The following is a 72,089-nucleotide window of genomic DNA, read 5'->3' as shown; positions in this document are numbered from 1 at the left end:
ATGATGAGTTCTATTACTGTGTCTATGTGTTCTTTCAGTTTCATCCCAGTCTAACCTCAGAGGGGCACTTAGAAGGATGACATTTTGGTGGGTATGGGTGAGAAGGCATTCTGTGTATATGAATAACAGAAAATCATATAAATAAACAGAGTTAGATACAAAATATGGTAAAAAGCTGCCAGGATTTACAGAAAATAAAACACGGACCAATATAGGCAGGTGACCTTGTAAAATCATGATACATTGCTTCACAGTCAGAGAATAAAGCAAGTCAAGTTAGATGGGATTCTTCTACAACGTGCATTATCTGGTATAATATAGTTAGAAAAACCTTTTAATCTGTCAGTGACCAATAGCATTCTATTTCTTTCAAGGGATGCAATAAATATAATCCTGGAAACCACCAACAGCAAATGACTGAATGGTGATATACAGTAGTAGTAAACTGTGAAATAATGTTCTCATCCCATCACTAGACTCTACATACAGAAAATCAATACTTTTCATTGGTAGTAAGATTCCTCACAATGCAGACAAGACATTCTTAGTTACATTTGAAGTCACTAAAGAAGAAATAGGAAGCACTTTTGCTTGTTGGTGCTTGCAAACTGATGAATATGATAAAACAGGAAACTAAAATTAGGCAGAAATAAACAAAAAAAAAAGAAAAAGGACTGAAAAAGAAGATCCCAGATAAAGAAGATGCTTATAACTATGAACTATTAAACAGAAGGAAGTGATGAGAAGAGGGTGTAGAAGGAAAAAAAAGAAGCTTAGAGGGTAGCAGAAAGGTTAATTAGGAGGGAAGCACAAACGGTTAATAGAATGAAATAAAATATGCATGGTGGTAGAAATGAAGATTAGAACATAGTGGCATGTTTGAAATGAAGGTAATTCAATGTTCCCCTTTGATGATTTTGTCAATCTCTTGACACAGCTGTCCTAGACATATGCAAACCCTGCATTCTGCATATTTTTTTATTAAACTGAAGGGGTGAAAAAGTAAATTTCTAAGTGAACTGTAGGTAGAGATATGGGTAATCTAGACAATGAATCCAAGTATACCAATTAATGGTTTAAAATGGAGTTCTAATTTTCAGTGCAATAAAAAAAGCAAACATTTCATGACAACATTTTAGTGTCTGGCACCTAATGTAATCCTAAAATGGAAAAAAAAACACTGAGAAAACTACTATTATGAATTCCAGTTTAACTCATTATGGGTCCATAGATCGTACACTGCTTTTTTTTTTTTTTTAATTATTGCATTTAATACCTGCATAGCATTTAATGACTTTCATATGTTTGTAACTTGTGTTACATGTACCGCTTTATTATACACATATAATATAATTGGCAATTTTGTTTCTTTATCAACTTACTTCAGCATTAGATGGAAAATACAATTTCTCTATTTTATTTAGATACAGAAAACTTAGAAATATTAACTGTTTTCAGATTTTTCTGAACATAATGTACAGTTTAGCTTTAAGTCCAGCAATGACTACTGGTATATAATGGTTTACCTTTAATTTTAATTACTCAGTGATACAGAAAGAAATTATTAGCATGAATCACTTTGGTCATGTATCAGAATTTGTTAATACTTGAATGATGTTAGAGTCTACTGTGAATTGCAGCAGATTTAATAAATTTTATTTGCTGCGCTTTCTTTCCCTAAGAAGCATTGCTTTTCTTGATTGTATTTTACAGTTGGTTTGGGAATATTGATTTATACAACACTGTTAGAATAATTGTATACAAGAATCAAAAATGCAGAGGTAACATTTCATCAGCTCTAACACATTAATTAGTTGTAGTAGATTAAGCACAGTGTTACACTGATAGATTAGCATTCATCGAGGCAGAGAAAAGTTCTTTTTTTAATTTAGAAATAAAGACAAGTGACTTCAAAAGAGATGTGAACTGCTAAGCTTCTTTCTTACTTATTCAATTACCCTACTGCCAGCTTAACATTGGAGGGCATGTTCAGTTTGCATTCTCCCTTTGTCATTTAAAATGTATTATAGCATATATTAATGATTTATTGGATACTGCAGCATTGTGTATTTCCCTTTATGGACTTTGATTCATGCTATCTGATAATGTGTTCACAATACAATTAGAATTTATGATGATAAACCATTTCATGTGTGGTTGAAGAGAAGTAATACACACTTGTTTGTTATCAAAAGTATGCAACAATACATTGGCTTCCCTTTCACTGCCTCTGGAACATATACAATTATTATTTCTGTTGGTGCAGGTCAGTCTGTTTCTCATTCACAGCCACCAGGACTCATGCAGAAAAAGATAGTTGGGCTTGAACCAGCTACAAGTAATATTTTAATGTGATCAAATTAATATGTCTATGCATTATATAAGGAACTGTGCAGAAAATGTTTCATTGATGAATCCTCAAAGGTTCACCTGAATATTTTCAGTTAAAAATGAATGGTTCTAGCTTGGCAAAGGGAATAACATTGAATTCCTCATCTTTGCACATTTTATATAATGATATGTTGATATTGTATTAGATTTGAATAAGTTATGTGGAAGTGGACAAATCACATTATTTTTTTGTTGAAGGGTGTGAAAAGTTGTTTATGCTTAATTCCATAATACTTCCTTGCATACTGTTCAGTGAAACAAGAGTTTTTAATTGTGTAGATTAGCTTTATAAGTAATGCTGTGTGAAGAGATGCGAGACCAGGTGATGTTTAACCAACATAAATACGCTGTTACTACTTCTATAGAATACATTTTAGAATACTAAAAGTATTCTTGAAATGTGAATATATTGTGAAATGTATTAGTTTTACATTGTGTCAACATTTTGACATATATAAGTATCATTGGCCCTGAGTTTAAAGTATCCTGTCTGCCAGAGTTTTAGATGACCACAGAAGTGGTGATCTGGGCTAAAGAACTTCACTAGCTTTTAAAAAATGTTTGCACTGAGCCAGCTGTGTGGCACAGAAGTATAAGGCCCTGACTAAGAAACAGAAGATCCAAGTTCGATGAGCAACTTGTATATACGTAGTACCTAGAAAATGAGCATAGCTGTGAGTGGCCATTGCAGACTCACCCATTTGTAGAGGAGGATGACATCCCTTTCTTGCTACTTGGGTGGTGCTTAACAGGAAGAAATGTATATTGCGACCATGAAGTATATGCCTGCAATAGTACACCATCTACATGCACATGCAAGAAACACAAAGAGCACAGGAAGACATGCTTCCTGAGACTAACAGTGTCTGTGGTGCTTGGAGAGATATGGCAAAGGAGCTGACGTGCTCTGAGGGGGAGGGTAGGATGCTTCACCAGACTGGAAGCAAGCACACTCTTTACCACATTGTTATCCCTAGAGTAGAAATGCATTAAGTGATATGGCTCCCTTGGCAGGAAAAAAAATGGTCATAGGGCTTTCACCTACCTGGGGTTGCTTGTGTCTCACTGAAAATGGAATGAATGGGCCAGTTGGATTAAGGTGGTCAGGTTCTGGGTGGACTGTTGTCTGGGTGGGTGGGGTAAAAATGACACTGTTAAAGAGTGGGGAGAGTTTATCACATCTCCTTTGGGAGGACTTGCAATACAGATGATTTTTTTTCTGGTTTGAACATATAAAAGAATGAATAAATAATCTCATGACACAGAACATTTCTACTGCATACAACAGATGCACATGTGGCTTTATTTTTTTAATGTTTTGATAATGATTAACAGGATAGAGGAAACAGAAAACCAAAAAGAGTGATATGATCCTATTCAATAATTTGCAAATGTTGCTTGTAGTGCACATAATAGCAACAACAACCATAACACTACCATGATCACAGGGATTCTTGGATGTGTTATCTATATTTCTTTAACTTAAGAAACAGTCAAGGTTTAACAACCATAAGTTCAAAAATAACAGTTCATTGGGAAAAAGGAAAATAATATACTTTGTCATGAGGCAGACTAAGACAGGGGAAATATGTGGAAGTCTACACCGGCACTTCATACTATCCACTATACAAAAAAATGGATTGCCAGGTAGTATGTCACAGTTTCCCATTTTCTCCTAACGGGTTCAGACTTGTAGTGTGCAAACTGGACCAGCACCTGGACTGTACAGGCCCTTCTAGTATTACAGCCATTGAACTCTGGAAAAATTGTGGAAGTACTCCATGCAAAGTTTTGTGCAGCCTTGCTTTAGCAATTCACTCTTGTGTAAGGATAGTTCATGATCTGATTTTGTGTAGGTCATCCAGTGACCTTAATTAGAACTTGTCATCTCAAGGTACTTTAACCGGCATTTTATTTTTAATTGGGAGATATGCACACACTCATATTTGGTGCAAAGTCAATATGGATTGCTATATAATTTTACAATAATGACCTCAAAATGAAGCACCTGTGCTTACATTAGATAGTCCAAATCAAATCTGACCAAAGATGGATATCATTTATGCTAATTGCAGAATGCCTTTTCCAAATTTCATTTACACTGAACCTTCTTAAAAGCTATGGTATACTAAACATTACTAACTTGCAGAGAAGGTACCCAATAGGAGGAAAGCCATTGGGCTTGCCTGATCTTTATCAATGACATACACTGACTATCACTGAATACGCTTTAAGACATTCTTAAGTGTGGAAGATGTATCTGTGCCAGAAAATGTGGTTTTCTGGTACAGTCAGTAGTATAAATGTTTAAAAGGTGCTTGCTGCCTTGTTTGCAAAAGATAAATAACTTGGATGTGCTGCACTGCAAGAAAAGGATAACTTGAACAAATTACCTGATCCTACCCAACAGCCAAAAATAAATGACTTTTACTAATTAGAGGTCCAAAAGTGGGAAATAAGTTTCTAATGCCAAAAATCATCTTAAATGCTCTCTAACTGGTATGGAGGCTGCTATGAACTCCATACCATACCATATGAAAGGCTATGGAATGAATTTACTAGTAAATATTATATTATACCTATAACATATACAGTGAAAAGGTTAAAGTGCAGAACTTACAGTGAAAAACAATGTGTCAGGAATCACATGATGTTACAGTTAAGAGACAGAACGCCCCTGTTATTTTCATAGGTTCATAGGTAGGTACTAGGCTATCGGCCCTGGGGCCTATACAAAACCAGCCAAAAAGGTACCCTGGTTTTGCCACCCAAGAACATTATTTCCCTCTGCCACTGTTGGGCAGAGCCACAGAGGTGATCCCCGGGATGAATTTCCTATTTCCCATCCAATCATCAAGATTTTTCTTGAAGAGTGCTAATGAGGAGCTTTGTTTGATATAGATAGGTAGTTTATTCCAGAGTATGGGAAGTATCTGGGACAGGAATCTATCCCCCCGGCATGTTCTGTTTATTGTGGTGACAAGGTTTAGGTCCCTAGAGCATGTAGCTCAGAGGGATTTCTTAAGTGGGACATGTGTCAAGCAGCTGGGTTTGACATAGCTTTGTATGTTAGGCAGAGATCAACTCTGAGTAGGTGATATGCGATGGAGTAAATCTGGAGTTTTTTGAGACGGTCTGCTTAGGGCATCTATTTGAGGCCAGTAATCCTCTTTGTGAGGTATTTCTGCAGCCTTTCCAGTTGTTGTAGATGTCTTGTGAGGTACATACCAAAAGGGGCATTGTACTCTATAATGGGTCTAATGAGTGATGAGTAGAGGGGAACAATGACCTCTTTTTTTCTGGATGAGAAACCTTTTGTGATGATGTGTGCTACATAGAAGGATTTCCTGACTACTGTGCGATGTGATTATCAAAGGAGAGACTACTGTCCACCTGTGTCCCAAGGTCTCTTATCACACTTTCGGTGTTAAGTATACTACCGCCTATGTTGTAGCTCATGGGTACAGAGTTTTTACCAAAGGGGATGACAATGCACTTTTTGGCATTGAGCTTGAGGCCATGGCTTTGACACCAGGCATCTGTCTCAGTGAGGTTCTTTTGTAGGATGTTCGCATCGTTAGGAGTTTTGATTATGGCTCCTAGTTTGCAGTCATCTGTGAACTTCATTAGCCAAAGACCTTCTGTGTTAGCCTGTACTTCAGAGAAGTAGATACCAAACAGGAGAGGACCCAGGACTGAACCCTGTGGTACTCCACTTGTCATTGGTCTGAAGTCAGATTTGGAGTCTGCTACTTTCACAGTGTGGGTTCTGTCAGTGAGCCAGTTGGAAACCAATCTTGTGACATAGGGATTTATACCTAGTTTAGTGAGTTTATCTTTGATTCCAGAGTGGGGGATGGTGTTGAAAGCCTTGGCAAGATCTAGATAGGCTGTGTGAACCACCTTACCCTTGTCTATGGCTTTGGTGACTGCTTCAAAGAAGTCTGTCAGGTTTAGGAGACTTGATCTGCCTTTTACAAACCCAAACTGGGTGGGGTCCAAAGTTTGGAGATTACCAATGTCTTTGTTTATAAGTTCCATGATGATATGTTCCATGGCCTTGCAGACTAGGCTCGTCAGGCTAATGGGGCGGTAGTTCCCAGGGTCCGTGGTGGCCCCCCCCCTTGTGGAGTGGGATAACCGTCGCTGTGCACCATTCAGCAGATACAAAGCCTGAGGTGAGGCTATGATTGAACATGGTACTTAGGTGGGGTGCCAGTTTGTTCTGTAGTTCATGTAGAACGCAGCCTGGGATTTTTTCTGGTCCCATGGATGCTGTGTTCTTGGCTTTGGAGAGTGTGGTTTTTACCTGCGCAGCTGTGATCACAGGAACTTTGCATTCTTTCGGTATAGAGATGGGCTGTTTAGGGGGTGAGAAGGGGGTAAAGTTAGCATTGAACCTATCTGCCAGGATTTTGGCAATATCAGTTGGGTCTGTATATTTAGTGTCATTGTGCTGTAACTCAGAGCAGACCTGAGTGTTGCCATTGAGATTCTTGACATAGCTATAGAATGCTTTGTGGTTGTCTTTAAAATCAGTGGTGATTTTGTTTTCATAACTAGCTTTGGAGGATTTTATCAGGGATCGCAGCTTCTTACTGAGGCTGACCAGGGAGCTCCTCCACTCATGAGATTTTACTCTCTTTTGCAACAGTTTCTTCCTTCTGTTGTACGGTTTGTTTATGGCAGGGGACCACCACATTGGCTTCCTTTTTTTGGAGGCTAGCATCTTTGTATAGCACAATCCATGCACTCATGTAAGTGCTTATAAAGTGCAATTGTGTAGGATTCAGTAGTAACTGTATTGTCCATCTGCATGCATGTCATGAAATTCACCACTTCTGTCCTAAGAAGCATGAAGTTGGCTTTGGAGAAATTTTTTATCATGGTTTCCTTAATGGGGGTGGGGGCAGGATGTGGATATGTAGGGTAATTAGTTTATGGTTGGATCGGACCAATGAGGTGTTGACTTCAAGTGTGGAACACCGGTCACTCATGTTGGTAATGACTATATCTAGAATATTGTTGCCCCTGGTGGGGGTGTGGATAAGTTGATCCAGGGCATTGGAGTTTATGAATTCCAGAAAGCGTTGAGCGAAGGAGTTGGTACAAGAGTAGTTTTCCCAGTTAATGGTGGGGTAGTTGAAATCGCCAAAGGCATTTTTAGAAGAGTACAGAATTTGTAATGGCAGAGCATTAAAATGGAAGTGAGTGATATTTATGAAAATATACCTTTTTTGGTATTGCAAATTGATACTGTGATTAGAACTACAAATTTGAAGAAGGGAAGAAAAACTGCATTTCTTCTTTTCTTCAGAGTAACATTCTGTAGAGATAAGACTATAAAATTTATCTGGATTCACATTTACTTTGAATGACATTAGCAAAAGTAGATAATCATGGGTCACTATTACCTAAAGGAAATTTCCCTAGTAGACATTACAACAAAAAAAAAAATAAACTTAGTCATTAACTAATTTTGCAGTTTTAAATGGAAAATACTTAAAGTTAAAACATTTTTTTTTGCGGGGGGCAGGACTACAATTCATGTTTATTTCATTCGTAATGCTGTTTCATGGCTTATATTAGAAAAAATAGAGAATATAAAAAGAAAATGCAAAAACAAAGGCAGTTTAGGGATATTAATAATCAGTTAAGGCCAGCGAACATACACAATTTGTGGTTTTCACTGTACTCCATTGCTGTAGACACAGGAATTTGTAGTCAAAAAGTATTTTAGGGTGTTGCAATAGGAAGCCAAATATTATTTTTAAGTTTACTAATAGTCCGATTGATTAAACAGACAATATTTGAACCCTATATTTAGATAATATACTTTAGAACAAGAGCTATTCAATAAAACTAGGATACATTTTAACATAACTAGAAGTAATACTCCTGTTAAAGGAATACATAATATTCAACATTTCAGAACAGCTAAAACATTTTCAACTTACTAAGTATTCATGTGAATAAATCTTAAAGGTGTTAACAATAACAGTTGGATAAATATTGTCTCTAACATATTAAGTGCTATGCTATGCTATGAAATGGATTTACGGTGATGAAGACCATAAGGCAGAGGTGCCAGGACTTTGTATCTTTGCTAATAAAATTTCAGATAAGTGTACTAAATATTTTGGTCTATTTTTTCTCTCTGTTACCTTTGAAATACCCAACATTGCTCTGAACTTGTTAAAAATGACCATTTATTCCAACCCAATAAACAATTCCAATATACTAACAAAAAAATTCAGTTATAATTTTATACAAAAGACTTGTTTTCAAATTCCACATATGGTGTAATCCTTTAAGCCTCCCATTGTTATAAAGGAAAATATACTGAACGTGTTGTCTGAGACAGAAAATACTTGTTTTCCATGGGATGTAATAATATACCTGGTGGTTTAATAAACAGTACAAACATGCCCTGGCAGACTCACTACTCAAACATTTAAACCTAAGTTTGGCAATAGGTTTTGTCCAGGAAGATTGGTATACTTAAGTAGTAATGCCACTCAAGAAGAGAATCCCTACCACCAACTGTTGGAATTAAAGATTCATCAGCCTGACAAGTCTCATCTGCAAAGTCATGGAACACATTAAAACTGACCTTACAAAAACTGATATGAAAAATCACTTTCGATTTTACATGCATCAGTTTGGCTTTGTCAGACAAGCAATTCTGCCAAATTAATTGGTTAAATTCTTTGAGAGGGTCACACAGACTTTTGACAATGGTCATGCTGTTCACATGGCATATCTTGATCTGACCAAAGCTTTTGACACCATTCCCTATGATGGCAGTGTCAGAAAGCATAATGCTTTAAAAATAGCTCCCTATATGGTCAGACAAATAGCAAACTGTTTAAAAGACAAAGCCCAGTCTGTACAAGTGGCAGTTGCCTCATTAAAATTTATGAAAATAGTCAATAGTGTCTCCCCTCCCCTGGGCTCAGTGTTGGGACCCATCCTTTTCAGATCATACTTTTCTGATCTCCAGAACAGAAATCAAGACCTTGGCTAACTATGTACGGGGAATCTGAGATGCAGATCATTACAGTGGACAACATGACTGCAAACTGTGTGGTACTGTCACGTCACCCTCAGATACCTTAAACCTTCATCCAGAAAGTACAGGCACAAATAACAGGTGCACTGAAAATGGACTCCTCAACCTCTGAAATAGACTGTACCTGCAAATTAAGCAGTGTAATACACCATCATCTTTTAAACAGGACATGGATGATTGGATAAGTACTGGTAAGGTGAAATGGCATCTAGACTCAGTTGCCTTGACATTCCTCTGAAGTCCTTGTCCCACAGCTGAGAATGGGAGCGTTGTGACTGACTACCCACAAGAAAAGATTATAAGCCAGTCCGATTTAGTGAGATGCATGGAATGTCCAGCAAATATGTACTAAATAAGTGCAGAACCCTAGAAGGCTGATATATTTTAAAAGGCTTTAGAGATAGAGAGGACCTAGATCATGCAGTGCATTATATGTTATGAGCATTATCTTGAAATTATATAAAAAATGTTTGGCATAAAAGGGAATTATATGCTATAAACAGGGAGTACCAAACAATGTCCTGGCTGTTGCAGTCTGTAAAAGATAAAATCTGCAAGTTCTTTAACATGGGATTCTAGACACAAATACTTACAGTTGTTAAAACAGCCTGAGACAAGAGCATAAACAACAATGCTAGTTCTTTTTATGAAAAAATATGATTAATCTTAGAGATATTCCTTAAATGGAAAAAAGAACTAAGAACAGCTGACACCTGATAAAAAGTGATTTTTTTTTCCAAACAGGACACCTCAGTTATGCAGTCTACCCTTCCAAGTCAATACTTTTCATGAAGAAAGACTGCAATTTCAAACTGAAAGATAAGTGAATTGTGCAATGATATCCATACTTTTAAAACTTCAGTCTTTGACAGCTTTAGTCATAACAAGTTTTCAGCAATTAATTTCAGGACATCAAGACATGCCTCAAAAGCCCCACTTGCACTCCTGCAAGGTGGATTGAAAAAAAACACAAAGCAGCTGAGCTTAACCATAGCTGTTGCAGTTTGTAGCCTGACTACACATGGTGTCACCAAGGTGAGTGTCTTTGAGCATGAACAGTGGAGAATCCCAGTTCAATTCTCAGAAGGTCCAAAAGGCATAGCTGGGTCATGAGAATACTGGGTTCTAGAAACACCCTTCCTGTTTCTGCATTGAAGGTATGAGCTCTAACCTGGTAGGTAGGATATGCCTAATCTGTTTGAAAACCATGAAATATGGATAGGTTTTAGTTCTACTGATTCAAATATTGCTGAGGGCTCAAGGGTAAGGATAAAATGAAAGTTTTGGTCTATCTCCACTGGGAGATCAGTGATGACACTAATTAGAACAATTGCACTTATAGTCTTTCAGAAACTGGACTGAAAAGGGCTCATCAAGTCAAGGAAGTGAACCGATCCTCCAGGTCTGAAGGTAGAACTTTGTCAAATATATTTCCTTAAAAGTAAAATTTAGGATATGATCCATTTTAATTAATTCTTGTTTGTCCAGGGCTCAATTTTTTAAGCAGTTGTCCCCCACTAAATTACTAAGCATTATTATAGATAAAAACCTTAACTTTGATCTACACATAAACAATAACATCAAAAAAAAAAACACACCTAAAGCTCAGTATGCTCTACAGGCATCAACACTTTCTTAGCCTCTCTACTAGACAAACCCTTGCAACCACCTTTTTATTACACTATGTCCTTTATGGTGCCCCTCTCCTTACAAATATCCAAAATTCTACAAAATTCAAACTTGATGTGTTACAACTGGATAGCCAAATTTGACGGGTCTATATTACCTAATCGAAAAGTGAATTCCGCGAACTACATCTACATCGAAAATGCAGTTTTCCGAACTGATAATAGTGAGATCATGATGCAGTGAAGATCAGAAAATTAGCCCTTTCCTCACTGTAGTGTGATCTCGGAGTTGGTATATATAATTAGTGGGGGGTGTGTGTGGGGGGTGCAGCCCCCCACAAGAGCGAATCGATGAACTGCATATTCGATGAAGATGCAGGTTGCGGAATTCACTTTTCGATTAGATAAGATAGACCCAAATTTGCCACCAAGGCCAAATTCTTGTCCCACCACTGTAACTCAATGAAACAATTAGGCTGCCTGGAACTCTACTCCACTGTAATGATTGCATCTCAGATTCCCTTTACTTTTTTCAGGAACGCCACTAGGTGGCAATATATTCCCACTCATTGTATTAGGTAATTTTCATACCTTTTCCCTGCTCCCTGTAGCTGTTGTTTTTTTCCCATTGTTTTTTGCACAATTGTCACACCTGTTCAATTCTCCTTGAATTAGACCAAACCTTAACTCATAAGTAACACACCTCTGAGCTTGTCAGTACCTTTGAGTGCTCAAGAGTGCCTGTATCACTGATTGTTTTTGTTGGTCTCTTCTACTCCTTCCGCCTTCTCAGCTCTGCCTGCTCTGTTCGGCCTTCGGGCTCACTCCGCTCCCCTACCCTTCCCCCAGTGCCTCTACAGTTATAACCCCAAAACCGCATCCCCTCTAGCATTCAGCCTATCTGGACAATCCCCACCAACCTGCTCATCCACCAACCTCTCATGTTTCCACTAGCCAGTAACCTCCCCTTACCTATTCTTACCTTCACCCATTCTTACTACCAAGGACCATGCACCACTTTGCCTTCTGCTAATCCCTTCTCCCCTCTGCACATCCTCACTTTCTACTATAACCTTACACTACCATGCAAATCAAGCCTACACATACTCTACCATTAATATGTCTACCTTTTCCCCTCTACTGTCTACTCTATCTTACAAGACCACCTGACGTTTCTTACTCCCCTCTCTATCATACAACTTCAGTACATGCCTTAAAAGAATCTCACCTCTCAACTTATATCGCTTCTCACCTCGATTACTATGACAACTCTCTCCTCTTTACTAGAAAGATTCTTCCTAATATCTGTAATACAGTCCTAATCCCTCACAATCCATACCTCTCCAGCTACCCTGCTCTTAACTCTAAAGAATCTAAAGACCTTGTCTCCCTCATACTCCAACTAATCTCTATCCTCCTCTCTAGTGACATACATCCTAATCCTGGACCCTTAGACAACCATGCTTCTAACCCTAACTTGTTTTCCTCACCCTCTCATCATAAATCTTTCCTTTTTGCTACCATTAACACCCAAAGTTTATGTAATAAACTTCCTACCCTTCATGCCTGGCTATCCCTTTACCACCCTGACATTCGCTCTATCACCAAAACATGGCTAAAACCCCACAAAAAAGATTCCGAAATTACTCCTCCCAACTACAAGATCACAAGAAATGAAAAAACTCTTAAGAAAGGTGGTGGAGTAGTTCTACTTTTCTCCTCCTCCCTAACAGTGACACCCTTTACCAAGACTATAACCCAATTTCCAACAGCTGAACTAACCCTGGCCCTCCTGAAAATTAATAACCACAAAAACATATGTATAGCTGCTCTTTATATTCCACCAGGAAATAATATCCCCATTGTTAAAGATATCCTCTCTTGGTTGTCATCTAACATAAGCAATGAGACTATACTCCTAGATGATGTAAATATAAACTGGTATTCTATTCAATCATCTACATCATGTCAAAATATAAACCTGTTCAACTGCACCCAAATAATTACCTCTCGTACCAAATTTCATAAAGATAACTCTGGTAGTATTCTAGACTGGATATTAGTTTCTCACCCCAACTCCATTTCTGACAAAGGCACCCTACCCAACTCCCTCAGCAATCATCTCCCTGCCTTTGCTCATCGTTCATCATCCTCCCTCCATCTTCACCACAACTACATCACAACTCACACCCTAAAAAAATTCAACCTTCTAGCTTTCTCTAACTCACTAAAACATATGAACTGGACCCCTGTAAAAACCCGCCTTCTTGATGATGTTGTTACATGCTTCAATACTGCATTCAATAACATACTAGATAGCTTCACTCCCGCAGAAGTAAAAGAAACAAAACCAAATCCACCTCTTTGCTAACTAAAGCAGCTATTACACTCATGCATCTCCAAGATAAATGTTGGAAGCATTACCATAAATCTAAAGCAACTAACACCCTTACTAATTATAAGCAACTCCATAATAAAGTGAAAAAAACAAAAAATTGCTTTAGATCAAAAGTCCTACTACTCCAAGTTTCAAAACAATCATAGATCCAACTGCCCCAAAATTCTGCAACAGTATATCTGCTCTCCTCTCTCCTGGCAAAAAAGACAATCCCTGCCCTGACCCTACCTCTCCAGATCATATCTTAGCTACCCAATTCAACTCTTTCTTTACAGATTCAATAGCTAAGCTCACCACATCATTTTCCAATAACACTTCTACTCCCCCCTCATCCCACATCCTCAACTGTAGTCCCACTGACATCAGCACTACTCATCTCCCCCTTTAGCATACAACCTGTCTCTTTATACACCATAAAAAAACTTCTACAAATACTAAAACCGTGCTCTCATGCCCCAGACAACCTTCCATCTAACTTTCTCAAGCTAGCTGCCAATGGCATAACCCTTCCCATCACCATACTTATCAACTGTTCAATCCAAGAATCTTATGTACCCCTTCTCTGGAAGAAAATGTTCATTATTCCCCTCCACAAAGGAGGCAACAATACTGACATTTCCAACTTCTATCCTATAGCCATCTTGTCCCCTATCTCAAAAGTCCTTGAAAAATCCATACACTTGCAACTCCTTCCCTACATCCTAGACAATCGAATTCTTTGTTCAACCTGACATAGATTTAGACCTGGACATAGTACTACCAGTGCCCTTCTTTCCTTCCTTGACATCATCAACTGTGCCCAAGCCTCTGTCAACATTGTATTTACCCTTCTCCTAGACTTATCAAAGGCCTTTGATACTGTTTCTTGCAACCTTCTCTTGTCCAAACTCTCCCCCTCCTCTATTAACTGTTTTTTCAGTTACCTTTCTAATGGACAACAAGTTGTCAAGTGGAACAAAAGTACCTTTTCCTTCCTTCACACTCCAACAGGAATTCCACAAGGCTGAATACTGGGTCCCTTACTTTTTAATATTTTCATTAATAATTTCATCAATGCATTCCTAATACCAAACTTGTCCAAAAAGCAGACAATTCTACCATAATTTGCTATGCTCAATCTATCCCCAAACTCATGCAACTAACACAAAATGTCTTCTCTTGTACAGTCTTGGATGCGGAAAAGTCACCTTGCTCTCAATTAATCCAAAACCAAAATCATGATCTTTACCCCATCTAGAAACACCTCCATTGGTACAAATTCCTTCTCCATAGTCAGTCAGAATAAGATTCCCATTGAAAAGTCTCCCATACAAAACATCTAGGTGTTATCATTGATGAACATTTAAAGTTTGACATTCATAAACAAACTAGTATTAAGAAAAAACACCAAAATCTCGGACTGCTGTACCGTCACAGCCGTTATCTGACTCCCTCTTCCAAACATATACTGTATTTCCTACCTCATCCCCTCTCTCTTGTACAGAGCCCCTCTCCTCACCAACCTTCAATCCACCCTAAAGTCAAAACTACAATAAAATCTCTCAAGTTTGCTACTGGGACCAAATCCCCCTCTCACCACTGTGATGCACTGCACTCCTTGAACTGGTTGGAACTCCCCCACTATCTCTCTTACATTCAACTAACTGCTCACAAACTCATTTTCAAACCCTCTAACTGCCCTTCCCTCTCCTTTATACTCACCTTCCACCATCCTGACAGACTACTCAGGTTCAGTAACCAGAAACTCCTCGAAATGTACAAACCCTTATGCTCACCTGGGCAATTTTTCCTGTCTTTCTCCCTTACTCATCTATGGAACTCACCCCCCCCCCCACACACACATTCGAATCTCCTAAAACCACTCCACCTTCAAGACCATGCTACATTCCCATCTCTCTTCTCACTGGGAATGCTCATGCTCTCACCCCACCTGACCCCCCTATGTCATTTCTACTCCCCCTTCCTTTTTTTTCTCCTTTCTCATAACTCGCCCTAGTGACTCCATTTCATTTCCACTTCCTCTTCCTTTTTCCTTTCTCATAACTCCCCCTAGTGACTCCCTTCATTTAATTTCTTTCTCATAACTCACCCTAGTGAATCCCTTCAATTCATTTCCACTCCCTCTCCCTTTTTCCTTTCTAATACCTCACCCTAGTGATTCCCTTCTTTTCATTTCAACTCTCTCTCCCATTTTTCCTTCCTCATAACTCACCCTAGTGACTCCCTTCATTTCATTTCCACTCCCTCTCCTTTTTTCCTCTCTCATAACTCTTCCTATTCACCTGTCACTGTTCTACTCTCTTGCTCTAATTCTTCCTACCACTCACCCCATGAAACTGTGAGTGAATAAGTGCCCGCACTCCATATTATACTTACGTACTCCAAAATACTTATGTTTTAATTTCATTCAATGCTTTGTTACAACACCTTGCTCAAATGTTATTATTCTGTCTTCTATATTACTATGTTTTAGTAGTTTTGAATATTGTATTGTAGTTAACTTTGTTGATATTAGATTTGCGATAATTGTATATGGAGCTTTTCTCCCTGGGCTTCCATTGAAAACAGACTCATTTTAGCCCAATGGACTTTCCTGGTTAACAAACTGCAAATAAATAAAAAATAAACAAACTCCCCACCATCTCTCATTCACCCAACTATCTACAGTGCACAAAATAATCTACAGACACACAGACTGTCCTGCTCTCTTGACTCTACTTGCTAAATACCAACCCAGCAGGCAACTAAGATCTGAAAATCATCTACTTCTAAAAGTATAAAAGCCCACCCTACATGCTGGTCAACTCCTCTACTCCTTCACGCTCGCCAAACTATGGATCTCACTTCCTCCTTCTTAAGAAACACAGGCAGCACTACCACCTTCAAACAAACATTGAAAAATCATCTCAGCTCTTCCTGGCTATGTTCTTGCTCTATAACCTAACCTCTTCCTTCTCTTTATATGATAACTAAACTCCTATAATTTTTGCTACTACTGGCCAATGATACTTTCTCCATATTTTTATGTTTTCATCACTTGTTAATACTGGTATAATAATGCTGATTAATATATCTCTGTCTATACCTCTCTGATTTAATTCATCTGGCACCCAGCTAAATTCATGCTTTATCTATTCTGTATATATTACTGTAATCAAACCAACTAGATTCCTGCTTTTTTATATATATATATATATATATATATATATATATATATATATATATATATATATATATATATATATATATATATTGCTGTAATCATTATGTGTAACACTGTTTCTACTTCTGTCCCAATTTTTATTTATTTTATTTTATTTATTTTACATTTGTTGACCGGGCTAGTCTGGCTGGATACATGTCCATTTTCAGCAGAGGCCCGAGGAGAAAAGCTCCACTATATACTAGAAGGTAGCATAAAAATAGTACAACGGGATGCAAAATTATAAGCATGACAAGAAAATTAGTCCAATGTAGCATAGTAACGGTACTAAAGCAATTTGACAATAACTATAATTAGCAAAACTTAAACGAAACTATAATTAGCAAACTTAACAAAGCTATAGCTATAACAAAGAGTGATGATTTATGTTTGCAAATTCTTTGCTGTAGTAGGAATAGTACAGCCATAAAAGAAAGAAAGTAGTAAATTACATAAGAGTCTATAGGTATTTACAGTATTCACAACTGTTATACTCGTTTGTGCCAGGGCAATAGATTAAGAGGCAGATTTGCATAGCTGGGAGCAACCTATAAATTTGGGGGATAACAGGTTGCAGAGGTAAAGTAGTATCCAAGTGGACAGTAGATAGCTGCAGAAGAGGGGTAGTATTAGTGATAGGGACAACCACAGAGGTAAATGGAGAGAAATGAGAAGAGGGTTGGATGCTCGGGTCAGTCAGGGTTTGAGCAGGGGCATAGCCAGTGAGACTCAAAATAGTTCCTCAGTTGTTTCTTGAAAAGTTGAGAAGAGCCTAGAGAGGTCAGTTCTATGGGAAGTTTATTCCAGTATGAGCCAATGGTGTTTGTAAACAAGGAGTCACCAGCTTTGTTGTGTGTTTTGAAAGTGGCAACTAGTAGTTTGTTGGCTGAACGAAGGGAAGTAAGATTCCTGTAAGGGACAACAAGGTTATTTAGTATGGGTGTATTAGAAGGGTAGTGGAGGATTTTATAGGTGATAACTAATTGATGTAGGAGAATAAGATTTTGGAGTTCGAGCCAGTCAAGCTTTTTGAGGTTAACACAATGATGGGTGTGAAATGGGGAACCTGTGGCAAACCTGGCAATGCTATGATAGGCCATGGCAAGTTTCTGAAGGTTAGATTTTGAAAGGTTTATAAAGGATGGGGAGGCATACAATAGTGTGGAGATAAGATGAGTTTGGGTTAGAGACACCCTTGTAGATGCTGTTAGAAAGGGCTTAAGTCTATAAAGAGCACCAATCTTTTTATTAACAGCTTTGATGGTTAGGTCAATGTGATAATCAAAGTTTAGTTGTTTAATTTTTTTCTGTTTCTATGTTCTTGTCGGAGCTTTTCTCCCTAGGCCTCCACAGAATGTGGGCTCTTTTAGGCATAGCGAACTTTCCCAGTAAACAAATGCAATAACATAAAGCATTGTTATAAATGCTGTCTCTTTCTGTGCCTCAGGTAACCTAACATTCATCAAAGAGATTTTTGGAATCCAACAGACAATTGTGAATGTCAAAAAAGAATCAATCTACTCTGAACAATAAAACAATAAGTGGACCCCACTGATCCCCTTCTTAAGATGTCAGAACTCACATAAATAAAAGGGATCTATATGCTATAAACAAGGAGTACCAAACAATGTCCTAGCTGTTGCAGTGTGTAAAAGATACAACCTGCACAGCTCTCTAACATGGGACCGTAGATACAAATAATCAAGTTATATCACATCATCCACTAACACAGGCTGCTCAGGGCAAATACAGTAATCCAGCGTACTCAAGAAAAACATACCCTTTCAAAAATACTCCAATACCAAAAGTGTCTTCTGGATATGAGGCCTGTCCACAATATTTTTTATTGTCTGTGTTTTGTCCACTGCTGTTTTTCAAATTTCCATAGGTCCCCCTATTCCTTCCTTGCTTTAATCTTATATTCAAGGAGGGGTTCTTAGTCAAGGCCTAACTGACCATGAATGGGAATGTCACCTTCAATGTACAAAACTACATCATGGACTAAGACTTCCAAGGAGGGCAAGAGGAGAGAACAAATTTTGCTGCATCTCTAGAGGTAGGCCCTCCATTTTCCTATCCAGGGAATATCCTTAAAGCCTAAGCCTCTAAGGCTGTAACACCCCCCCCTGCCATACCAAGAATAGACATCCAAGGAACAGAAGTCAGATACATAGTTTGGGGATGTTATTACAGGAAGAGATCCTTAACTGGGCAGAGTTAGCATAATGCAATATCACTGCCCATGTCATCCTGCTGATATTGCTATATTATTCCACAGCTAGCTTATCTAGATATCATTAAGACATACCTCCAACATACACAAGGCATGATCTTGTCCACTACCCAAGATAGACATGCTCATCCTTCCTTGCCACACTGTCAAATTCCTGAGCTGCTAAATAAACCTAGATCACAAGGGACACAGTAAGGGGTTTATCCCTCTGTGCCAACAATGTATTGACAGTTTTCCCATCACTACTATAAAACTCTACAGTAGGAGCACTGCTCAGCCCTTACCTGCATATTCTCCTTCTATATACTTTACACAGTGTGCTGCCACTCCACCTGACTGAAGCCTTCCCCTGAGCAGACTAGCAACTCAGAAATACATCAAATTACACAAGTACCTACTTAGAAATCAGCTTTCAAGGACTACTTCCTTACTAATATACATTGGGAGTTATCTACATATTCATTGGGACATTAATTAGAGTTTGATTCCCTGCTCCAAGATTTGGACCTCAGTTTTTGTATTAATGAAATTTACATGTTGTCCACAAGTATGTTTGTATTTCATCTTGTTTTTTTTTTTCATCCTTTTCCTCGACAAATCGATAAGAGGAGTTTAGAAAGGATTGTGAAGAGTGATTGGATAAGTAATTCACAAAGAAACAATGGGAGAATATATGTATGTCTCCCAAATGTCCAATAAAATCTACCAGGTTTAGGATTTTTGCCTGGAAATATTTACTTAGATATTTTTATACACCAAGTAGACTCCAGAGAATTTTTCCACAGGCAGACAGCAAATGTTGGAGGTGTGAAGGGGAAGAAAGAGGTAATTGTGAACAAATATTTTGGGAGTAATGTGAGTTGGTGGAGTTTAATGATTCCCTATGGAATGCACTATCAGAGATGCTGGGTGGGCAAATGGTCTGATGAGGGAGATGTTTTTTCTGAGCTTTGATACAGAATGGGAATTGTCTAGACATGGTAAGGCCTTGCTGTGTCAAATAATGGTGGCTGCCAAAAAGCAGTTACTAGAAAATGGAAATCAAAATCTAAACCAACTACACTGGAAGTGAATATAGTAACAGAGATAAAACAACTAGAACTGAGATGTTTAGAAAAGGGTAGGAGCAAACTATACAGGGAAAAATGGGAATTGTGGGAACAATACATACAAGAGAGGAATGAGGTTTACAAGGTGACAGGACTTTAATGAGCTATGTAATGTCTGAGTGAGAAAGATTGGTTAGACTATAAGTGATGTATAATGTTTGAAACTGGGAGTGTATCAGTGTGGTTTGTGATGTAAAATGCTTGCAACTAGGATTGTGCTGGTGTGGTTTGTTTTCATTTATATAAATGTATGACTGCCTATGTAGTAAGTGATGGTTTAATAAAGATGTTTCTTGTTTAAAAAAAGACAGGAATTGAATAATTTATGTAATATTGCTTAGGTTATATGATATATAGCCATATATGTGAAGTGTAATGTTTGTTATATTAATATAGTTTGATTAGCTTTATATGAATATAAATTTGCCTGTGTCACAAGTGATAATTCAATGAAGGTATTTAGAAAAAAAGTCTAGTTAACTGCTAATGTGAACTGTCCAATTATATACTGTATTCATCCTTCCCCCGAGGCTCATTTTGTAGCAGCAAAGTCTTTGAAGGACTATGTTCTGTTTCAAATAACAAATAAGGAGATAAGGAAGCAGCTATACCTCATTAGAGAGATTTATAATACTAAATGAAAGTCAGGCAGAAAACAACACACTTAGTAATGGCATTACCATTCACTGCAATCAGCAGCGTTTTGAGCAGGTTTAAATATTTTTCATGGCTAGTTATTTTTAAATATTTTTATTAGAAATTGTCATGTACAATGTTGCAGTCCACATTTCTGATATCATAACATATGTTATGAATTCAGGAGAGTCCTTTCTGAATTTCAAGAATGCTAGGTTTCTTTCTTTGACAGGAACCCACATGTGTCTATTGCCTTCAACGCTCTTTTTTATTGGTATGGAAGGTGACTTTACTGATTTATATGGCTAGCAATTTTTGGGAGGCCCCAATTGACCAATGAAATCATTTAAAGAAGATTTTTCCACTTATAGAAGTTCCTGTTGCTGGGTTGTACAGCATTGGTGGCTCTTACAAAAGGCAATCCTGTTCTGTAACTGACAGGATCGCCTTTTCATGTCTGTGCTGTACGATATCTTTGAGCTATGAAACAAACTCCTCACTTGTACTTTGGTTCTACTTATGAGCTCAAGCACTGTGTTTCTGTGGATATAGGCAGTTTTCTTGGATTGCGGCTTTTATAATTTAGTTGTGTCCCTGTAACTAATACAGGTGTTCTTGAAAGGGACTCAGAGATGAATGTAGCACCAGTGCTAAAAATGATAGTTATGGAGGAAACTTTAAAAAAGAAAAAAGTGCATGTGTGTGTGTGTAAATATATATAAGGGTCCCATTTCGTTCACTGAATTTATGTTCTGCCGAACCACTTTGTTGAAAGTGCAGTATTCCGAAATCTCACTATGTCGAATTCCATTTAGTGAAACTGTTGAGGTGATGCTGGTGGTGCAAGAAGTTCAGGTAAAAGCATTTGTGGTTTTTACGTACCTTCTTGTACTCCGTACTAGTTCTGTGGAATTGCATATTTAATGGTAGGTTTAGAAGTAGTCAGGATGTGGACAATTATTTATACAGTGCTCATAGCTATAATTGGCGATCACACTACTCTAAGGGGTCAGGCAATTTACCCTTGATTTCACTGTAGTGAGATCTGTGAGTTGGTATATATAATATGCACAGGGTGTGGGGAGTGCAGGGGAGCCAGGACTCCCTGCAAAAATGTAAGAGAATCTGTGTTTGTGTTTTTATTTAGTAAGTATTAGGTGTTTCTGTGTTTTGATGTTTGTTATAGTGAGATTTCGGAATAGTGCACTTTTGACCAAGTTTTGTCAGTTATTTAAGGTGGGCATAATGTAAATTTGATGAAAGAAATAAGATATATATATATATATATATATATATATATATATATATATATATATATATATATATATATATATATATCGAACTTCATATAATCAAGACCATAACATCAAAGTTTTGAAAGTTCGAAACTTCAATAAAAAAAATAAAAGCAAAATTTTTCTTTATTACATATACACAGGGGGGCAAGCACCCCTGCACCCCCCACAACCCCTGCTAATTAAATATACCAACTCTGAGATTACACTACAATGAAGAGAATGGCAAATTTTCTGTTCTGCCCTTTACGTTGATATCCACCTAAACCATTTGAAGTTTAAAAACTTTGATCTTATGATCTCAAGCATATGATGTTTGACGTTTTTAACCCTGAACTTCCAAAGTAGACACAAAAAAAAAAAAAAATATATATATATATATATATATATATATATATATATATATATATACATACACACACCAAGTAGCAATTCAAGCAGTAAATATAACACATCTAATATGAAGCTCTGCCCTTTGACAAATCATAATTTCAAGAATGCTGTTTTTCTGACCCTGAATTTTAGAAAATGCAAGCTTCAAGAGAAACATTTTTCATTGATCGCCTGCATCACAACACTGTAATTATTTAAGCCATTTTTTCACCAGTTCATGTTTTTCCCCATCCCTTCATCATTGTGTCAATGCTGAATCAAGTCAACAAATGTAAGTAAGGGAATATGGGAGTGAATCACCCCAATACACTGCAAAAATGTATTTTTTTGTCACTGTTTAAAATATGTAGGCTGCTTGAAGAGTCTGATTCATCCAGTTTGCTGCTCAGCTTTAAGAAGTGACTCATCATCAGGGACCTATCAAAGCTATGTGGAAGGTTTTTTGTTATCAGTTTTGTGGGGCATACAGTTTTATTTTTTTACACTCATAATGACAAAACTCACTGCAGTGTAGCCTAAAGTAAACTACCTGTCCATGCTTTATGTATGTCCATAGTAATGTGCTATCTATTAAAGACTGTGAAGTTATTTTCAATGAAAATAAATTAATGGTTCAATAGGAAAGCCAAGGTAGAGAAGGCAGTAAGGAATCGGAAAATAATAATTAAAGTACAAGCAGCTTATTCTCTTGGAAGACAGTAAAACACATATGTACCTCTAAATCTGAGGAAGATGCTGTCTTGTGGGAGCATACCATGGACAATTTTACCCATGTATCATACATTTAAATAACATGAGCAACATGCCATGAAAAGTTCATAAGAATCTCCCCAAATATCCAATACTAATAATAATCTGATACCAAACTTTGGGTCTTTCACTCCATTTCAGGAATACAAAAAAGCAGGAGGATATCCTAGGATTCACTGGGCTAAGAAGCAGTAACTATGAATGGAGAACAGGCTAATCACAGGAAGCATTTTCTTTAACTCATTCTCACATTGTACACACTGATACACATGCTCATGAAGGGCAATTTAGAGAAATGTCAGTTTATCTGTGCTACCTCTTTAAAAATCTGTGTGAAAACTGTAGTACCTTGCAAAAAAACATATGGAAGACATACATATATCACGGCACCTGTTGTCAAAACAATTTGTTCAGTTAGTTATATTATGACATAGTTATGACTCAAAGCTGTCTCTTCCAGTAGTCGTAAACATTTTTCAAACGTTGGTTCAGCAAAAGACTTCCATTCTCCTGTAATGCATTTTCTTGCCCCAGCTAATTACATCCAGAATGTATACAGATCGTTGTTGTTCATTTCCATTTTTTCATTAACATTTAAGAATATTAAAGATTTTGTTAGTACAAAGGAATCTGAAAATATAGCCTGGAGAAATGTATTTATTTATTCCCAGTATTTGTTAAGGTTAGTACAAACATATAACATGTGTATCCAGTTTGCCTCACATTTTTGTAAAAATCTCCAACAAGTGACTTCTTTGCTTGAATTAAATAAGGCTAATTTACTGGGAGTAAGAAACGATCTATGCAGAAATTTCCAGGTGTGAAATGAAAGTTAATTTTGTGGAAAACAACCATTTGGTTTTATTTTCCATTGATAAAGTTATTGTATGTCCTTTTGTGACAAAATTCCAGTAGTTTTGATGGATTTTGACTTTATAAGTCAAAAAAGTTTATAAAGTTTTGATGTTATAATTGACCAATTATGACTGTTGTAAATGATTTCAAACATGAAATTTGTTAAGTCTGGGTTCATTGTAAATGAGGAATTATTATTCTGCATAGATCCTGAGCATAAGAAAGAACACTTTGTAGTATAAGCCAGTCATTATTTGTGAGGTCATATGATTTTAAAATATGTTGAACATCTAATACTTTTAGATTGTTTATACAGTGTTCCCAACATGTAAAATTCTTTGTTTCCCATTGAATGAAAGTATTTTTATGCATTGTGGTAATAAAAATTTTTGTTGAAACAAATGGGAAAAGAAATTCTATCCATAATTTTATGCCTGTGTTGGCGTTTACAAATTTCCTGAAGGAGTCATAAATATAGTTTATGTAATTTAAGTTGGTAGGCTTTGTAATGTTATATTGAATGTTAAAACATAAAATATGCCATAACATATTGTTTTGATCATTCAACATAAGATTTTTGGTTATATTATTTTTGTTTAAAAGAATTGTGGTATGAAGAGTCTTCCAAATTGGAAGAGAATTCAGGATCAATCCAGTTAATAATTGTTCTAAAAATTGATGCTTTGATGTAAGTCTTAATACCTGGGAAGTTAATACCTCCCATATCCCAAGGTCTTATGTGGCGGGTAAAAGCAATTCTGTTTCTGTTAGGGTACCAATGGAATTTTAATAAAAGTGTGTTTATTTCTTTTAAAATTTGTTTATTTGGAGTCATAGGAATAGCCTGAGCTATGTAAGAGATCTTTGGGAGTAAAATAATTTTTATTAGTTGTAATCTATCTTCAAATTTCAGATAAATTAAATTCCATTTTGCCATCTGGACTTGTATAGTGTTTATGATCTTTCCATAGTTTGTCATTAATGTTTCTCCTAAGTTTTCAAATAAGGTAATTCCCAGATAATTAATAGTAGAGACTTGTTTGCCTATTATATGATTATCATTACATATTAAAGAATAGTTCTTATTCAAGATCATATAATTAGATTGAGTTTAGTTAAAGTGAAGACTTGAGACTTAATGGAATTTCTCAACCTCTATATCTAGTTCTTTTAAAGATTTATTTGAGGGGGATAAAATAAGTAGTACATCCTCTGAAAATAACAAAATCCTGGAGTTAAATTGGCCATATATATCTATGCCTTTTATTTCTGGATTAGAATGAATTGCAAATAGTTCTATAGTTATAGCAAATAAATTAGGGGACATCGGGCAACCCTGTTTTTTGCCTTTAGTTATTACTAAAGCTTCTGAGGTGAATGGGCCAAGTTTAACATATGCTAAATTATCTTTGTATATATTTTTTATCAGTGGGAAATTCAGCAAGTTCCAAAGCTTTATATAAACAGTCCCAATTTAATGTTTCTAAGGCTTTTTCAATATCCAAAGTAACTATGAGAGTTTCTTGCTTATCTCTGTTTAGAAAGTCTATACGAGTCAGTATTCTTTGGATATTGTAATAAGTATGTGTATTACGGATTCTGGCGTGTAGCTCACGAGACATTTGCCTGCGAGCTACATCGCCGAAACCAAACGGCTGCATCAGCACTTTGCCGTAGTGCAAAGTGACTGAAAAGCATAGCCGCTGCAACTATAATCTATGGACGGGCAGCTGCGGCGTGCGGGCTGTGTAACATTCCTTCTTCTTGTGCAAGGAATGCATTTATTTAATTATTTATTTATTGTGTTGCCAGTCTGACAGTCTGGCAACACAATAAATAAATAACTAAATAAATGCATTCCTTGCACGAGAAGAAGGAATGCGTTACACAGCCCATACAGCTGCAGCTGCCCGTCCATAGGTTATAGTTGCAGCGGCTATGCTTTTCAGTCACTTTGCACTATGGCAAAGTGCTGATGCAGCCGTTTGGTTTCGGTGATGTAGCTCGCAGGCAAATGTCTCGCGAGCTACACGCCGGAATCCGTGTATTACATATAAAACCAGTTTGATCTTCATTTATGATATGGATCGAGGATTTTGTAATTCTATCAACAAATATATTCATAACATTTTGTAATCATTGTTAAGGATTGAGATTGGCCTGTAAGAATTACATTGCTTAGGCTCTTTATTTTCTTTTAGAATTGGAGTAATTAGAGAGAATCTCCATGAAGGAGAGATTCTGTTTTGATTTTGTACTTAACTAGGGTTTTATGAAAGAGTGATGTGACCGAGGATGGGAATATTTTATATTATTCATTTGTTATTCCATCAATTCATGGAGATTTATTACATTTACTTTCCTTAATTTTGTCAGTAACTTCCTTGTAAGAAATAGATTTTTGAATATCATTTTTTAGATTTTCTGGTATTTTCGTTATTTTAGAAAAATTTTCTCCTAAATTAGGAAAGTTAATATGTGGTTTCCCTATTGTGTATTGTTCAGTATAGTGGAATTTAAAAGCATCTAAAATATCACTTATATCTGCTACTTTATTATTCTTCCTACCCTCATGGGAAATTTTTATGATATTAGACTCTCTAGTTTGCCTTTTCACTCTCATTGCAAGATTATGCAGATATTTAAGTGAAGTACCGTATGAGTTTAGTTTTAGTCTTTCCATTGCTAGCTTTGTCTTATGGTTTAGAATTTCATTATACTTTTGATTTAAATCCTCAGTCACTTTTTTGTTATGAGAAATGATTTTTGAATCCTTATTGTTGATTTTTGTGATTTGTTCTTGTAAGTTATGTATTTCAGATTCCCATTCTTTTGATTTATTTTTAAACCAGGTCAAGAGTTTGCCATAGATGTAAGCTTTCAAAGTGTCCCAGACCAAGATTATGTTCATTTCCTCCATGAGGTTAGTATCTAGGCAAAATTGCAATTCAGAGTGCAACCATGGTTTAAATTATTTAAGTTTTGTGATATAGGCTGGGATCCTTGTCATGTATGTTAAACTCTTGTAGTCTACTTGTAGTTTTAAGATACGTGAGTTATGGTCTGATAAGGGGAATGGAATAATGTAGAAGCTAGCTAATTTTGTCGAAGGGTCTTGAGATATGTAGATTTTATCTATTCTGGTTTGTGTTTTAAATTTATGATCTTGGTGAGAAAAGAAGGTATAGGTATCAATTAGATTTAGATTTCCTGTCCATGTTTTAAGTAACTTAGCCATAGAAGTAAGACACAGGGATATTTCCGTAGTAGTCTCAGAATTATCTAGGATACAATTAAAATCACCACTTACTATTAAATTCCCTTTATAAATTGTATTTATGAGGTCTATGTGATTTTTACCTGTCACTAGCCCCATGCCAGGAAGCCAGTATAAATTTACTAGAGTCCATATTTTGTTGTATTTTATTATAACTAGAGCTATAAGTCCTTTGTCTTCATAGTTATAAATGATTTGGGGTTTAATAACATTTTTCTTCCCGGGTATTATAACTATTTTTTTTTTTTTTTGTATGAAGCGTGAGATATAATTAGATATTCATTTGGGTCCCAAGTGTAGTTGTCATTTGTTGTTATATTTTATATATATAATTATATAATATATAATTTCTTGTTATAGTCCCTGGTTAAAGAAAGTTCTTTGCCTAATCCATGTATTCTAGTCAGATTGACTTTATTTAATAAGAACAGGGAGTTAAATAAAGATTCAGGCCAATTAAGATTATAAAAGAAAAGGTCAAGATCAATATTAGAAAAACTAGTAAACAAGAATTTGATAGTAACCCACAATAACCATGGAGTGGCATACACTCCTAATCTGATAGAAGATGTGTTCTATAAGATTGTATCCCATACCTAGCCACAAACAAAAAGAAAATTACCCTTCTTTTGGGCTCCATTTATTGTCTCTGGAGATATTAATTTAATTTATATAGATGTTTTAATGTGGATAAGAGCAAGTATGATTAATAATTTAGTGAAATTTAAACAATATTGTATGCATTAATTCTAAGTTTTAGACTGAGATATGTATTTCTAGAATAAGATTAGTCAAACTGTAGAAAGAAAAAAATTAAGTTGGTCTGATTATAGCTTATTAATTAAGTAAATTATATTTAACAGAGAGTAGCGATGTTGTATATGTAAAAGTAGATCTCAAGTTTCAGAATAATAACTCTTTAGAACCCCAATTTTTAGAATAAAACAAGAAAATAACAGTACATCACTATTATGTCATACAGTAGTAAGTTGATCATAACAGATAATGTGCTGAAGCAATCAACTAAATTAATTGTCATGAAACAAATTTCAGTAATTATGTAGGAGGATGGGAAATATAAATAGTGAAAAGAAACTTTATAAGGTTAAAATGTTGGTAAATAAATGCAAATAAATAATCCTTAATATGTGTTATTTATCCAAAAGACAAATAATGAGCAATTGCAGTGGCATGAAAACTTTAACTCATCAAAACAAAGTCTCATCCAAGTAAAGATGCCTGGGTTATAAAAGCAATAGAATATAATAGTTAAGATAGTAAATATGTGCAATAAAAGGTAGTAGACATTCTTGCAAAGATTTAACAAAATAAAGCAAATTAGTTTAAACAATTTCCATAATTTAGCTACAAATTTTATAAGTGATGTGTATGTTATCTGATAGGCAGAATCAATTATATTGTAGTTGAAGTATTACATTTTGCCTTTTGAGAATAGCCATCCATAGATCCCCCTACATAAATAGATATAATACTTTATGAACTATTGTGTTGATTACTAGAGGAGATCTTTAAAAAGTCTAAGTGAACATTAAGCAACTCCCTTCAAACCATATGAGATGAAACAACAATTATAATTAACAGTCCAGTTTCTTAAGAATTAGTTAAGTACAGCATAATTTCAATTAGAATAATAGTAACATATAAACTATAACTTTGTAATAGATTATAAATAGATTAAAAGTAGATTAAAAGCTGATGTGGGCTTAACAAGAGAAGTTTGCACCATTTAATAAGCTTCACTAGAATCATAAGATGCAACAACACTGGTGTGTGTCACTTTAAGGCAGTAGGATACATATGGGAGCATGAATATGCATCTTTACATTGCCTCTGTAAGCTTAGTGTAGACCAAAATATGTTGAAATAATCTAAAGCAGATTGCAGGGGAAATGACTATTCTTTTTATATACAAAACCCCTTGATGACTCTTTATAAGAGTGGAGCTAGCAAAGAGTTTAAACAGGTCAGCGCAAATGTTATCAAAACTGAATGTTTTTATTATGCTGGTGATAAGGTAAAGCATAATTGAATGCATGTTAATGTTAATACAGTAAGCAAAAGGGAAAGGTTTGACATTCTGACTAGTAAATGAAGTTTGGTAATAGCAATCTACATGTGCTGTTCAAAGTGCCAATCTGCATAGCAGACACAAAACAATAAACCTATTTCCCCCTTTCCCACATAAATTAATTTAATGCGCCTCAAAAAGTAGCGAAAGTTGCACTAGCAACCAGAGTCTGAAGCCTCAATAAAACCAATGAGCCCAGCATAATCTAGTCAAGCCTCTCTGAGTGCAAGAGACTCAAGAAAAACCTCTGTCAGGTTCAGTAATCAAGTGTTTCTGTGCACTACCAAAGTAATATTCAAGACTAGAATCTAAGCATGCCACACCACTCTACACCGCGACCTCCTCCAAGAATAATATACCTAGTCTTTCTTCTCCCCTCTTTTTTTCCCTTCCTTTCCCTCCCTCTCCTAAAAAGAAGGAAGGCAGACAGAAAAGAATAAGAAAAGCCTAGCTAGTGATGAGTGGGCGGAGGCATCCATGCAAACCAGATTGAAAGTTCTCCCAAAGAAACAGGTACCCAACACTGTCCACCTTTATTATAGGCATAGAACCATGCCTACACTTCAAAACAAGAACTCTAGGAGAGGCCCCCCAGTGAATGAAGTACGTGAGAAGTCATGTCATCTCCATTTCATGTCACCAAGCAGCTGTGCCTTGAAGGAATCTGTTGCTAGGCAATGCCAGAAAACCACAGTATAACGCTTAGATGTCCTCAATTAAAGAACAGTCTGACAGAAAAAAAAAAAGGGCCAAATACACATCCCATCACTGCAGACAGACACACCCCATGTCCAGCCATTAGGACAAAAAAGCAACAGAATCAAAGCTCCACCATACACACACAACCAGTCTGTCCTTTGCACAAGTTCAAGTGTACACTGCAGCAGCCATCCAAACAGTACAGATAAGCTGGGGTGAGCTGCAATTCCCCGTGAAACATCTCCTGACACTGCGGAAAGGGCCAGGGAGAGTCTGTCAAGGCTGTTTGAGAGGGAGAGTCAGATACAGGGAACCAAGCCAGCACATCAAATAGAGAACCGCATGCCCATCTCTCAAGTGATGAAAATTTACTCGGAAGCTACCGGAGTGAAAAATAATGAGAAATGGCATGTTTTAAATAACTACAGCTACGTATTTAAAATGAAATTAAAATAACACTATCAGAACAGTGCCAACAGCCTATTTAGCAAAAGGAAATGCATAAAACCACCAAACCTTCAATAAAGTAATTATTTGGTTCCCGGACAGTCTCCTAAACCACAACACCAAAGAAATATGTACTATTCAAGTAAAATTTAATGTACCATGTAGATATATACTGAAAAGCTGCTATTGCCACCATAACTATTGGTGTAAATGACCAGTATTTCAAACCATATTTAACATATTAGTATGGCAACTAAATATATACTGAAAGCTACTATCACTAATGGTGTAAGTGGCCAGTATTTATTACTATATTTAACATGCTAGTAAGAAGGATTAAACAAGGTGAAACTATAAGGAAATGAAAAATAAAGTGTACTTACTTTGTTCCCTTAAAATTTTAATTAAGTTTTTGTGGATTTTTTGAGAGAGTTAGATGAAACTAAGTTTTTAAGGTCAGTTTTTTGTTTTTTCTTCTTCACATCAGTCCAAGTATTTTTTTCAGAAGATCTTTTTAAAGATGGGGAAGATGTCCATTCCATATCTTCTGGTAATTTGATTATATTGTTGTTCTTGATAAAGGGTGCTGCTTTCTCTAAGTTATTGAAAGTTCTCATATCATTTGCGTAGAAAATTCTGATTTTAGCAGGATAGACAAGATGGGTTTTATTTTGTTTTGCTTAAGAAATTTCACCAGTGGCCAAGTTTTCTTCCTCAAGTCTGGGACCCTGGAGGAGTAGTCATCGTCAAATCTTATTTGACTTTGGTTGTAGGTTAATGGACTCATTCTTCAGAAAGGATAGAAATTTTACTACAATAGAGCTTGGTGGAGCTGTAGGTGAGGAAGGAATGGGTTTACCTATAGCTCTGTGTGCCCTCTCTCTTTGCCACTGGATAAGCCTTATTTTTAAATCTAATATTTCAGGTAGCCAGGTATTTGAAAAACTAATAATGTCCTCACCTTCTGATTTCTCTGGAAGACCAAAAATCCTTATGTTTGTTCTTCTGTCTCTATTCTCCAAGTTGCCTATTTTGTTAATTAACCAAGAAAACCAAAAGCAGCAGGAACAGCAGCAGTGTATACCAAAGAAAAATGTAGATCAAAAACACCAAAAATCAAGAGAAAACCAGGTCTTTTAGCATAAAATGATTTAATTTGCTATTTGTCAAAGGCGACTTCATCAGAAATACAAATCACAACTACAAAAGCATGCGTTAAATGTTGTCAGCAAGTAAACAATTGTGTAACAAGCTATCAACACATAAACCATCTATTCTATTAAAATAAACCATCAATTAACCTAGTCTCATAAACTACTATTGCAGTAAAAAATGCATTTAAGTAAAAACTTTATTTTTTTATGTTAACTTTTCTGTTTTTTAAAAAACATTTTATATTGACTGTGTCATTCAGCCCAAGATGTATGTAGGAAGCCAAATTGCCATACTGCTTCTTTCTGTTCCACTTTGTTCCTATAATCACCTCCCCCTAATGTCCTTGTTCGCTGACTCAAGAATCGTGAAAGTGAATTTTTACCACTTAATGCACGTGGTGGAATGTTTGTACAAGGCGGTAACATTTTTTATTCTTATTGCATACAAATGTTCAAGAAGTTTACCTTTACAATGGCGAAACACACTAGTGCTATTGCTCATATAGGTGAATCATAACAACGAAAATCAAAACCGTGACGATTTCCAATGTTCGAAAACCAGCAAATCGAAAAGCAAATTCACTGATTTTCGAACATAAATGTCGAAAAGAAAATGTAATTAAGTGTAAAATAGGGGGTAAAGCCCCTCTGCACACCCCTACACCCCCCTGCTTTAATATTCTAACTCCAAGATCGCACTACAGTGAGGAAAGGGACCATTTTCTGATCCCCACTATAGTGCAATCCACCCCAAAATGTCGAATCTGCAATCAGCGAATGTCACTGTGCATTCGCTCATTGCACATTCAAACCTTTTTCCTTTCGACATTTGCAAACTTTGCAAACGTCTTTTATGCTGTTCGCCTTTGTGCAAAATGCACACATGAAGGTAAACCTGTTCAAGAATACGTGTCCTCAGACTTCTAGTGGATATTCCCACACAGAACACCGGACATCCACTACTACACAAAGCCAAACAGATAATACCTTCACTACCACAATCTAATCTACCTGGAATGGTGATGTTAAAGTCAAGATGTTGCAAAAAAATATGAGAACCAATGTGGATGTACCTACATACTTTACATCCCGTATACTTATGCATAACTCTGTTGTTTACTTTTTTTGTTTAATTTTTCTTGTACACAAAACAAGCACCTCACCTAACACATTTACCATGTCACAATTACCTAAAATAACTTTCCAGTTCTCATTAATAATTTTACGAATCTGGTTGTTATCCAAACTCATGTCCAAACAAAACTTAGGTTTGTTCGGACCTTCACCATTCATATACATTCTTTTTGTGAAGCCTTTTACCAAAATAGGAGGAAACTCATTCTCCCTTCTAGAGATAATGTCACTGGCTGCTTTTCTCCAATAAATCTCTAGGATAGCCCCTATCCAAAAATAACCTTTTAATGAACTGGACCTCCTCTAAAAAGGTGATGTCATCCATGGTCATCCATGAAGCCCGGATGAAGTGACCATGGGGAATGTTGTTTTTAGTAAAGGTGGGGTGGTTACTGTTGTAATGTACATAACTATTACAAAAAGTATCTTTTCAGTGAATACTACTATAAACCTCATTCGAAATAGCTTCCCACCCAATAACCACATCCAGGAATAGAACTTCACGACCAAAACCACTTAAGGTGAATGTTAAAAATTCAGTAGTAGCACTTAAAGCATCTACAAAACCATCTACACTAATACCTTCCTTCTCAACAATAAAAAAACAGGTCATCTACAAACTTTTGTAAAAGATTACCTTGTCATATAAATCCACACTAGGCAAAATTTCCAACTCCCACCACCCAAGAACCAAACTTGCATAAGTAGGACCCACGGTAGCACCCACAGATACTCATGACAATTGTTTGTAGAAATTACCGTTGAACATGAAATAACTATGCTTCAGTTGTAAATCTAACAACAAAGTGTAAGTGATCACACTGTGGTTACTCAAATTAGTGTACGTGACCAAAAGCCACCTAACAAAATCAACACCTGCTTCTTGGGGAATGCAAGTGAACAGTGAAGTCACATCAACTGTGAGCATCAAAAACTGTTCACTGCCATTATCCAAACTGGAAAAAAAACTTTCTTAAATTTTCCAAGAAATCCCAGGAATCGACAATATAAGATGGTAACTGCTTCACATATGGCTTCAAAACATGATCTAAATATAAGGAGATGCAATCTGTGCAACTTCCTGAAGCAGAAATGATAGGCCTAAAACTACCTTGCTGACAACATTTAAAATGTGCTTTTGTAGTTGAGATTTGTATTTCTGATGAAGTCACCTTTGATAAATAGCGAATTAAATCATTTTAGCTGTAAGATCTGTTTTTTTTTTCCTGATTTTTGGTGTTTTTGTTCTACATTGTTAATTAACCAGTTGTTTTGCTGAAGAAGGAATTCAGTATGATTTTCTTCCTCTTTAAGTCTTCCATCAATGTCAGATAACGAAGTTTCAATGTCAGATATTTTGGTTTGTTGTTGTAGTATTTCTTTAAGCACATCAGTTTGTTTTTGGCAGCTATCTTTTAGGTTGTCTAAATTGTCCTTAAACTTGTTCATTTTTATAGATAGCTCCTGTACTGTGGCTGACTTAAATTGCATCTCCTTTTTCAGTGAAGATCCAGAGTGGGAGTGCTTTGAGTTACTCATTTCCACACTGATGAGGTATTCTCCAAGTAGTTTTGACAGGAAAATATCAACAGATATCAACAGATATTCTTCAAAATTGAGATGTAGATAGTTTATATCTTTTATATCTTTTTTAATAAAGTTGTATTGTATTGTTTTAATTTGATAAGATATATTATTTTCCTGTATTTTAGAATGATATTGTGGAGCTCCAAAATGATACTGCTATCAGTTAGCCATCTAGGCTCCACCCTCAACATCCCACCTAACTTCTTAAACCTACAATCTAACATTCATATTTCCTCCTCATGGATTGTATTTTATTTACTCCAAAATTGCAAATTCAAACTTTTAAAACTTTTACACATAATCGAATGCTTATATAAAGCATTTTTGTCATTCTTTTTCGTTATTTCATAATTATGCTCATAAATGCATTTCCTGAAACATCTCTCAGCTTTGCCTACATAAAAAGCAGGGCAGATGAAACATGTAGCTAAGTATACTATGTATTTGAATTGACAATTACCACTCCAAAATTCTAGGGAAGAGCCCAAGTCATTTTCTAACACCAAATTCTTTTTTTCCAAAATGTAGGAACATTGGGCCTCTTTTCACATTTGACTGTCCCACTTTTGGATGTTTTGTTATGAAAACCAGGGTACCATCTTTTAATAAACATCTCTTCTATGGTATCTAATTATTTAATCACATCTTCATATAGAGATGTCACCCCTTATATTTGAACCCATAATTTACTTCTAATTTTAACAAACATGAGATTAATTATTTGGACTCTCTTATAACACATACTAATTGTGGGTTCAAATCTAAGGTCTATCAAAAACCTTCCTTTAGCAATTCTTATTTGGATTATGCCAGCTGCCACCCTTTGAGTCAAAAGAAGAGCATTGTAAAGGATCAGAGCATTCAAGTAGCTAGAATGACATCTCTATATGAAGATGTGATTAAAGGATTATATACTGTAGAAAAGATGTTTATTAAAACAGGGTACCCTGACCATATGGTAAGAGAGATTAGGAATCATGTATAATCCCACTGAGGTATATGATGCAAAACCATTTTAGGTATTGGTTTTGATTCTGGTAAACAGAACACAAGTGGAAATAATTATGAAAAGGCTTTAGTTATACAGTGTTGTCCTCAAACAGGAGAAATTATGAAAATTATTAACAAGAACTGGAATATTTTATAAACCAACCCAGAGATTTTCCAATTATTGGGGCCAGAACCCAAATTTACTTTCAAAACAGGTAGTGATCTCAAAGAATGGTTCGAAAATAGGCAGGCTCATAAAAAAAAAAAAAACATCCAAAAGTGGGACAGTCAAATGTGGAAGGTGAGCCCAATGTTCCTACATTTTGAAAAAAAGGAATTTGATGTCAGAAAATGACTTGGGCTCTTTCCTAGAAGTTTGAAGTGGTAATTGTCAATCCAAATACATAGTATATTTAGTTGTTTCAGCTGCCCCACTTTTTATGCAGGTAAAACTGAGAGATGTTTCAGGAAATACATTCATGAACATAATTATGAAATAATGAAAAAGAATGACAAACATGCTTTATATAAGCATTCAATTGTGTGTAAAAAGTTTTAAGAAGTTTGAATTTGTGATTTTGGAGCAAAAAAAAATACAATCCACTTGGGGAAACACAAATGTTAGATTTGAGGTTCAAGAAGTGAGGAGGCAGCTTAGATTACATGCCTTTCAGAAACCAGGGTTGAATGAACAATGTTCTATTCAGTCCTTGTTGAAAATGAAAACATTATGGTTTTAATTTATTTTTCTATAGATCTGGTTCAGCACCCATTTTAGTATATGTTTTTATCTTTTCAACTGTTTTATTAAAGTGGTCTTTGTAGAATTTTAAATGTTTTTTACTTGTATTTACACATGTTGGTTTTAGTTCAGTACACTTCTAGCTTAATTTGTTATTTTAATTGATAACTAATTACCAAATTGTTGCCTTGGTCAACTATTTAAAGCATACTGGGAACATGATTTAAGTTATTCCGAAGAAGTCCTGCTTTAAAGGATGAAAGTGCTTAATTTGTGCTGTAAAAAAAGTGTTATTTTATTTTATTTATGACAGTTTTTGTCCTGATGGTCTGTACTAGCCACAATCATTACTTATTTTAAGTGTTTTCAGTTATTTTTGTAATGTTCAGTGCCCATTAGAAAATTGTATTATACCGAACCCTTCAACTCTCTTTCTTAATGATAATCAAAAGACTGAATATGCACTTTCCTTCAACTATGTAGGACTTAGCCTGGATTACTTGCTAAATATTTCTCTATACATTAATAAAACAAAGGGAAAATAAATTCAGAACTAGGTGGCTGCTACAAATTCTCCTACATCCATAAATTAGAAGGGGGGACGTCAGATGGAAAAATATTTTGCAACCTATACTTAAGTATGCTTTTCAAATCCTTTTCTAAACTTAAAGGAAAAAAATGAAGTCTAAAAAACTTTATCTCCTACAGTAATGGCAGAAATACCATTAAAAGAATGAATGCATACAGTTGGAAAGTGTCCTAGATCATTGTTCCAATATATGTACAAGCACTTTCCATACATTTTGTTTTAGTTTAATAAATATTTAAAAAAATAAAATTGGCTGATGATAATAATTTGAATGTTGTGTAACTGTGTGTGAATTTATTGTGTGTATTTCTTCTTTGTCTCTTCCCTCTCTTTCTCCTATTTTGACAATGTATTCATCTGTCCTTCTTTATTTTTTTCTTCCATTTCTGTTTATTTTTTTACACATCCAAATTCCTCAGGATTAACATAGCCACCTACTTCCCGGGTTAGCAGAATCATCTTCTGCTCATCCAAAGACATCCTCCTAGGATCAGGGTGTTGGCACCAGTCCAATAAGAACCTTAGCATGTGGCAGCCTCAATGAATGGGGGATCTGGGACTTTGAGGATGTCGTGGAGGAAATCATGGACGGGCATCTTTAACCAACTGAGGCTTCTCTGAAGCAGCTGGAAGACTCACTGCATAGTTGACACTGACCAGTGTGCCACCGCAGGTACCTAACCCCTCAACATTGTAGTCATCCACTGTAACACTATCTGGCAATGGAAACATTTGAGGCCTTGGGGACTGGGGACAGTTGTCGGGCTGCACTCCTGTTCACCCCCTTCCCTCCTTTATCCTCTCTCTATATCCACACTACAATTCCGATGTGTCCTTTCTGTGCTCCCATCTTTGTTTTGTCTTCCCTTTTTCAGTCTTTCCTGTCTCCTCCTTGCCATTATTTAAAGAAACAATTATGGTGTCCACATAAGGATAGTCCCATAGAAAACATATTAAACCCCTTTATTTTATTTAAACATTAATATTAAAAGCTGCAGAGTCTGCTGCTTGTCTTAAATCTTTCTTAAATAACTGAATATCCATGTTGATCCACAATATCCTGGTTTACACAAGGTCATACGAAGCCTAAGTCTCCCGCTTAGTCTTTCTCATATACTTTACAATTATCTACAGGAACTTTACACATTCGTTGTAAGCAGGTGTGTTTCTTAGAGAGACATTTAGGCAATGTAAAATTAACAAAATTTTGAAAGTTAAAAGTATTCAAGCACTATTAAAGTCTGCTTATATGATTGCAATTTTAGAATACAGAAGTATTAGTGATCTATTTTTTTTTAAATTTGCTTGTATTTTTTTTTCAGTTCAACATATTTATTGAAGCATATGAAACAATCAGGAAAAATATATTAAATACGTGCATTGATAAATATCACATACTATGACACTCCTCTAACAACAACACAAACTGGAAAAGGATGGCTCCGCAGCACTGTAATTAAAACAACAAATGTACACAGATATAAAAGGAAACCCTGACGGTAAAAGTCTAAATTAAGCACTTTTCATCTAGTTTAGTAACTGGACTTGTTCAGATAATTATCACACAGTCAGGTTCTGCATAAATACTCACTCTCCCTCCCTTTTCCTTAGTTAATTAGCACCCCAGGTCAATGATAACAGTTCACTGTATATAAAATTAATGAAGAGACACACTATTACTCTCCTTTCAAGCTTACATACTTCTTAAAACAAACATTTTGGGTTATGAATTCATCAGGATGTTCTTAATTGTTTTAAGACGGGAGAGTGAGTATTTATACAGAACCTGACTGTGTGATAGTTATCTTATTGTGTATATTTGTTGTTTTAATTAAAGTGCTGCAGAGTTGTCCTTTCCCGGTTTGTCTTGTTTTTTGTTTACCAATTAGTCGTGCTGTTTATTACTCCTCTAACAACCCCACCCATTAAGTTGAAAATGTAGTTTAAAATACAATGCATAAACGTATTTCATTGATAACTTCATTCTAAACAACATCGGACATCTTTTGCCATTCTCTTATTTCCTCCGGCTCACTCTGAAATTGTAATACATACACCAATATTCATCATCTGATGATCACATATACCTAATACTAACAACTATCTCAAAATACATGCAATGTGTCAGTGTATCATTGAACAAAACTCCAAGAAACATACAGTCTTAATTATTTTAAACAGATTGAGAAATAAAATAAAAAATATTGATGAATGTTCTGACCACATCATCAGGTCTAATCTCCTTCCTGACCAAGAGCTAAGAATTTGCAATGTCCACATAATAACTTTCCCAGTGTGGTTCTACTGTTTTCAACATTTAAATACAGTAGCCAGTAGTACAGGTAAGATTACTCCAATCCACTTAAAGATAATAGCATCACGTAAAGTCACTTGAGCAGTATATGCAGGAACACATATCTCTGTCATACGCAAGGGAAATTTGTGTTGCCAATTTAATCTTATTCAATGCCCAGTCCCACATCTAACTTCTTTACAATCATATATTAAAGCTGGCTTGGACCATACCACACTGCCTTCACCTAAATGAGATTTCTTAGTAACTGATTTTAAATGTATCCAGAGAAAACATCATGCACTAATACATTTCACGTATGAAAACTATGCGAGATATTGGACAATAGTATCTGTATATGCATGCAAAGTTTGTCCTCACTTCACATCTGACAGAGTGCAGTTTCATAACTTATCCCAAATATCCCTAACAAGCCTAACAGAGATCTTTTGCAAGTCTATATATGCTCTGGTAAATATTTCCTCTCTCTTTCCATACACAGAAGACCCATATACTATCCATTACTTATTTATTGGCATTTGTTTACCAGGAACCTACACTGGACTAAACAAAGCCCAGTTTTAGTGGAGGCTCAGGGAGAAAATCTCCACAAAAAAAATAACGTGGAAAATACAAAGCACAACAGAGAAACAATATATAAATTATACAAAGCACAGAAGGAAAAGTATTAAAAAGTAGTACATTTAGAGTACATTCAACACAACTACATAACCTTGATTCCATTATGGTATAACTATTGAATACATGGCAGTATGAGTATGCATCAAATGCATAGAGATCATATTATAGGGTGGATAGAAGCTTAAAAATATAATAAAAAGATTTTCCTAATACATGGCCTAAGTGAAAAAATATTGCCACCAAGGTACCGTGTGCACATTAGCATCTCCTTGTTGTATCAATTGTAACAGATGAATGCTAAAATTCTATAATGTACCATATGTCTTTTATATTACCAGAACTAATGCAAAAGTAATCTTACTGATGCCCTGGTTCTGGTAATTTTATACTTATCATTCATTGAGTGGACTTTGCTAATTTTACTAGTCTTATCACCAGACTGCACTTGATTTTGTTATATGTCTTTTACATGATATATAAAAGCCACGGTGGTGCAGCGGTAGCGTTGTTGCCTCACAGTAAGAGATTCTCCCATTCGATTCTCGGCTGGAGTGGGGGGAGTGCCTTCTGTGTGGAGTCTGCATGTCCTCCCCACGGTTGGGTGGCATTCAAAAGACATACGTAAATAGGCATGCCTTCATTGAAGGTTGGACGTCAAGCTGCTCGGCGTTCATGAAAATCGACTGCCAATCATTAGCGGACCGGAGTTCTGCTGTGGCAACCCCTAACCGGGAAAATCCAAAAGTCAAACAACAACATTCTATTCCCTGTCCAATTTTGCCAACTAACCACATCCCCATTAATTTCAGTTCTGAGATTAACCCATATTCTGGTCTTTCTCCATGTACATTTCTTTGTCGTTCTGTTTCACAGATAACCTTTGTACAAACCAATCCTCCTGTCATCTTGGGTCCAATATTTTGTTCATCATCATCTATATTTTATGCATCCTGTATTGTAACAACTTGAAATTTCACATAAAACCACAGAGGCTTTACCTTAACTGTACCTTGCAAATAATGTCCTACTGTAACCACTCCATATCACCACAAATTCAGAGTCCCCCTCCCTCCCTGTTGAAGTGTCTTATACATTGCATTCCTTGACACCATAGGCCTCTGTCCCTGCTACAGGTAGCCAAAATCTTTTTCTCTGTACTTGTCATTGTTTTGGAAGGGACTACATGAAGAATATGCCTCAAGACAAATAATACCTTGGGTTAAAAATATAGCCTTGATAAAAAGGGAAGGAACTGATGTTCCCGTGAACTAATCTGTTAATTAATTTTCATGCATTATGGACTTGATATTTAACACTATGATCTTTCCCATATCAGCTAACAACTGAATTCCCATATATGCATACTTCTGTATCACTCACAGTGGTGAACAGTCTGCCAATCTAGGAGTTCATCTGAGTGGATAATGGGGATACAACTGATTTAGTGATCTTAACCATCAGACTGAACCATGTGGAAAACTTTCTAATTTGTTTCAGGACATAAATGAGTGTGGATTATCCAACCATATATTACAATCATCCATAAATCAAGATGTGAACATGAACTCATTCTTCAACATATTCTGGAAACACTGAAAAAAATATTATGCAAATCTGTGTCCAATGCATTAATAACCAAAACAAACAAACAGTGGGCAGCAGTGTCTAGTGGAATTTTACCAGTTCTGACAATAAACCATTAGAGTCCGCTCTTTTTATTGGATTGGAATAAAGTTGTCTACACTTTTAAATAACAGATTCTGGGAAAGCACATTGTGCTAAAACTCTCCCCAACAAAATCCCAGTTACCCAAAGTCAAAAGCTTTATGGAAGTCTATCGAGAATGCTATCTTTTAATCTTTTTTGATTTCTGAGCCCTCGTCTGTAAGTTCAGCCACAATGTGAACACATGTGGTCCACCCCTTCTTTGTTTAATAACACTAATGATTATTTGATCTATCATTAATGTTTCAAGTGGGTTAGGGAAAATTTTAGCATAAATGCTTATACGTATATACAGTGGTGAATTGCGCCTGTAATTTTCCAGCACTGATCTATCTCAGAAATCTTTATGTAAGAAAAATAACCATAGCTTTCAAAATATAACTATTAAGTGCCCAACCTTATCTCCACATCTTCTGATAAATTAAGAAGCAGATAAATCAGGTTTCCATTGGCTAATTTGTAAAATTCTGCTGTTATTCCATCCAGACATGGAGCTTTGCCCACACTGAGGAAGGAATGGCTCTCTGAATTTCATCTTTATCTGCAGATATAGATAATTGTTCCTTTGATTCTTCTGGAATGGGCCTTAGCTTCAGTGATTTATTCTACTGCACTTTGGGCCCTGTTCCCTGCATCTGACTGATCTTATGTAAGAGCTTGTAGCTCAGTAACAACCTAACAACCTATTTAGTTCTTGTGGATCTATTGTTATAACCTCCTCAGTTCCCTCACTCCCTTTTTGGTATCTTAGTAATTCCTTTAGGTGATCTGATGCCCTTAGCTGAAAAGGACAGTTTACAGCACTCCCACTCACCATAAATGTGACAAATTTGTAAAGTCTGCACTCTCTCTTCAGTGCCAATAAGTTGTGATATCATGTGCAGAGTTCATAGTAAATGACTTCATAAACTTGGACTCAGAAGACATAGGCAATCTACTAGCAGATAATGTAGCTCAAACTTCACCTGCCTCTCCCCTCCAATATCCTCATATTACATATCCACACATACACACCTGTCAAATATCCCAAGAACAAATTCACAAGGCATTATCTACTGCCAAAAACAGTACATCTATGGGGCCAGAAAACATACCAGGCTGCCTACTGGTTATCCTGAAATGTGGCTTATCTGATCCCTGCAGATGCTATTCAATATCAGCTGCAAAACAGGCTTTGTGCCAGATAAATGGAAGACAGCAACAGTCATTACCTTGCACAAAGGCAGAGTTTCAATGGAACCAGATAACTACAGACCCATAATCCTGAGCAGTCTCATCTGTAAAACTATAGAAAGGATCATTATGGAATTAATGAATAAGAATAAAAGTAACCTACACTCTCAAACGCTCCCACATTGGATTCATTAGTGTCAGGTCCAGCCTACTTAACCTGGTTAACTTCTTCAAAAATGTTACTTACATAGTTAACAAAAACAAAACAGTGCAAATCACATATCTACATCTAGTAAAAGCATTAAACACCATCCCACTCAATGGTGGCATAGACAAAACTCTCCCAGCTTAATGGATACCAAAATGGATCACAAATAGAACACAAGAAGCTGGGATGGGTGGCTCAAACTCCTCCAAAAGACCTGCCACTAGAGGTGCTGTTTGTTATTAAGTTCTCTGTATTTCTTCAAAATACATTCATGAACTTTCTAATTATTTAATGATAACATGTCTAGCATATAGTGCATTAACAAATTTGGTAAATGTTTTGTTTCAAGAAAAGTTTCCATTTATTTATATAGAAATGACAACAATTCTATTCCCTCTGCTCTTTTAGATTACGCAAAGCAATCTGAGATTATTTTTACAAATTCTATTTTCCTGCTCACTTATTTTAGTTTGCATCTGTATGGCATGAATCTGCAAACTGTTATATATTTGACTTCGCCATTCTCTCTTCTTTAAGATTTCCCTGTTGCTATTCTAATACCTTTTGAATATTCTCTGGTTGCTGGTCATGCTTCAGTCTTGCAACTTTCATCTGTTGCAAATCAGCAATAGTATTTTGCAAGAGTTGTCTCTTGATTTCTAATTGTTTGTATAACTCAAACATCTTTAGCTTCTCTATGGAACCCATCATTTTGCTTGTGCATGGCATAGTCACAGTGCAGAAAAACAAACAAAACTATTCAACAACTGATTTTTCTCACTCCAAACTCAATGATATCACATCTTCATCACTCTCTTAGGGGTTTTAGATTTGCATACCTGTTTTATTATGACAAAACACATGGAGTATGAAATAAAATCCTACTATCCATGTACTTGCCTGGGTACATCCTCCCATTTTGCTTCTAATTCACAGAGAAAATGTATCCCTAATAACGTTGCAAGTGATTAAAAAGTATGAGTAGGGAAAGAAATGGTTGCTTGTCTCTCTGTTGCTCTAGTCTAACTATTTAGCTCATCAGCCTGCCTGGCTATATGTGTCAGCATGCACCTTTACATGTCTACACATAAAAATGTAGAAACAAGCACATTATTGTATGAATAAACAAAATATTAAGATACTGAATTAACTTTTGTGGAATACTGGAACGTCAATGATATGTTTATGCATTTCCTTCCTTTAGCAGTCAGTATTTTCTAGAAAGGAGATTGTAATTTTGTACTTTAAGGCATTATCACTAGTATATGTACTATAGGTGATGCTTGTTTAAGCATGTAAACATGCAATCCATGCAGCAAAGACTGAGCGTTGAAGCTTAGGAAGCTTACACTCAACGGCAAACTAATATAGATTTTGTAGCATATAAACATTTAAAAAAGATGACATTTTTGTAGCTTGTATATATTAATAGTAACTCAGAAAGATTAAATTAATTTCCATTGCATTTAGTAAATGTCATTTGTGAAAATCCCACTCAAAGGATTATTTGGGTGAAATTATAATGGAAACACTGATGAGTAAGTAGAGAGTTCAGATATCTGCACAAGATGCTTCACATATTCAGTCATGAACTGCATTCACAAACAACAATGAATATCAGTCTTTCTTTGTGATAATAATGTACTGATGACCGAAGAAAAACTTTGATAATTTGCTGTTCTGAAATGAAGAAACTCAGGTGAAAAAGATCAACTGTACTATGATACCTTAAAATGTTCCATACATTATATTTTACATCTACTTACAGAATCTGATACATCATATACAAATGAAAGCAGAATACAGATAACCTACTACACATGTAAACAAAAACAGAATATGAGCTGCTAAACCAAACAAAAAAGTACAGGTACTTGCCCCTTAAACTTTACCATTTTAGCAAGCAGATATTTTTGAAGAAGCTGGTCATACAGAATTCAGTCCTTTGTTCAAAAGAAAAATGTATACAGTGATTTAGCAATAAAATTAATTCACCATTCAGCAGTTATAGCATGATCATTCCACTTCAGGTCCCAGGCCATAATTTATTAAATTCTGATTTCTTTGGCATAACACTAGAAGTCAATGTTTGACTACAAGAATTTCAACTAGGAAATGAATACTGGTGTAAAAATATCTGCATTAACTTGAAAACAAAGATACTGTTTTATACTTCACATAATACAATTGTGCAAGTCTATCCAATAAAGTAATAACATTTTAGAAATATTTAAACAGGCATAGTCTGTATAGTCAAATAATTTACAGAAATCACATGTGCAGCTGTCAGACCCATACATTACTACTTGCAATTCTGAGAGTTACCAATTTTATATCATCAAATAGAAAATCCCCTTTCATGTTTGGATAGCAAAAACAGTATTCAGAAAATATGATAAAAGTAATTGTGTTTATTACAGACACAACAGCAGGCAATCATTGCAATAAATATGGTAGCCTTAAAGAGAAACTAAACATCTCTTTGTGTCCGAAGAGCTGTAGACCTAAAAGGGTTATTTTACTCATTTGTCAGGCACAGGGTTTATACAATGAAATGAATAAATTGCATCATGTCAAATCTTATATGTGTAATTTTAGAATGAGGCCTCAGGCTTCCTTGTTCTAGTAGGAATATCTGGAGGCAAGTGCAAGTTATTATCTGTACTGTGACATTATAGAAGCATACGACATTGGAAATAAAACTAAAACTAGTGATGTTTATAGATTTGAAAACTAGTTGTTTTGAATATAATCAAATAGCTATATATATATATACACACACACATATATAAATAAAGATAGATATAAATATATGTCTTCTTCTGGTCAGTTCTGTAATATGAAATGGCATTTCATTCTCTGACAATAGATCTTCAAGACTCTGCGTATGTAAAATAATTCTGCTGCAGCAACAGGTACTGATATCTCAATAATTAAAAATGGTACCTTTTGGTTTAAAAAGAAATTAAAAAGTTATCATTCTAAGAAACTCAAAAGTAATTGCTTTTATTTAGCATGTCATTATATACTAATTTGTGGCTATAGTAGGCATAAATGCTTATAATCAATTTCAAAGAAGTTAATTATTCACACTATCATCATACGCTAACAGTCTTAAAAAGACTAAAATATACTTCTGAAATGGTAAAGATCACTTAAAAGCTCATATCAAAAGTCAGTGTAGCTGCAGGAGTCTAATAAACAGCACAGAGTGATTGTAAGATAACATGTATCTGTTTTTCTCAAACTCTCTAAATTCGTGTTTCCTTCTGAGCTTTTGGCAAGAACAAATGATTTATACTGTCGTGATTTACAAATAGCACTTTTTTTGAACAAAGTAGGGAGTAGGTCAGATCAATAAACCAAAGTAATTTAGTAAAGCCACAATTATTTGAAAGAATTTCAAAAAAACTGCTTACCCAAACCTTTCCTACAAGGAAAAATATCCCAAATGAAGGTTTAATGATCTCAGGCTTATACATTTATTGGGCAGTATCTCTCTTACAATATAAATTTATAATTATAACTTACACAGATTTTTTTTCAGTCTCAACACTGGAGTACCATTTTATTTAATGTTAGAACTGTCAAACTCTCATTTGGCCAAATGCAGTGGAGTACTGCATTGTAGAAGACTGCAATTTTTGGAAAGGATATTTTCCAGTAAGTCTTATATGACAAAAATGTTCATTGCTCAAGAAAATACTGATTCATACTAATTTCACTGTCTTGCTTGCCATATTAATTCTAAAATGGTATTTCAATAAGTGGCAAATATACAGCATATGATCAAGAAGGCTGTAAATTTGTGGCTATAAGGCAGACTGCAAAAGTCATACCAAATCTTTTCAATTTTGTGTATATTTTCTTTTGCAATTTAATGCAAGTGGTTACTGTAACTAGTGGCACACAATCTAATATTATCATATCACACACTCACTTAAAATCAAATAGTTTCCTTTTCCATCTGATTTGTAACCTAGTCACTTAATTGGCTATCATAAGGCTGTGACAGGAAAGGCATTACTGATAAATTGCTGTGCCCAGGAATAGAACAAGTTGAAGATTTGATGTCCTGCTGCTGTTATAAATGATACTCAGGAATGTCTTATGAGCATTACTGTCTCTGTTGTAGCAGAAATGACTGCATTTGCATATATATTCAATATCAAAGACAAATCTAAGTCTTTGAGATATAAATAACCACACATGTATCAATTTTTACAGAAAGATACTCACCCTAATAATCTTGGAAAAAAACAACACTTTATTTATTTGGTTAACTGTTTATCTATTTATTTTTGAGAAGATGCATGCTTATTTCCTTTGCATTATTTTGATAGTATTACTTATAAACATAATCCGTGGTATTCATTTCATGGCATATGTGATGTTGCAGATATAATTTCATAAGGAATTTGTTCACAAAATATTTACTATAAAAAATGTAATGTGTTATCACACCATTAAGAAGGTATGGATAGATTATACCATCGACAAGCTTCATGTCTTGTATACACACCCATGGAACCCCTCTTATTAGATAATCTATAAAGTTCTACATTATAGATAATTGTATAGCTGATTTTATTCAGCTAGTTCTGCATATTCTGCAGTTCACTGTATATGTCATTAAAATGAATTCTCGTTATTTTAACAACACTGTACACCATGGTTCGTACCATTTTCATTCAATTAAAGACTATGAATTCTGAAGACAATGTGCATTTTCTCTGCATATATTCGGCAATAACAACTAGAGTTATACTGTTGATCTAGTTTATCAAAGATGCAAACAATGTTTTAATTATTCCTTACTTTTGACTGTGATGTATAGTTTTAAGAAAGCTTCCTCTTAAATGTCACAGAATATTTGTTTGAAATTTTTGTATTATTTGTCCTTTGGATAATTTCATAGATTCACATGCATATGCCATTTAATGCTATCTTTATATGCAAAATGATTAACTTCAAAACTTTCAAAATATTTTTTCAGAAGACAATCTTTAGGTGGTTACAGTATTTTATTCAAGTGAAGTATCAAGATCTATCCCTGGTTAATTTAATACATTGCTTTCTCTGAGGTTTGCCAATTACAAAGTAGTCAACAAGTTTTCAATATGGATTTTCTCATTTTCTTTCTTTCATTCTAGTAACATGTCTCAGCACACAAATCCATATTTTTAAGACTAACATGTTATTACTTCTAGGTTTAAATCTGACATTGCAATTTATGACTTCAGCTAAACTGTATAAAATAGTTATTTAGTTGTATTTATATCTTATTTCAAATTCCTTTATATGCTGCTATCTTTCAGTCTTTTTGGTGGATATGCTAGCATAATCACATAATCGTATAATTTTGTATTCATAGAAATTTGAAAAATATGTCTGTGTTTATGTCATACCCTCACAATTTCCAAGTATGTAGTATTGTAGTTATGTTAAAGAGATATCATTGTAAATGTGTGTGCATGTATATACAAAAATGTTTATGTACAAAAATCTTTACTTATCCTGTTTCTCTATCTGCATTCCCATGTAATGTTGTTTCCCAGAAGTCTTCATTTTTATTAGTATATATCCCTTCATGGTGCTTCAGGCAGCCCATCACAGTAAGTTCTTGCAGATGAACATTAAATCTGTCTTCAAATAAATAATGTACAAGTATTCATATTTAGCAACCATCTAATTCTTTAGTGTGTGATTTACTATAAATAATAACAATATTGTATGGCAATCCTGTTATAAGTAATAGATGCCTACATTATTACAGATGATGACTTAAACAATCAGGCCTTTTTCAATAAAACAATTATTTTGGAGTATTACTTGGCAAATGAATAGGTTACTAATTGTTTTTATTATACAGTTCTATAATGTTTAATACTTGAACATTATGTTCAGGTCTGAATATATTGCATCTATTTTTAAACAATTCATGAAATTTTAAGACAACAATACAACCAACTCCATTATCCATGAACAGAATGATAAATGTAAGCATTATTGTCATTCATGTCTCCATTTTGTTCTTGCTGTGCCTTGCTAGAGCGTACACCAGTTCTCATTTCCTAATAACAGTCAATGACACAGGTGTCTTAATACCCAGAGAAGCTCCCCTATGAAGTTTCTCCAATTTTTGTAGGACATGTGAAGGCCTTCAAGCAAACTTTTATAATATAGTAGCCAATCTTTTGGCAAAATTGTTGTTTCTACATTAAATCTCATTTTATCCATGCCAAAGGCCACTAAACTCTAGAATCTTATATTGCATTTTGCTCTGTTCTACTTTGAACGATTCCCATAGGTTTTCATTAAATTTAGAATTTTTTCAACAGTTGCACGTTTGCTCTCCTGAGGTTATGATATTGCTGAATCTGGACTGTTTTTATGTTTTCTTTAATCTACATCCCATGCCTCAATACAATTTTGTCATTAGAAAGCTCTCCATTTTACTTGTATAGCAATGTAGTCTATATTTCTCTGATCCAGCTCAAATCTTGTGATAAAAGATATTTCTGATTAATGAAAGCCTTTAATGTATTGCACGTTTTCACTGTTGTAGAATATGATTGTAAATGTTTACATTTTTTATACTGAAAAAATGACAGCACAGACAAGCATGCATATATTATGACACAATGTAATATTGCATCTATTTTCTAGCTTACAAATACCACAATTCTTTATTCACATTTATGTATTTTTATAAATTTAAACAACACGAGTCATAAGGAACAATATAATTTCAGCAATGACCAGTGTTTAGCATTGCCAAATTGCTATCAGGTTGCACATCGATTTTGGCAGTGATTGGTTGAAGTCACAGCAGTTTCTTTCTGCCTCTGAATGGTAGATTTCTCACATTTGAAATCTTCATGTTGTTTACTTTGTGTTTATAATTTTAAATGCATTTTCTTTGACAGCTCGTATAAGATTTTTACATAAGTTAAAGCAAGCAGCATTTAAGATCTTAAAAATTAGTATGATTGCCCTCTCCCTCCTGTCACAAATAGTGAAGTATGTACATTTTCAATTATCTTTAATATTTTTTACTCACAGAAATGCATACATTGTCCAGTATTCCTATAAATATACACACACACACACACACGGACATAACATACATACTCATTCACATATACATAGTATGTGTATGTATAACAAATATAATCTTCACAAAATGCATGCAGTTTTAAGCTATAATTCACTTTCAGTATTTTTTAAACAAAACTATTTCTTACTTTTCCTCTGTCTTGTAATATGATGGGTTACATCTCTTAGTCATTATATAAAAAGCACATTTTCAAATAAAATGCACATCATTGTGATTTTAAATTACGAATCTTGTATTTTTTTCCTTGTATAATCATTTCTTCATTTCCTAATTGATTAAATCAAAGTCATGCAGGAGTAAAATAAAAAAAATTACGTTATTTCTAGAATAAAACATTTTAATATCTGTGATTATTTTCTTTTAAAAATATGTCAACTTAATCTTAAGATTTTATACTTCAAAATACAACCTATTTGAAATGTTTTTCTTATAACATTCATATGTCAATGCATGATATTAGTAAACTTGAAAGATTAATTCATAATTAAGTATATCTATAATGCAGTTTTATGTGATTTTAAATTGCAAAATGTTAATTCGCTTAGTTTCTTACTGCGTTTGTTAGCAACATTTATTATTTAATTAGGAGGTGTCTCACACATACACATATATATATGTATATACACATGTACACACACAGAAATAAAGTTTGTTCATCAAACCCTTTAAAAGAAATAAGAATCATAAACTACAAATCATGAGGGAGGTTTACAGCTGTAAGATGAGCATTTTTTTTCTTTTAGCTAGAATTGCTCTGAAATATTGCATTATGCAGTTCACTGCAGGATCACATCATAACTTGTACATGATGTTACAATTGCACTTTCTCTTCCTAATTACCACAGCCTACTAATTCTTTTACAGTCAAGATCAGAAATCAGTTCAAATGACTGATACTGCATTTTTTCCTTAGCAAACATGTTAAATACAAAACATCTGGCAATTGAAAGATACCATAGAACGCAAGTATACATAAGACAGAACTGCACTAGACTTACTGTCTCAGTCTAATTTTAGTAATACCTTAAAATGTTACTAAAGAGAATCTGCCTTGTTGCACGCAGAACTATAGAATGACATAAACATATATTTTATATCTAGTATGCTTTGCACAGACACAACAGAACATTTTAGCTGTTACCATACACATGAAAGGGGGCAAGAGTGATACAGTAAACAGTAGTCCATTCATTGGATTCAAACTACAGTTGAACATTTCTGAAGATTATGGGGAATATCAAAATAAGGGAGATAAGTGTTAGTGATTTCAAATTTCATTTTATATACTGTTTCAATGTGTAAGATAAGAAAAAACATTTCTAAAATGTAGATGCTCTACTTTGCAATATGAAATCTGAAAAGTCAAACTCAATTTAAATTGCAGCAATAAACGTTCACTGCTGCTCTGCATAATCAGTTTACTACTACCTTTGTTTAGCTCTGTTAAAATGTATATATATTATCCTGTTTTATATATATTACTCCAGAATTTGTAATATTTAAGTAGAAAAATGCATTTTAAGGCCACGTGATATTTTTGTGTGTAGTGGTCCAGATCATTCTAATAGAAACCTATTTGCTGCTGTTTTCATGACTCATTTGTCAGTCAAGTGCTATAAAGTATGGGGACTGAGTATTGATGATATGAAGGAAGTAAAGTGAATGCAAAGTGATTTTATTCCAGTTTCCCTTATGAAGGGGAAACCAAATGCATCTTTCTCACTTACGTTTGTGTTCCCTTATCCTCTGACTTAATGATTTTATATATATATATATATATATATATATATATATATATATATATATGTAAATATAACTTTACTCAAAATTAGATTTATAAAAAAGGAACAATACATTTATTTATGTATGTAATGTATTTAATGGTTTATATGACTTACCCGAACTGCAGGAAGTTGAACATTCATCGTGGAAATCACAATTTTCAAGGGGCAGGAAATCGAATCAAAAGTGGTCGACAGAGGTTAGTCGAATTACATGGTGCACTCAACCTTTACAGAAGCGACTTGCTGAGACTGTGGAGGGAGGTTGCACTTCAGTGAGGAACAGGGAAGTAGGCCAATTCCTCACTGTAGTACGATCTTGGAGTTGGTATATTTTATGTGCAGGGTATCTGTGGGGCACAGCCCCCCACTTGGGAGGTGCAGGGAAGCATGGCACTCCTGCAAAATAGTAGAGGTGAGCTTAATACCATGGCTGGAAGAGAGGAATGTCAAAAATATCAAAAGCACTGAATCGTGCAAACCATTTTCGACATTTGGCTCTTTCATTTTTGACAAAATAGACCTTATTTTTTGGCCATACCATTAATCAATGTAACTCTATTCAACATTTCCATGGTAAACCATATTTAATTAAACATGTATGTTTCATTAACCAGGTTATGATCCATTTCCTGTGGATGCATGAAAATGAAACTTCCAGTCTGCAAAAAACTATTTTATTTTTCAGTTGGGCAATTTTTAGATGTGCCCACATGAAATGCAATTAAATAGTGTCAAATGTGAAGATTGGGTTCCGCAATTAATTTAGGCATATCAACTAGAACAAATGCCAAAGCAGCAAGGAGTTTATGGAAAATATATTTTACAACCTAATGACCCTTTTTATGTTGATGATACATATAAAACAAATTGATCTTTAACCAGACCTGGTACAAAGATAATATACAGAAAGACAAAATATTCAAAACATTATGTGTGTGTGTGTGGGGGGGGGGGGGGGGTCAGTGTGCATCTATCTGTCTTCTTATACACATTCCTCACCACTACTTTGCCTCAGCCACATACCTAACCTTACTTTTATGTGATCTCCCTCACTGACTATAATGGAGTAATGCAGTATTTTGACCATATTCAATAACACAGACAGGCTTGCTAATTTATAAAGCTAAGGAATTCTCTGAATCACTCAGCTACATAATTACTCTAATTACAGGCATTTCTGAAGAGCACATAGTTAATTAATATTAGCCACTCCATTAGAATGTCTCATGAACACTTAGCAAGACTATGGAGATGGCCACCAGCTGTTAGTCTAATGCCCATGCAGAATCACTGCAGTGAAGATGTCTTTGAATCAGAATGAATGTCTGTCAGTGTGTTTCATTTCATGCTAGGGCTTACCACTGGCAGTAGCCCTTTCTGAATTTCGGGGTTAATTTTGCAAGCAAAAAAAAAAGACAGTATTTCCTTTCATGTGGGGGAAGCACAACCTTTTTATATACTTCATGATGTTATCTGTTGTTGACATCCTACATAGTAAAAGCCCACAATTTTGCCACTATAAACTTGCCCTTCCTAATCGTCCATCTTTCAGTTGATATGTGAGCCTACTATATACTTCCTGAAACTTCTGGAAACTTTTTAACAACCTCTCATACTGGAACAAAGTAGTATACCTTATGAACATTATACATGTAGAAAAAATCATAATTATTATCATATAAACTTTTCCTGACAGAAGATCCAAACAACTAATCTCCAATAGTCCAGATGAATATTTTTAGCTTTATTATCATGCCCATTATAACTGTCAACTCATTCGCTCATGAGAGACCAACATCAAAATTAATGAAACATAAAGACCCACAATCAGGGACATGCTTTAAATGTTATATTACTTCAGTTATATAGGTAATAGAACAGAAGAATAAAAGTACAAAACCTTAATGTTTGCCATTGCTGACTGATGGTACTCCTCAGTGACTTACCTGAAAATCAGAAGATTTTATAAGGAACATGCCAAAAATATGAGACAAAATTAAGGGTATTCTGTATAACTGAGGATGACTGAGAACTGTGCTTCTGATTCCTCCACATCATTGTAGTTAACCTCCTTCAAGGTAATACTTCAGACCCAGTTATTTGGCATCTCACATCAATTTATATGCTACAAATATCTCCCAAAAGAATGGCATTTGAATTTTTTGATGACACACTAACTTATATTAACATCCAACATTTTCACAGACTCTCTGGCTGTAAAGTCTCCATATATTTGACTAGTGGTGCTATATATATATATATATATATATATATATATATATATATATATATATATGTGTGTGTGTGTGTGTGTGTGTGTGTGTGTGTGTGTGTGTGTGTGTGTGTGTGCCCACAAGCGCGCATGGGCCAACAGCTTTAATGCTAGTGTGCTAGCTGTCATGAATGGGGAATATATAATCGGTCTATATTACAAAACTGAAGACGCATTCTTTTGAAAGTGTCTTGGTCGAACTTAAAAGGCTGAAAATGCAAAATATCGAAGCGGCTGTTAAGCGAATTCTTTCCCTGGGAAAGAATTCACTTGGCTGCTTCAGTACTTTGCCATTTTTGACATGGTAGTGCGGTCTCGGAATTGTTGCCTCACAGCAAGAGGTTCTCCTGTTCGATTCCCGGCTGGAGTGCGGGGAGTGCCTTCTGTGTGGAGTCTGCATGTCCTCCCCACGGTTGGGTGGGCGTTCGAAATACATGCGTAAATGGGCGTGCCTTCGCTGAAGGTTGAATGTCGAGCTGGCACCTTGGCATTCGTGAAAATCAACTGCCAACCATTAGCAGACTGGAGTTCCGCTGTGGCAACCCACTAACAGGGAAAAGCCAAAAGACAACAACAAGTGCGGTCTCGGAATTGGTATATTTAAGTAGGGGTGATGTGGGAGGCACATCCCCCAGTTCGGGGGGTGTGGGGAGCGAAGCCCCCACTTAATGTAATGTTTCAAATTGATTTTTAATTTTTTTTTGTTGTTGTTGGAACAGCAATTTGCCATTCTGACACTTCAACATTGTAATCTTTTACTTACATAGGGTAGATTAATCACCGTTTGCTTTTTTAAGTGTTCGGTGATTTAATATAGACCCTATATAATCATGGTATACACCGATTTTTATAAATCTTTTGATAAGCGTGAAACTGTTTTCTTGGTTTCCTGTCCAACTGATCCAATTCCTCTTGGGGCCAGTCAATCACCCGAAAACTGTATGTTAAAAGAGGAAGAAGAGCAAATCAGTTTATACCTTGGAGTTTGTTCCTAAATGTCACAACTGTTTTCAGTATTAATTTTAGTCTTCTAAAATATTCCTAAGTTTTATTCACAGTTGTTCATATTTTATTGTTGAGCCTTCATCAGTTCCCAAATATTTATAAACTCCCTCCTGCACCAGTTGCCTTATATTACATTCCTGTATCAGACTGATATTTTCTTGGTGCTGCAACGTTCCTGTCTTAATGGTTTCTTTTGGAAATTTATCAAGACCAAATGACATTCTTATATCTTCTGAGAAAGTTTTGACCACTTTCAGTTGTCCTTTGAGTTCCTAATCTGATGAACTACACAGTTTTAAATCATCCACAAAAAGAACATGATACGTCTTTACACTTTGTTATTTTTGGGAGCCAAATTGTCACCATGACCTTTCCTGGTAAGTAGATAGCTTAATGTGTTAAGTAAGGGCAAGACAAAAGACCAGTGGTGACAAAAAGTCACCCTGGAATATCCCCTTTGATTTTTTATCCCTGGTAGAATAATTTGTCAGTTGTCATGGCCTAGCTGCAGAGTGGTTTGCCACAGCTTCACTGTCATGCTAATGTAATTGACCAGTGCAAGATGTTTCTTATACATCTGTAAGAACTACTTTATCCATGAATGTAGGATACTTTCAAAAGCTTTTTTGTAGTCTATCCATGGCACACTTAGATTCTTCTCCTTTTTGCAAATCTCCATTACAATTTTAACAACAAATGACCTTTTGTTCTATATGACTATCTTTTATTACACTTTTGCTTTACTGCCATGACTGAGTTTTCCTCTAAATAATTAGAAACTCTGTTGGCATTAATTCCAACATATAGTTTATACATCATCGGAAGGCAAGTTATTGGTCTATAGTTTTTAGAACAGCTTGTAAGTTCACTCTAAAAAAGTATCATTTTTTTCTGTTGTTAACCAGGTTGGTGTCTGTTCAGGTGTACATATAAATAGTTCTTGCTCAGGGCTAAATCTTCATGTAAAGTTGAACTTAGGTATTTTAATTTCCTGGGAATTTCCAGTTAGGAGCTTTTCTTAATTTTGTTTCAATTTCTCTGACTTTTACTTCATCCCATTTTATAACCTATACATTTGAATTTCTTACTGTTTCTTTTACTTCTTCCATCCATTCACCATCTTTGTTATGTTCCACAGGGTCCTCATAGATATTTCTGCAAAATGTGCCTAGTTCTTCTTTTTTGATGGTATTTCTATTTTTTTTTTTGCATTGTTTCCCAATTCTCTATAAAACGATCATTGATTGGTTTTGTATTTTTCGTCTAAGTTTTTTTTCCTGCCTGTGCTGATATCTTCAGTTAATTATTTGCAATAGTGTATGATAGGTTCTGGTCTCTCCTGACACTGCATATTGCTTTTATCATGTAGATCTTTGTTGACCTGTTCCTTCTTCAGTACTCTAAAAATGACACTTCTTACCTTAATTGCTTTATAATTTTCTCTAGTCAACACTTATACCAACTCCGAGATCGCACTACAGTGGGGAAGAGGGCAAATTCACGACAACACCCAAATGATTTTTTTCCCTAGGAAAAAGATCGCTGAATTGGCCATTCCCATAAATGGTAGTTCAATGTTTAGTGGTTGATGAAATGCCGTTCGATGTTTAGCTGTTTTAAGTAATATAGACCCGTTCTCTAGTCAGCTGATAATTCGTCTTTGATAATCTACTTCTCTTGCTTTTCTTTCTTTATATGAACTTGTACCAATGGTGCACTGACTTTTCAGATGAGAAATATGCTGTAAATGGTAACTTCTAAACTGGACAAAAATTTAAGAATGTCTTTATAGGAAAAATCTATGATGAGTGCACTAGTAAACGTGCTAAAAAGTATTATGACTCCAAAAATCTTGACAGTTAGGGTAGTGTGCAGAGATTATCCCTGAGATTTAGAAAGGATTACTATGAGCAGTAGACCTTACAAACAGTGACTTGCCCAAATGCAATAATTTCCTATTCACAGACAGTTCTACTGCTTAGTTTTCCTACTAGTGGTAGCATCAGTACAAAAGGGGGTAGCACAGCAAAGACACTAAGCATAAGTTTATTCTAAGGCATGGACTCCACTTGGGCGTGCTGGTTTTGTATAAGTTATACAATTCTGCCTCTGTATTTTATTTGCCATTTACTCCTGTTTGGCATGTTATTTAATTTAATAAAGCTGTACTGGACTAGAAAAACATCAGAGTGAAGTTGTGGGTTGGCACAATCCCCATACTTGTTTTGAAGAATCTGTGGAACCATTTCTTGTACCTAAACTTTGAAGTCTGTGTTCTGAAGAAATACTTGCTATTCAATCTTTGGGGATTGGTGCACTGTAAAAAATGGCAGATGCGATCAAACACTGCAGTTAGCAGGGTAGGAATGTCTAACATTTCTATACTGACCATTCCTGACAGAGAAATATCAGCAGTCTCGGTTTCAATTTTATGAGCCAGAGAAGAATGAAAATATTGACATACTGTAACAAGAGGAGGAAATAGGTGCATGACAGATGGCTAAGCTTGCAGTAACTGAATTACCAATATATAAACTACTGCTGAAAATAGCATTAAGGAGGGATATTTTAGAGAATTATCTGCTCTGAAATATCCCATTTAGCTCTTTCAAAACAATTATCATACTTTATGTAAACCATTTTATCTGTTTTTTAATGTTTCTATGTGGCAACAATGCCAGGAAAAGAAGTACAAATGTTGTTTCTCCACAAGGAACTATACAGCTGTGATATATATGTATATTTATAGCTTGATTATCTACAGCTCTTTTTATTACCACTTTACCCATGTCATCGCCAATTTATTTTTATTTAGTTCTCATCATCAACAGCTTATGTACTTTCTGCCTGTATTACTACTTATATAAAAATGCCAAAAATTTGTGATATATACTCATTAAAAATTAACGGTAAATGTAATATAATGAACATAAAAAACACCAACACATGACAACATACCAGCCCATCTAAGACAGCCTGCAAAGCTCAAATGTTCACTTAGGAATAAAGTAAAATAAAACATGGAAAACATTTACAGTTGACCTCAATGTAAAAGAAAAGTAAGTACAAATACTTCATTTAAAAAAAAAAAAAACACAAACACACACAAAAAACAACAGAATCCTCCTAAACAAATCCTTAACATGTCATGTTGAAGGGAGATGAACATACATTTAAATTCTTGGTGATAGATGTCATCATACCTGGCTTACGGAAAGTAGACATTAGAAACTTTGTGGAAAACAGGGAGGTTAGATGGATCCTAAGACTTAGAGCTAGCAGGGGTAGGGACCTCAATAAGAGGGCATCATTGAGACCTACAGTGAAATCCAGGACACCTAAGATTAGTTAGGTATAACAGGAATGTTGTAATATATTTAAATTTGTCAATATGGTTAACATGTATTCTGTTGTCATGAATGTTGCCACCACATGCATTAGTTATTTTTGTTAAAGAACTTTTTTATCATTTTGTAGACAGGGATGTGGATGTTAGGTGATAATTTTAGATTTGTTAGTTGCTTAATATTTTATCAGTTTGTATAAGTTTTATATGCCATGGATGCTTTTGTTATAGGTGAGAATGACTCCTAATGTTGAAGTGCTCATTTTTGCTGATAAGATTTTTTATAATTTTTATATTGTATATCTTTAAAAAAGGGCTATATTGTGCTTTTTGAAATTAATTGAATCAATTTAATTGGTTATTCTAGTGTATTTAAATGTACTTCTGCTCACAAGAATGTTTGTTTTGGTCTAAAGAAGCTGAAAGTTAAAGCGCTTACCATTTTAAATCTAATTAAACAGTTTTATGGTCCTCATACTCGGTGGTTGTCTCACTGCTTTATATTTTATTGGATTTTGTGACTTTCTACTTTTTGGTAGTGGGTGTTTGCCCTTTGGAATGTTGTTGGGTGTAATTTCATTTTTAATCCTTAAAAATGAAATTAAAGTAAAATTTGCATAGCTAAAGAATGATAATTAAAATAAAACAAAGATCACATCTAGTCAATCAAAAATGATTACTTTATTGATTGTGGCTTAAAGAATTCAGTTATGGATCAGTTATATAATGAATGCTTCCCAAAAATGATATTACTATGTTAACTTTTCAAATTCATATTTATTAGTGTGCTTACATGAAAACATGATTCAGACAAAATGTAGTTATCTAATGAAAATGCACACTTAAATGCAACTCTCTATTGACACAAATATGAATTAAATCTCTGATTATTATAAATAAAAAATTAGATTACAATGCTTATTTTCCAAACAATAAGGGGATACCAGAAGTTTGATATCTGGAAAATAAATGGAGTTTGCCTAGCAGAGTAAACTGTCACTAAGCTACGCCTTTTGTTTGACAGAGTGGAGAAGTAGTCACTGCAGAGGTGGGGAATGGGTAGGAGAGTATATAAGCCCAGGTTAGGGGAGGAGAAGGGAGTTCTACTTGGAACTACAGATCATGTTGGAATAGTCTTTGGTGTCCAGGAAATCAGCTAGGGTTTGGCACTTAGGCCCAGATATTGATTTTGTTCACAGAAGATGAGTGTCGGGTTTCTTTTGTTTGGTTGGAGGTAAGTGGAAGGCATCTACATGGCAATTTTTGTTAAGATTTTTTTTTTTTGTTAGCTAACATTGTACAGACAGATATAAGGTAGGTAATTAATGCCAAACTGTGCTACAGTTTCATGACTGACTACATTCTTGCTACAGTTTCATGACTGACTACATTCTTCTATAGAATATAATAGTTAAGCTAGTTGGGAGATCATCATAAATTCTAATTCTTAATTTATAGTTGTTAGATTCAAACTTTGAGTGAGCATACTTTGGTTATACAAAGATTAACTTCAAGCTGTGAACACCTTGAATTCACTGTGTAATGTATGAAGGTGTCAGTAATCTGCATTATCAAAGTATATGATCATTTAGACAGGAGAAAGGAGATTTTGTGCAAATAAGATTATGGCCAAAAAAGGAAATTTTAAATCAAGGAGTCTCTCATTCTGTAGCACCCTCATCTAGTTGGGCTTTGTTCTGAGCTGCTTGGCTAGGCACACATAAGGATGTTGATACTGACATAGTGACATCATATGGCCATACTCGTGGTTGCTAGGGAATGCCACTCATTTGCAAAAGTGGTCTAGATTTTATTTTATAGTTAGGAGAGATTATAGGATTAGAGTGAAGGGATGGAAGTTAGTGATTTGTGATCCATTCATTGGTGGATCATTGGGATATATGGGGAGTTTCAATGTGTTTCTTAAAAAAAAAAAAAAAAAGTCATACATAACAGGACTTGAGATGGCAGCAGGTAACATCAAATTCAATTGCAATTAGTGCAGGTCACGTTCACTTCATCATGAAAAACTGTTTTTGCTGTTGAGATTATTTTATGAGAACTGACTTTCCTTCCTGTAATGTAGTAATTTTCATTGGGAAGAATAATTTTAACATCGCAGTGTTATGGTTTCCCCACACTAGAGCTGCAACCTTTTCAGATGCTTATAAGTGGGAGCATATTTTTGCAGTATAAGCCATACCTGCAACTACTACAGAGATTTGAACTTCATTTATAAAATATTAGGGTTCTGGTAGAGGTGGCATCATGTCAGCTGTATTAGCCTCATCATATTATGCAGAAGTTGTCTTAAAAATGCAGTTGTGTAAATAAGAAGCATTCTGTGTGTTTTTTTTTTTTTTTAAGCTGTTTCATTCTTTTCAACTGAAGTTATGCAGGTTTCATGTGGCGTAACGATTGTTTTGCCATTAGAGTCCTGCTTTGCTTGTGACCATTTGGCAGAGAACAGAAACAGGCATACCATATTTCATTTGGCCAGAAAAAGAGGAATTCTAAATACTGGGTTTATTAACATTACAAAATTGTAAGAGTAAAGGTTTGTGTTACCATGTATTTTTCGAAAGTTAAAATCTGAGCTAAGAGGACTGTCTTTATTCACTTATTTACTAGGAAGCCTTAACTTTATGAGGAATAGAGGTAAATATGAGGCAAAAAAATATGGGTTTCCACAAATCTGCTTGGTTGAGAGGGGTGGCCATGGATTACATCTGCTGCAGCATTTCCCAGTGTAGATATTCATTAATGGCTTGCACAAGGCTGGTTTGTTTCTGTAGAATGTTAGGAGTAAATCATTTAGTTAGCTTAGCGGGGGCTTATGATGCTTGGTAGGGGGTATAAGGTTATGGTGATGTTTATTTACATAGATAAGAGACCTATGTCTTGTTAATTGATGTCATTTAATGTATCTGCATGCATATTATAGGACAGAGGATATTTCTAAATTGCCAAGGATTTGTACATGTGCTGATGGTTAGTGTTTCCTTTCAGATGTTTTCTTTTCAGACAGAATGGCTCTAGTAGAGGATTTAGCAAAGCAGTGGCAGGAGTTGATGATGAACTGTTCTGAAAGGTGTGCATGCAAGGATAGAGCTGCAGGAGGGTGTCTCCATGGAAGTTTGTGGAGATGGATGGAAGCACCAAGGTCAGACAGAGCAGCTAGTTATGGAAGCCTCTTCATCTATGGCCAAATAAACCAGAAGAGGTTGAAGGGGAGGAGAGATGTTGAATTCAGAGGCAATGCTAGTGCCAACAGGAAAGGGGCAGAGGAACCTGTCTGAGATGTGCTCAACTTCTCAACAGCTATCAGCAGGTACTAATGTTAATGTGCTTACTGGGCAAGAGGATATGGATAGTATACAGCTGGCTGCTGATTTGTTTATATTGGTACCCAACTTGAATTCAAAGTATAGGCTAACACTGCAGAGCATGCTAGAAGATGAGAGTGCAGAAGGGCATGTTAGTGAGGGGTGCAAGGCAGAACAATCTGGTGTAGAGTTGGTAGGGGAGGCTACTACTTCAGGAGGAAACTGTGATTTCCCAATGTTGACAAACACTCATGGGTTAGACGTGGGGAGTCAGGTAGCAGAAGGCAGTTTGATAAGGAGATTGTTTTGTAATACAATCAAAGGGTGATTTGTAGGCTGAGATCTGTGAGAATTTGAAGTCAGTGGTGGTGAAGAAAGAGACAGTTCACACATTTTTGGATAAGGAATGATCTGTGGGTAGACTATTAGGTCTTTGAGTTTTCTCCATTTAGTGTCGATGGAATATCCCCATGGGTCTGATGCCCAGGAAATCTCCAGGTGAGTTTAGGTTAATTCATCACTTGTCTTTCCCAAAAGGTGATTTGGCCGGTACCCATACTGACAGGGTGAACATTAAGGTACAGTATTCTTCTTTGGATGAAGTTGAGAGGGTCATCAGAACATTCAAGGATTCTTGATTGGCTAAGCTGGATATTGATTCTGCCTTTAGGCTATTGTCAGTGAGGGAGCAGGACTGGCCTATATTGGGTATGCATCTGAATGGGAGGTTTTACTTTGACAAGTCCATGTCTATGGGCTGTGTAGTTGTGTATGCCAACTTTGCATTGCATTTGACAACAGAGGGCTGGAGCATGAGGCAATGCATTATTTGAATGTTCTCTTGCTGACTGGGGAAGGGAAGGAAAGGTAGTTGGGAGAATGGGACTGTTTGAGCAAGTGTGTGGGGAGCGTGGGGTGTCATGAGCCAAGGATAAAGCACAGTATCCAGCTATGATGCTAACTGTTTTAGGATTAAAGTTGTAAATTGAGAAATGTTCAAGCTTCTGCAAGACAAGGTGGTGAAAGTGAGGCATAAGTTGGAGTTATCAGTGAAGAAATAAAAGATGATACAAGACTATTACATTTTGCATGCAGAACAGTAAGGCCAGGGAGTTCATGAATGAGAGTAGTGGCTAATTTGTTTTGAAGAGCAAAGCAAAAGCATCACTGGGTTAAGGCAGGCAGGTCAATGAAGAGATATGTGTTTTGTTGAGGTTTCTCCAACAGTTTAATGGAGTGTCTTTTTAGCAATTTGAATGGACTGCATCACTGGATAATGACCAATCCAGCTGGAGGAGGCTGGACACGGGAAGCTACTTTGCTGGTAGGTGGTTTGCTGAAGCATGGCCAGAGGGGTGAAACTAAGAGTAGTGAGAAGATATCACCTTTTTGGAACTGATGCTGATATGAGCAGCAGTGGTAGTGTAGGAGGATGACTTTCAGAACAGGAGGGTGATCTTTTATGTGGATAACTCAGTGGTAGTGCAGCTTTTGATTAAGAAGACCACAAGATCCAAGTTTGTGCAGATGTTACTCAGGAAGATTGTTTTGTTTCTATAACCATTAACCTTTACTTTTCAGGTCATCATATTCCTGGCCATTGTAATGTCCTGGCTGATAGTCTGTCCCATTTTCATTGTTTGAGGTTTTGACAGCTGGCACCAGACGTAGAGATAGTCCATACTGTTCTGCCTGTAGTCCATACTGTTCTGCCTGGCAAGGTGCGCGACACTGGTTAAGCATGGCAAGATAGCCGCTTCAGCATTCCTTTTCCAAAACTACTAGGAAAGCATACAACAAAACTTCAATTGCTTTTAAGCAGTTTATTTACTGGACATGAAGCATTGGTCAGTGGATTTGGTGTTTTTTTTTAGATGGAAAGGTAGAGGATTGTAGACACAGTTAGGACAGCTAAGGTACATCTTGTGGTTTTGGTTGCTGTGGTGATATTGTTGGGTCTTTGGGTGATTACTAAGGACTTGAGGCTAGAGAAGTTGCTGAAGGGTTGGGAGAAGGTTCAACTGAAGAAAAGGGATAGAAAGCTAATATTAGGTAAGCATATGCTGCCAGTATTACTGGTGGGTTTTCATAAGGTGGCATGTTCTCAATATGATTATATGTTGTGGGCCACATTGTTGGTGTTCATGTATTTGGGAACTTTTCATGTTAGCGAACTGTTGGGCCATTTGAAATTGGAAGATCTCAGAATTATTTCCATGCATGTATTGCTCTGATTACGTCATTTGAAAACTGATCAGTAAGGAAAGGCCAAGCAAGTTGTGTTGCCTGGGTGTATAGTACAGTTGCTATGTCCTATGCCTTAGGCTAGAGAATGGAGAGTCATATGCAAAGTTGCTGGAAGATTTAGTTTTTTATGACTCAAAAGGGAAAAGGGTAGATGTTAGAACGTTTGAGCTTTTGGTGTTGAGAGTGGATAACTATACCATGCATTCTTCTGGAATTTGGAGGGCATCAGATCTGATTAAGGGAAGGTAGGTCTGTTGAAGTGATTAATAGAGCATGGAGGTGGAGTTCTAAGGCACTTTTGAGTTACATTTGATAAAAGATAAAGAAGTAAAAAAAATGTGTTTGATATAAATGGATATTTATTAGTATGGGATTTGAGGTATTACTTGTGTGTTTTTCTTTTCCAGGCAAGCATATTGAGGTTACGTTTTTTGTTAATACAGTCAGTAATGGAAAGGAGGGCAGTAGTAGTGCTGTGGGAAGGTCTGAAACCATGTTGAGAGTTTGAAAGTAAGTTATTTTGGATTAGGTGGTTTAGCAATTGTCTGTGGATGCATTTTTCCATGATCTGTGCTAAGGGAGAAAGTAGGGATGAGGGACGGTAATTGGAGAGTTCAGTAGAGTTTCCACTCTTGTAAAGGGAGATAATATGGGATACTTTCCAGATTTTAGGGATGTGTCCTTCACTGATGGTTCTATTGATGAGAATGGAAATGGGATAGGTGATGGATTTGGCTGCCTTTTGTAGATATTCAGTGGGTAGTTGGTCTGCTAAAGGAGTGCACGGTTTCAGTTTTTGGATAAGGGTAAGAATATATGTTGTTGGGACTGGTTGGAAGAAAAATGGAGGGGACGGGTTAGAGTTAGAGTTGGATATATTTAAGTTCTGAGTAGATAAGTGACTGGCAAGAGTTTGAATGGCCTCAGTGAAAAAGGTATTAAAGGCATTAGCAGTCTACTTGGGATTCTCCTGGTCTGTGCCTTGTGGGTTTGGTGTGATGGATTGACCTGGGTGTAATAATTGAGTAATACTCGCCCAGAACTTTTGTGGTTTATTATGGTGAATTTTCTGGAATTGTAGGTAGTAGTTTCTTTTGTCAGACAGTATAGCATTTTTAGTTTCATTTCTCAGCTGTCTGAAGTTTTGTGGGTCTACTGGGTTTTTTGTTAAATGAGATTTATTCCAGTATTTATTTCTGAGATGGATTTTTTGCCTGGTTTCTTTTGAAAGCCACGTGGCAGATTTAGTTCTCATTCTGATAGAGCAGGTTGGTGCATGGTGGTCTAGTAGTATGGCTAGGAAGTTAGAATTAAAGTAATTAACAGCTTCCTCCAGTGTGAGGTATTTTAAGGCAGACCAGTTACATGCTCTTAGTTCTCTCTGGAAGAGATTGGGGTTGATGTTTCTTCTTGATTCTAAGTGTCCTAGATATGGTTGGATTAGGTAGAATGGATTTAATCCTGATGATGTAGGTTAGTGAGTGGGCACTTACATCATCAGGGAGGGTTCCAGCTTCATATGTCTGGGGAATGATTATTTATGAGAATCTAATCTAAGGTACTTTCTTTTCTTATTAGGCTTGTTTATCCTGGTAGGGGAGGTAATGGTTTGAGAAAAAACAAAAAGGTTAATATGGCTGGTAGGGTGGCTACTGCTACAATACTTCCAATCAGTGTTAAAATCACCTAGGATTATGGTTTCTTGGGGTAAATTTTGGGATAACCAACAAAGGATATTTTCTATGGTGGCAATGCTATTACCAGGAAGAATATAGATATAGATAATATAGATGAATTTGAATGTGTTAAGTTGAAGCCTGGCAATAAGAATTTCAGCATTGGAGTCTTGAGATGGTTTATAGTCGTAGGTAGTAATCTGTAACCCAGATTTAAATAGGATAGATATACCACCACCCTTTTTGGTTGCACGGTCAAGTCGCAAAATATTATAACTGGGTGGGATGACTTCATTGTCTTTAATTACAAGTTTTAGCCAAGTTTCTGTTAAACAAAGAATGTCAAAGAAGTAGACTTCCAAGAGAACATGGAGTTGTGCAACTTTGTTATCAATGCTACGTATGTTAAGGTGAGCTTATAAGAGTGAGTTAGGTGGTTTGGTAAGGGAATGGATAGTAGAGGGATTGGGGTTGAGGAGTTGAGTGGTAGTAGCAGTTGTTGGGCCTGTGTTTGGGTGAATTTCTCCATCTTTTAAAGAGAAGAGTAGTGTTTGAAGTCTAGGATTTGGGAATTTACTATATAAAGGTAGAGATTTTCTGGGATTGTGAGAGTCATATCTAATGTGGGCTATCCTATGGTATTTTGCTAGTAGATAGCTGGGTGCAGATGTTATGTTAACATGTTTAGTAAAAATAGGTGGAGAAGGAGAGGTAGACAGCTTATTGAGGTAGAGAAGGTGTGGATATAATGGGTGTTCATAGGAAGTTAGCAGGTAAGCTAAAGTTAGAGGTGGTAGAAGTGTAAGTATGAGTAACCTCATGTCACATGTGTACCAGCATAGAGAGGTCCTTAGTGGGGAAAAAGATGCTTAATTCAGGCAGTTTTCTTCAAATGCTAACACTAGTTGTTGACCATAACCAGGGCCTGCTTCTTTTGTGTCTGTCTGTCATCCAGGACAGCCATTTACCTTTGTAAGAAAGTCATGTCTGCTGCTTCCGTGTTTTACAAAGGGTTCAGGGGCAAACGTGGAATTCTTCAAGCAGGAATGAATTACTACAACCACAGCATTAGATATGTTAAAATTTAGCTTTTTAAGAAAAAATCATGAATGAGTCTCTTCCAGCACATCTGTGAGTATGTAAACAATTGACATATGGTCCTGAGGCAAGGAGAGGTAGGCAAGAATATGCATAGCAGTGTTAATACAGATCTTTGAGTAAAATCCCCTATTAGGAGTATGTACAAAGAAAACAATTCCAAAACAGAATTCTGTAGAAAGACCAGAGGCAACAGATATTAAGTTCACACACAGTTTTTTGGGTTTGTCTTGAAAGGTGGGAGGTAAACCAGCTATAGACAGTGCTAGATATTCAGTGTGCATCTATAGATTGTCATGATCAATGTTATTAGATATTAGGGAAAAATCAGGGCGAAACAGCTCACAACAGTAAAACGGATGTCTTGTCACCAGATCATTCAGTATGCTAGAGAGTTTCAGTGTTTTGACAGAAAACTAGAGAGAAACAGGTAGGGTTGCCTCATATTGGAATCAAGCTGCACATAAATTATATTATCTATAAACGTACTAAAAAAAGAAAGGTGTGGAATAGATAGGCAATTATGAAAATCATCAGGATCAAATGTGGACATATTCTGTAATGCGGACATAATTCCCTATTTTAAAGATATTGGGAGGAATTCTCAACACTAAGAAGCAATGCTATGATACATATTTGTCCCTAACCTACCTAGACTAACCAAAAACAGTTGAGAAAAAGTCCCCGGCACAGGGAAATGGCCAAATTCTTGAAAAGTTTAGTCTAATCATGCATTTGATACTTTATCTACAGCTAAAAAATACAATTTGAAAGATGACTAGCTGTACTAATTGCAATGGGCTTACTGTGTTGGAGGAAGCCAATCTCTGACATCCAAGCTTACTTGCAGAAAACTAAGCAACAAAGTCACAATTTTTATCTGAAAATGCTATCAAGGTTGTCAAACAGGCTGTATTACATGACTTTCCAACAAGCCAGAATAGCATGGCCTGTCAATTAGTTACAGGAAAGAGCTCTTTGGACAGAAACAGTGACCTTTTATGAGAGTTCTCTGAATGACAAAGAGCATATCACTCATAATGCCTAAACATAACACCTTTACTATTTACACTTGAATGCTCATCTGACTCACTTAAGACCATGGAGATCAGTATGAAGTCATAATCCACATCTCACAAGGTGTATAACATGTACATTACCTGAAGACACCAAATTGAAAGACGATTTTGCAGCCCTCTAATAGAGAACAAGAGAATCTGTAATGTTAACACAGGCCTAAAGGAAAGTAATTAGTGGAATTCAAGAATAAATCCATCATCCATTACAGCATTCCATGAATTCAAAATCAGTGATTTATACATTGTGAATTAACTACAAAGCAAACCAGCGTCTGGTCAAGCAAAGAAAGTATCTCTACCATGAAGTCAGAAGTCATCACACCAAAGTGAAACACAAAGTCCAAGCTATGTCATTAACTATGGCTTGCAGATTTAACAACATGAGTAAATCTGAATCCCTTTATAATACATAGGATTTCATTGTCTAAGGCCATGCAATCCAAATGAAAACAACTCAAGTGACAAAAGTTCATCTGTCTTGGAGATAACAATGAACCAAAATGAAAGTCAGCAAGTTTCTTTGGGAATGTCCTTTTATAAGTCAGCAGAAGTCAAATGAGGTAAACCAATATTTTTTCCCTGTACTGAGAATATATTGGTTATATACTTAGTATGTATAATTAGCAGGGCGTGTGTGAGTGAAAGCCCCCTGCAAAAGAAAAAATGGAAAAAATGCGAACCAATTTTGTTAGATTTTTCAGCATTTTTGTATGTGTTAGACTATGTCACATTTTTCCACATGTTTGCAGGGGACCAAGCTCCACTCTACCCCTCATGTGGGGGGGGGGGCTAGCTGCACCCACACAACCACTGTTAATTATATATACAAACTCTGAGGTCACACAAAAGTGGAGAAAGGGCATAAACCCTCCCTTAATATAGCTACAGTTTTTTTCAGTTTCTTTACTGGTTAGAAAGCTTTCTGGTTTTTTTTTACTGTTGATCTTATGTTGTTTAGATCATGTCAGGTGCACCCATAGAAATATATATATATATATATATATATATATATATATATATATATATATATATATATATATATATATGTAAATATATCAATCACACATATATATACACACACACACACACACACACACACACACACACACACACACACACACACACACACACACACACACACACACACACACACACACACACACACAGAGCAAATTGTTCACTTAATCTACTCTTATAACTATGCAGTCCAGATGGTCTAATCATCACTGCCAAAGGTTAAAATTAAATAGCAAGCAAGTGAGTGGGCAATGGGCATCACTGGTTAGTTCGTCTAAATAAAGAAAGATGTACTGGGAAGCCTGCACCTTTGTTTAGACCTTTTGTAAATTACTCTGTCAACTAATGTGTGCCTAAAAACAGAAATAACTAAAACCCTTTTAAGGTCTCTCAGCACGCAGACCTTGGATCATGTGAGGATTCCATTCCCCTTGGGTGTTCTTCACTAATATATACATTGTCAATATACAGTCACAGCAAACTTACAACAATTATTTTCTGTCAGTTGAAGTGCACAGTATGCAGCTGAGATGTGTAAGCATGTGAAAAGCAGACTAAGCTGCTTCTCCTGTTTAGATAGGACATCAATAATTGTTCTCTTCTAAGGAGGAGGAATATCCTTATTTTACAGCACAAGAATTGATATATGTGACTATTCTATCATTATTCACTCCCCATACCTCATTTGGTTTGTCATGACAACCTAGTACCTTTCTAGTAGCCTGCCTCTTTAATTTATTGAGGATCATGTCAACCGTACCTGAGGTAGCTACCATGTCTGTCTTTTCTCTGGTTACCTGTGGTAAACTCAGTCCTTGGAGATAATCTTGTATAATTTCTTCATTTTCTGTCCATATATTCTGCCTAAATCCAGTGTTCTATATAAATTTAGAAACATCTATGCTACAACTACCTGATCTCAGTACATAACATTACTATTTATATTCATAGTAATACTGTTTTCTTAACAATATACTCAACCACAATTATATTATCTGAGTCCTTTAATATACAGGAGATTTATAAAAATGCTAATTTCTTGTCTTAGGGCTTGTCTCAATAACTCCTCTTTGGTACTGATCATTATCGATTAATAATTCTAGCTCCTGATTTATTTTATCAATAGTTCCCTTTAAGTCATTTTCACCGTCGTGAATCTGTTTTACAGCTGCATTCATTCTGTTCACTTTATGTCTTTGCACTCTCCGGTATGACTTTAAAATATCCCATTCTGAGAATGAAAAAGTTACTCCTGTCTGCATCCTATCCAGCTTATTGTCTAACACTCTTTCCAACCATTTATCCAACATTATCTTCATGTAAGCAATAGGAAACAGCTAATGATTCTTTAATAGTTTTCCATCCAAATTACCCGAATAATGTTCTCTGGCCATGTTATCAGAATTCAAAGTTGGGTAGGTGCAAATTAACTTAACCAGTAATTCATGCATTGCGTAATAAAATAACATTTATCCAAGTTGTAGATTTAATATCTATGTGATGAATGTCCACAACTCTAGCAGCCTATTGACAGCTTGAATTTCTAAGCATTTTTATATACCACAGTAAAGAACACTTTAAATTAGGGATCTCAAATGCATGCCCTTCGAGCCTCAAGCCAACTTCAAACCACTGTAATTCTGCAAAAGGGAAACAACTACAACTCATTCCTGGCCACACTCACTACCTTTCTTTATGTTTTTGGAGGTTATGGCCTTAAGCCGAGTATAGTTGTTGTTGCATCTTTTGGCTTTTCCTGGTTAGGGGTCGCCACAGCGGAACTCCGGTCCGCTAATGATTGGTATTTGATTTTTTTTTACGTGCTGAGTTACCAGCCCTGACACACAACCTTCAACGAAGGTATGCCCATTCACGCATGTCTCCACGCAGAAGACGCTCTAGCTGAGAATCAAACCGGACAGCGTCTTACTCTGAGGCGACAGCTATAGTAGTCATTGCAAATCCCTCATATTTTTTTGAGTTTGAGATCCCTACTTTAAATAGTGTAGGATATGACTAATATTTCGGTTTCTTCACTGAGGAAACATTGACAGTTGTTTCCTTTCTTGCAAAGAGTAATCATTTATAAAAGTATGCATTTATCTCCCACATTCTTCATCTTTTTATGTCATCACAACAATATCAGCATCTCATCTTTAATCTTGCAGTTTTTAAAATAAATCAAAATATGCCATATCTGGTAAGATGTAGACAGTATGTCAGGGATAAAGACATACAGACAGTTTTATATGGTTCTTATGCAGATCCTTTTCAGATGCAAATTTTTGTTTAAAAAAGTCACCAAATCCAAACCTTAGTCTTTTTCCTAGTTTAAAAATGGCTCATGTTTCTTCTGAACTCTGCCTTCCTTGACAATTCCAATTTCATCATGACTGAACCCTACTTCTTCATAGGTCCATGTGTAATTACTGGGCTACTACAGTCTTTCAAAGTTCAAGTCTTTGCTTTCTTCTTGTAGCTGCTTTACAGGTAATGCATGTCAGTTTAAGGCTTTAGTCACCTCCACTTTGCAACAATTCGCTGCTTCAATACAATCATCCAGGTTTACACCCACTCACTGAATGACAGGCACTAATACTTCCCTTGGAACTGTTTTTCCAGCAACGGTAGTGCCTTTCTCATGTGACCTCAGAATACTGGCCACAGCCCATGTTCCATCAGATGGACAGTTTGCCCTCATTAGCCTGCTTACTAACAACATTAAATTTATTTTTTTATGTCTTCCATATTAGCATGAAAACAATGTCATGTAAAATATCAAACAGTGACACTATCTGCTTAATTTCAATATTCTCAGAAGTGATCAGGCGGATGCTTGACCATTGCTGGAATTAAGTAAACCTGCTCTTTTATAAGTGTTTAACCATTAAGACTGGCTACAATAACATTATTTTTCATTATAAACTTACTAATATTTCCGTAATTTGATTACTTAACAGTTTTTGTCTGAGTAGTGTCACAGTTTGTCAAAGGAAATTCTTTTTGAATGTTATGAAAAGGTAACTTTATTTCATAAAATAAAGATATCCACATCCCTGTAGCTTCACCACACTTTTTGTGTGTCTGTTTATGCATCTCCAGTGTTGTTATGAATGCATAAATGTTTATTGAAACAGTGGTAGAATTCCCTTTTGAACCATTGAGACATTAGACAACAGTCTGCTGTTTGGCATTCTGCATACTGGATTATAAAATATTGAAGAAACTCTGGAAGAAATGCAATTTATCCAGGTCTAGCTTTAATCAGATGTATGACTGACAGATGATACTGTATGTGTTATATGAAATTGTGAGAGGGGAAAATCAGTATATTATAAAACTACTACAAACTGCTCTTAAGAAATATATTTTTCTGATGACCTTTAAAATTATGATTTATAAAAGACA

The sequence above is a fragment of the Protopterus annectens genome, chromosome 14.part0 (genome assembly GCF_019279795.1).
Source record: "Protopterus annectens isolate FY-2018-M chromosome 14.part0, PAN1.0, whole genome shotgun sequence".
In the NCBI taxonomy this organism is placed as follows: Eukaryota; Metazoa; Chordata; order Ceratodontiformes; family Protopteridae; genus Protopterus; species Protopterus annectens.
The sequence above is the reverse complement of the archived record's forward strand: the minus strand, read 5'-3'. Positions refer to the sequence as shown.